The 51,763-nt window shown below is 36.6% G+C and overlaps 3 protein-coding genes across 20 annotated transcripts; 2 read left to right on the forward strand and 1 right to left on the reverse strand.

Moving 5' to 3' along the window:
- Positions 1-3,757: 3,757 nt before the first annotated feature.
- Positions 3,758-8,890, reverse strand: LOC122145053 (C-type lectin domain family 10 member A). The gene is made up of 8 exons (XM_042756518.1): positions 8,764-8,890; positions 8,195-8,284; positions 7,831-7,926; positions 6,379-6,474; positions 5,723-5,794; positions 5,366-5,520; positions 5,170-5,285; positions 3,758-4,351 (listed from the first exon to the last, which is right to left on the reverse strand). The coding sequence occupies exons 1-8, from the start codon at positions 8,867-8,869 to the stop codon at positions 4,189-4,191; spliced, it is 894 nt and encodes a 297-aa protein (XP_042612452.1). The 5' UTR covers positions 8,870-8,890; the 3' UTR covers positions 3,758-4,188.
- A 4,549-nt stretch (positions 8,891-13,439) lies between these two features.
- Positions 13,440-27,784, forward strand: LOC109056913. Of its 16 annotated transcripts, none has more exons than XM_042756528.1 (10): positions 13,440-13,495; positions 17,768-17,846; positions 18,379-18,479; positions 20,311-20,511; positions 24,325-24,518; positions 24,770-24,865; positions 26,445-26,546; positions 26,729-26,773; positions 27,239-27,313; positions 27,420-27,784. In XM_042756528.1, the coding sequence occupies exons 3-9, from the start codon at positions 18,437-18,439 to the stop codon at positions 27,287-27,289; spliced, it is 732 nt and encodes a 243-aa protein (XP_042612462.1). In that variant the 5' UTR covers positions 13,440-13,495; positions 17,768-17,846; positions 18,379-18,436; the 3' UTR covers positions 27,290-27,313; positions 27,420-27,784. The 16 variants fall into 16 exon arrangements, with proteins under 16 accessions (XP_042612462.1, XP_042612465.1, XP_042612463.1 ...); XM_042756531.1 differs by having other exon boundaries at positions 13,479-13,495; positions 18,367-18,479; XM_042756529.1 differs by lacking the exon at positions 13,440-13,495 and adding an exon at positions 16,695-17,580 and having other exon boundaries at positions 18,367-18,479.
- An 11,056-nt stretch (positions 27,785-38,840) lies between these two features.
- si:dkey-58f10.6 (uncharacterized protein LOC564033 homolog) lies at positions 38,841-43,242 on the forward strand. 3 transcript variants are annotated; one of them, XM_019074106.2, is made up of 7 exons: positions 38,841-38,899; positions 39,448-39,542; positions 39,708-39,905; positions 40,019-40,212; positions 41,135-41,206; positions 41,296-41,332; positions 41,607-43,242. In XM_019074106.2, the coding sequence occupies exons 2-7, from the start codon at positions 39,467-39,469 to the stop codon at positions 42,221-42,223; spliced, it is 1,194 nt and encodes a 397-aa protein (XP_018929651.1). In that variant the 5' UTR covers positions 38,841-38,899; positions 39,448-39,466; the 3' UTR covers positions 42,224-43,242. The 3 variants fall into 3 exon arrangements, with proteins under 3 accessions (XP_018929651.1, XP_042612474.1, XP_018929653.1); XM_019074108.2 differs by having other exon boundaries at positions 38,852-38,899; positions 39,454-39,542; XM_042756540.1 differs by lacking the exon at positions 39,708-39,905 and having other exon boundaries at positions 38,851-38,899.
- The last annotated feature ends 8,521 nt before the right edge of the window (positions 43,243-51,763 follow it).

The following is a 51,763-nucleotide window of genomic DNA, read 5'->3' on the forward strand; positions in this document are numbered from 1 at the left end:
GAATGTGTTTATGAGATTTTAAAACGTGGGATGAGTTAAAGTTTAAACACCAGTTGGAATGAGGCTATGCATCAATAAAACCTTATCAGAAGAGAAAACCTGGGTCAAGCAGATGATTAAGCTCAGGTTTTTGTACTTTCTAATTTTTATTAATAAAGATACTATATTATTACATACAATAGGCTACTATTAAATGTATTTGTTTTGTAATGTAGGTTACCCTATGAAAGAGAATTTGAGTAGTACAATAACAGAATATCTTTATGATAATCCACATATCACGTATCTTAATTTATAAATGCACTATCAACTAATTAAATGAATCATTCAAATATTCAAGTTTTCCTTTCTGTATGCTTCTGTTTATTATCTAATATAAAACACGTAGGTTTTACGTAATGTTTTGTCATAGTTAGAGGTTCGCGCATAGCGTAGATGAAAGTGAAAGGTTGAGCTTGTATCAGATGGAAAGGAAAGCGTTGCACAGTGACTCTTGATTTAACGCCCAAACCTCTCGCAGCACTTTAAGCCTCTGAAGAAAAACTTACGGTGAATGCGTTGCATGTGTGTCCTCCATTATTTCCATTATTTACAAAACAAAATGTCTGTTAACGTTACCCCATTCATTGTGCATGTGTTTTAGGTTTTTAAGTGCATTATCACAGAGCCTAGAATGAAATAGCAAATTAGGGGTGTTTGTTACCTACGTTGAATTTGTAAAATAGGTTACAAATGTGCGGAAGTAGTCTATCAACAGTGTGTTAGACTAAAAGAAATATACTTCAAATACTAAAAATAAATTGTTCATATTTTTATGGTATTGTAAGTGCATTATAACAGAGCCTAGAATTAAGACCGGTGTGATCACACCCCAGTGCTCCGCTTCCTTCAAGTATCTAAATATTTGGACAAGATGAAGTGAAACCACTAGGCGGCGTAAGCTATGACAAGGCAAATACATGTGTGTTTATTGACTAAAAAAAATATACTTCATATACCAAAGCGAGAGCGATTCGAAAGTATATGGAGCGTCTGCTCTCGGTAGCTCTCGCGGTACTTTGATGTCATACAACGATTGGTCTGCCTACAGTCTACGGGAGGAACCCTTCCCTTTCAGAACTGTATCAGATGAAGGCAAGGAAAATAGGAATAGACATGATGTGACGCAAACATGCTGTAGGCTTTGAAGATTTCCTGCCTTTAGATACAGGCCTTTACAGTACTGTGCAGTTTAAACAGATGGTGTTGTTTTTTAAAAATATAGTTTCTGTTTTGTAACGCACTATTTGATGAATTTGTCTAATAAAACAACTTTTTAAGTTTGTATCCTTAATGTAATATGTAGTGTCCATTTTAACCATTCTTCAACCATTTTGTGTTTTTTCCCCCTAATTTTGGATTCAGGACAGACAATGGATCTTGCTGTAAATGACCTCAAGAAATCTCTAAACAGATCTGGCTTGAAGGAAGTCTCTTCCCTTCAGCAATGTCATTTCTTACTGTTTTTCTGCCCCATTATTTCTCGTGCTGGAACTGACATTGACGCTGCAGTGACGTACATCAATCAAGTGAAAGGTCACTTACAATTGTGGAACGCTACATTAGGCTAATGATAAAACATATTTTATTAAACTTATTAACCATATTAGTTTTTTATGATCCAGTTAACAATCCACTTATAATTGCCTTACAGCTTCATCACTGACAGTCATCATGGTGGTGCTCCATTACACTTTTGACGAAGAGAAACTTACACAAGACAGCAACAGTGTTATAAAGAGCGAGGGCATATCTGCAGTGGACTGTCTGTTCTATGAAAATGGGTTACTGACATGTCAGAAGAATACGAATGCAATTAATAAAATTGCAATGGATTCAAAATCAGAGGTAGGCTGATCACAATGCCCTTTACACAAACCTTGGGTACAGTATGTGTTTACACAGTTATTAACAAAAAGCAAAGTTTTTAATTTTTTTGTTATTTAAAGGAAAGTTTTTAATTTTTTTTTTTTTTTAAACATGAATTTGTCACCCTTTTCTCCTCTGTCTGCAGTAATATACATACTGAATTTGTCACCCTCAACACACACACATACACATACACACATATATATATATATATATATATATATATATTTCTCCTCTGTCTGCAGTAATATACATACACACATACGTATATATATGTATTTATGTTTATTTTTTCTTTTTTGAAAGTATTGTATTTAATGTAGTTTCAGTAGACGTTTACCTATCCATGACAACTTCCGCTTCAGGGAAACCTGGAATCATGAAAAGCGTCCAAAGTGAAATGTGAAATGTATATTTTATTGCAGTAAATACAGATATACTGATGTATTAATTTCCCTTCCAGAAGCGGACTTTATATTATTGCTTGAAACGTAAGTATTCCAAGCTTTACATTCTTCATTATTCAGAGAAATTTTATTTTTTACAATGTAATACTGTAATTAATAATGATAAATATAAAATAATAAAGGCCTATGATATTATATTCCGTATAAATAGTTTTTTGTATTTTTGCAGAAGATAAGGGAAGTCGACATCCATCAGACCAGTTTGCAGAAGTCAATCTCTTAATCCCTGATCAGAGGAGGACCATTTGTGGTTTATCCAAAAGAATTGTTGTTTTTATTGCTATTGCTCTGTTTGTTCTGATTGTTCTGGCAATAATTTTAGGGATTTTCATAAAATAATGAAATTACTATTTTTGGTATTTTCAGAAGTAATCGTTCAGTAGTAATTGGTGTAATGTAATGCACTGCATGAAGATAATTAAATGTTGAATATAAATAAGTAACGGGTTAGCAGGTTATGTGATAATATATGTATGTAAAACATAAATCTATAGAAAAAAAATATACATGAAGTAGGGCTGTCAAATGATTAATCACGATTAATCACATCCAAAATAAAAGTTTTGTTTACATAATATATGTATGTGTACAGGGTATATTTATTATGTATATATAAATACACACACATAAATTATATATTTAGAAAAATATTTACATGTATATACATTTATATATTTATATTCTTATATTTTATATTATATATAAATATATTTATATATAAACATAAACATATTCTTCTTAAATATATACATGCATGTGTGTGTATTTATATATACATAATAAATATACACAGTATACACACATATATTATGTAAACAAAACTTTTATTTTGGATGTGATTAATCGTGATTAATCATTTGACAGCCCTAACATGAAGTTTATTTTGTAAATAAGCGGTTTGTGATTAAATAGCTTATTGAATCACACACAATCAAATATTTGCATGTGAGTCTCTCAAAAAATGTTTTTCGCAAAACATAAATAAACAGCTGTTTATCCCACTTCTGACCACTTTTTCATGTGTCTACCACCCCAACTCTTCATCGTTTTATTTAAATTCATGATTCTTTCCACACCAAAAAAAAAAAAAAAAAAAAAAAAGAAAAGACCAAACCAGATTAGCTTTAGTACTCACATTATTTTAAAATATACAAATAAGGTTTATATGACATTGAAGACTGTAGTAATGGCTGATGAAAATGTAGCTTTGCCACCACAGGAATAAATTAGAATTTAAAGTATACAGGTAAACATTATTTTAAATTGTAATAATAAAATAATAATAAAATAATGTGTGTGTGTGTGTGTGTGTGTGTGTGTGTGTGTGTGTGTGTGTGTGTGTGTGCGTACATATTACCATTCAAACGTTTATAGGATCAATAAAGGATTTTAATATTTTATTTTTTATGATGCTGTATTTTAAAGCTAATTCTGTAAAATTCAAATAAGCTTCACAAAACTTTAGTGGAAAGGGTTTAAACAAGTTTTCATGCTTGTTCAAAGAACCATAAAAATTATTGCACATGCACCTTTGGAACATGAACAGACAGTAGGCAATTATGGTCATAGTCATAATAACAGTAAAGACACCTTTCTACTGACTCTGAAAAACACTAAAAGAAAAATGCCCAGGGCTCCTGCTCTCCTGCGTGAACATGCCATAGTCCTGCTGCAGTATAGCAGGTTCAGACATTGTGTCTTTAATATCACTATGAACAACACCAAAAGGCTATATATATATATTTAAAAATCTTTCACCGTCCCACTTCTACATATTTCTCATAATATCAGAAGGCCTACTGTTTGAATGGCATTACAACAGAGCCCCATTAATTGGGTAGTTTTCACTGGCTGGTGCTTTACAGATGAATCTGAATTTTTTTGAGCAGTGGCCATCATTCAGTTTCCCAGATGCAGTTAGTTCTCCACAGTCCTCTTCACCCAACCAATTATTTGGTTCACCTGGTTCCCATTGACTACAAACAAATAAATAAATAAATCAAATAAAAAAGTAATCACATACAGACATACATACTGTACATATATGCATAGATCAATAACATGTTGCCATTACAAACCACTGGTGGTGCCCAAAAGCATTTAATTAACAACGACAGCAACAAAAGGGGATTCTCAACATGACAAAATCCTTTTTGCAGTGGATTTAAGAGTGCAATAATCTCTTTAGTCAATGAAGCTGCCAGCACCTGAGCGCTCTTCTGCACAGTAGTAACCGCACTTTTTTTTTTCTAATCTCCAAAAAATCTCACTATTACATGTACACAACTCTAACATGTAATTTTCTTAAATTAAAAACACTTCTTTCCCTCGTGTCAACAAAAAATATTCATGTAGTTCCAACACAACATGATTAAATTAATTTAAATTTAACAAATTTAAGTGGACTGAACATAATGGAAATAAATTGTAAAAACAAAATCAAGAATTTTGTTGTTTCTGCTCATTTTAACCAAGTCATTTGTTTATGCTTTTTAAATATTTCTTTTTCTTCTTCTTTTTTTTTTTTTGAGTGCAGATTTTCCAACAACAATAGTAGGTTAAAATGTATGTTGACTATATGTGTAAGGCTAAGTCTGTATTTTAGATACTGTATTTTATCACCTTTGTTGTTGTTTTGCAGTTCACTAGTTTAATGGTAGGACAACATTGACAGTCATCTTGATTTTTGAAATGGTAAAAGATACCAAATAACAACATAAATATTCAATAACATTAAAAGCTATGATAAAATCATGACTGAGAGGCTATTGAAGAGCTACAAATATCTACATGCCTGCTTTTCATGGTGTAAGGTGTTCCATCAACCCATCTCCAATGCCCAGTTATCGCATCTGTAAGACCAATCCAGTAGGATTCAGATGAAAGAACAGCGTGTTGCACAATAAAATCCTGAATGAAACAAATGACATAGACATTACATGAGATTATATTTAATTTCTATACAATGTTTGCGTCTGTGTATCACTAACCCACTCCCTGGAGTCATTCCCCAGGATGAGCAGCAGGGTGCCTTGTCCACTGCAGTATAAACGTGCCGTTTGCCAGCTCACTTTATTACTGGAAAATTCATAGCAGTTGGAAAGAAAAGGCTGCCACCCAGCTTTACAGCTCAGAACAGGTTTATCTAAGAGAGAGAAAAAGTTTTATGACATTAAATTTTTTTCTAACAGTTTGGCAGTATTATAATGTGAAAGTCAGTTTTGTTATTGCCTACAGCTACATGTATAACACACACACACACACACACACACACACACACACACACATATATATATATATATATGCATATACATTAATAATTTGAGATTGAGACTGAGATTGCTTACGCTGAGTCAAATTTGTTATTCTGCTATTCAGATCAGCTTTCAGTTCACCGACCATCTCCATAAATCTGTCATCTGTACACAGACAAGAACTAAGCATTCAAATTTTCATGTTCCTTCTTGTTTATACCATAAATAATCTTTAAATTCAATTTGTTACCTCCCTTTTCTGGACTTTTTGGGTTATGAAAACATCATTTTGTACTCACAGTAAGTTACATGATACACCAGCAATAAATGACTTGCTGTCTGTATGAGTGTATCATTGAGTCATTATCAATCGATTCTTTCAAAATAACAGATTCGATCAGAAAGAAAACTTCACAAAACTGTGTTTTGCTCAGTGAGGCAAAGGTTGTTTCTTGGTTTGACTTATTTTAGTAATGTTTTTGTTATTGGAGCAAAAATACACAAAATAACTGCCAATATGTCTCTGAAATGCAAGTTACTTTAATTCATGTCCATTGCACTGGTGTATCAAAACAATATCATGCTAGTAATCATATTCGGAACAATGTTGCCCTGCGATATTACATTAGTTAGAAAGTATGTTCATTTATGTTTGAACATGTGCTTTACCGGTTTAAGAAGTATTTAATTAACAATTAAAGTCATTATCAAGTTCTTTATGAAATATAAATCTTAAGGTAAAATCTCACATGTTTCTTGTTGGTTTGAAGAAAGCAAAGCTAAAGAAGAAGTTAGATTGGCCACTTCATTCTCTACCTCGGTCAGTTTACTGTATTGGTGTTGCACTGTGAAGAAGAACAGACAAATAAGTTTGCAAAACGAGGTTAAAACGATAAAATAAATAAATAAATAAATAAAAAACACTAAGAACATAACTTTCACAATAAGGCATATAGCCAAGCTCCACCTTAAAATGAAAATTTTGTCATTAATCACTTAACCCTATGTCGTTCTAAACCCGTAAAAGCTTCGTTCATCTTCAGAACACAATTTAAGATATTTTGGATGAAAACCAGGAGGCTTGAGACTGTCCCATAGACTGCCAAGTAAAATACACTGTCAAGTAGGGATGTGACGAGATCCGATGTGTCCCGTGAGATCCGGCTGGTCTCGTGAGAACGTAACGATATCCTCGCAAAACAATTTGCAGTTTACATTAGAGCTGCACAAAAAATCGTTTAAAGATCGCGATCTCAATTCAAACACACAGGCAATCTTATTCCTGAAAGACAACGATTCAGCTGTCTATGACAACTGTTTCACGTCGCGAGCGTCAGTGGAGCGTGAGAAGCAGGTTTTGTCGCTGCCCACGCATTCAGGCTGCTGCTGATCCAGAAAGAGCAATGCAAAAAGTATTTTCAATCACACGTAATTATTTCTGTGTTACAGACATTTAATTAACATAAGTACTGGGATAAAAATGTATAGTTTGGGTATAAACACTTATTCTCTACAGTCCGTTTAAGAAAAGCATTTGTCATTGAATCATTCATTCAGGAGATTCCAGTAGTGAAACAAGTCTTTATGAATTGAGACACTGACTCCATTTATTTATTTATTTATTTTAATTTAATTATATTTTTTAAAGACTTAAGCAATGAACATTTTGTCAAAACTACTAGTAAATTATGTTATTTTGTTTAGTTTTCCTTTTTTCTTCAGAATTGTGACATAATCATGATCTCCAATTTATATATAAAAAACATCACCGTAGTGCCATTTTGGAGAATCTGAGCAGTACGCAGGCAGCTTATGCTCTTCTGTGTCAGCCTGTGTACTGCTCAGATTCTCTAAAATGGCGCTACACTGATTTGGAGAGACACAGGAGATGAATAATTGAATAAAGTCATTACTTTTGTTTTCTTCGTGTACAAAAAGTATTGTTGTCGCTTCATAACGTTACAATTGAACCACTGATGGACTATTCTGACGATGCTTTTCTTACTTTCCTGGACCTTGACAGTGTATTTTACTTGGCAGTCTATGGGACAGTCTCAAGCCTCCAGGTTTTAATCCAAAATATCTTTAATTGTGTTCTGAAGACGAACAAAGCTTTTATGGTTTGGAACGACATGGGGGTAAGTGATTAATGACAAAATTTTCATTTTGGGGTGGAGTATCCCTTTAATGTAAACTCTCACATGTGTCTTGTTGGTTTGAAGAAAGCAAAGCTAAAGAAGAAGTCAGATTGGCCACTTCATTCTCTACCTCGGTCAGTTTACTGTATTGGTGCTGCACTGTGAAGAACACAAATATAAGTTTGCAAAATGAGGTTAAAACGATACAAAAACACCAAGCACATAGCTTAACTTGTGCAAGGCCCTAGACATGTTTATTCTGGCACATGTATTTCCTATTTACACTTAGTTAGACTCATTTTCACATGATCAAAATCACAACCAATGGAGTTTTTAGAAAAGACCAAACCAAAAAAACAATCATGGTCTGGCTTCTGTGTTTATTGTAGATGATAAAGCTTACAATCAAAGCATCTGTGAAACTTACATTTTACAGATACTGTGATCAACAGAGCCATGAAGAGTATGACACTGCCACACATCAGAAGAAAGCAAAACTGTTTATTCCAAATGCGACCTGCAGAAGAGGTGAATTACTGTACATTTTCTGATTAACAATCAAATACTTATTCTTGTTCTTTGCTCTCCCAATAATATTGTTGTGATTAGTGATTTTTTTTAGGAATATAATATTTGTTAAAAATCTGAGATTTTTGATTAAATAGATTTGACTGAATAACCCTGAATTCTACAAGCTGTTTCAAAATGTGTTTATACCGATATGATTACAAATACACTTACAAATACACTGATATGATTACACATCCACATTTAAAGGCTATCACTTCATCTGAGGAAAAATCAAAGCCTTCAACTAAAGTCCAAAACATGAACAATATTCACTGAATAACTATAGGTGTCATTCTCTAGCAAGATTAAAAAGACAGAGAACAACTGTGAGGTCTTCAGTAAGTACTTAAATAAGTTTTATTTTTCAGTGTATGAACTACAGGTAAAGCTTTCACTGGATGTAATGTAGGTTGGTATAAGCCATACCTTTCCATGTGTGTGATGGTTTCTTGTTAATGTCCTCATTTAGTACACAGTAAAAGTTGTTCTGTGAGCTGCTGCTGGAGTCCTGAATGTGCTTAAACTCTGCCATTGCCAGCCTCTGAATGTGAGAGGAACTGAGGAGAATTTATATAGTGAGAGAGTGATGTGGACATCTTTCCTCATCCCAAACCTAAATAGGAAGTCTGTACATTATGAAAGAAGGAATCCATCTGAATCCAATGATCGTGTCACATCCTGTGTACAGAGCAGGCAGCATATTGTATCCTTTCCTATGATATATCGATATCCAGTGCATGTGAATCTGTAGTTTGAAAGTTTTTTTTTTTTTTTTTTGCTTTTGACTTGATTTCTAGCAAGACATTAATATTTGTGGTAATTAAACATTTGCTTGGTTATCATCAAAGCTCCCACTATTTTGTTGTAGATCATTAAACCCTTATGCTGCCTCAGAAGGTTGTCTGAAATCAGTTTTGGAACGTTGCTGTGAATCATAGGCTTTTAGGGCAGCAAGGCAACAAGTCAGCTTTCAGGCTGTGTGCTCGATGCATTACCTTATTATAAAACATATACAAGTAAAGTGCTAGACAAACCACACTATGTCTGTGGTCATTATCATTTCTGGAATAATTATGGGAAAAAAGGAAGAGGGAGAAAAATGAAAGCTTGCATGCCACAAAATACAATACTTCCCTATTAAAGAGAATTAAAACAGCTTATACAGCAATTCTTCAAAGTTCTTCAAACAAAACTATTTTATTATGAAACTAGGTAAAAGCCTTTTTGCTGGAACAAGTCCTGAAGTGTGAAAGCCACTGGCGGACTTATTGTGACGTTGTCATAAAACAACATTGCACAGTCCTGTGCAGTTGCACCAGAGCTCAGTAGATAAACCTTTGAAGTTAATAATATAACATCTGCTTTCATTTTTGCATTTTACATGACCTTACAACAGCTAGGCTGTTATGCAAAGTATTGATCTGGAGGTTGGGTTGATTACAGCAGAGCATTTCCAAGAAATCAAAACCGAAAATATTATACATTATCTTTCAAATAGAAATAATATCTGAATTTCACAAAGAACCATGCTTTGAAAATTATATATTGGACCTTAATAGTGTTATAAATAAAATTTTTAATAATAGTTTATTTTCATTAATATTAGCATATTAGTATATTTATATCATTAATATAGAAAGTATTATGAATTTTATTTGTATATATTATTAATGTTTTTTTTACCCCTCTATCTGCCTGGTCTCATAATATCTTGTAACCTCTATTAGGGTTAACCTTTAAAAATAAAACACCAACAACAGCATGTAGTTTCAATTAGGTATTTTATTTCTGACGTGAAATTGTAGCAAAATGACAGTGCTCTAACAACAGTTATTAGCAGAACACATTAATAAATGACTATTGACATTGAACATAAATAAATACTAAAAATAAAATAGTATAATGAAGTCCAAGTTCAAGTGAAACATTGTCTCTTCACAATCTGATGCCTTTAAGTTCATCATTATGTGTATTTTGATGTGATTGAGTGGCATAAAATAGTATAATGAAGTGTTAGTTAGTGTGAATCATTGTCTATGGGTTGTGAGTTCGAGTCTCGGGCCGGCATGAATTGTGGGTGGGGGGAGTGCATGTACAGTTCTCTCTCCACCTTCAATACCATGACTTAGGTGCCCTGGGCAAGGCATCGAACCCCCAACTGCTCCCCCGGGCGCCGCAGCATAAAATGGCTGCCCACTGCTCCGGGTGTGTGTTCACAGTGTGTGTGTGTGTTCACTGCTCTGTGTGTGTGCACTTCGGATGGGTTAAATGCAGAGCACGAATTCTGAGTATGGGTCACCATACTTGGCTGAATGTCACGTCACTTTTTCACTTTTTTTTTTTTAGTTTCTCTCTGCAGATGATGAGGTTGTGGGATGTGATGCATCTGAAATACACAGTGATCCTCTTCCATTTGTTTATGTAAAAACAATTATGTTCACAGAAGGCCAAAAGTATAGCAAAAATGGACAGAATGTGAGCTGTTCACAATCTAAAAAGGAAAAAAGTGACATAAAGTCAAAATGTTTTGTGACTGGGTATGTTTATGCATAAACCCAAGTAATAATTACAAAAAAAAAATAATCTAACAATATGGATTATAAATTCGGTGTCTTTGTTACTTACTAATTGGAGAAGAGGAGAGAAGTATCCTCAGTTTAACAGAGATGCTTACGCTTACATGTGATCAAAAAACTATAAAGAGAAAAGAACATGTTTGTGTGGAAACCAGTTTAAATTTGTCTTTAAATTTAAGAAAGTAATCATTTACCTGTTGAGAGTGTGTTGGTTGTCTGTGTAGTTGGATTGATGAGCTCCAGAAAATCAATAATGAGGTGCTTTGACAGTTACTGGTTTAAAAAGAAAAAAAGGCGGGAATAAAGACCCCTAAACTCTAACATAAAGAACTATTACAGAATAAAGGGGCACATGTACGTTTGCAAGGTGTCTATTAGGCCACGGGGAAGTCATGGCTTAATAGTAAGAGAGTTTGACTCCTAACCCTAAGGTTGTGGGTTCGAGTCTTGGGCCGGCAATACCACGACTGAGGTGCCCTTGAGCAAGGCACCGAACCCCCAACTGCTCCCTGGGCGCCACAGCATAAATGATACCCACTGCTCCGGGTGTGTGTTCACTGCTGTGTGTGTGCACTTTGGATGGGTTAAATGCAGAGCACAAATTCTGAGTATGGGTCATCATACTTGGCTGTATGTCATTTCACTTTCACTTAAAGATCGCTTCAGTTACAAAGTTACAAACATCTGATAGGCATCTTTTAGATGGCAGTTTTACATTATACAATCTAAATCATAAACATCTTCTTATCATCTATTTGACATCTGATAGGAAACGTCCTATATATGTATTGCAGATAAGCAAACACTTAAAAAAAATATCTTACAGATGTAAATGCAGACGTCAAATAGACATCTCTGTGAAACGTGTGCTATCAGGGTCAGGATGATATGGTTCTGAAATGATATTACTTGTAAAGAACCTTTAAAGAACCATCTTTTTTAGAGTGGCCTATATATATATACATGCATAAATATACAATATTTATACATTATATCTGTACAATATATATTTATACATGTGTGTGTATATACTTGTTTTAGAACCTATACAATAAAAGCAAAAAGATCAAACTATTTTGGCTTCATTTATTTTTTTTATGTTTATTTTTTGATTATCAAAAATGGTTATCTATTTAAGGTGTAACCAACCAGTCAACATAGAGATTTTATGGTTGTTTGCTGACTGGAAAATGTCATGATAGCAATGACCTCAAAAGGGAAACAGAACTATTTATTCATCATTTCTTAAAACTAATGAATAAACTCAAGATTTTTTCATGAATTTACAGGTTTTGTTAACAGGGAAGAGGAATTTGCACTCGTGTTATACTTAAGCAAAATGCCATTTCAGCACAGCACAATGCAACAGACGCCATAAACGTCTCTTTATCAGACTAATATGATGTATAAACTTTGCTGCGACTTCATACTAAAAGCTGCAAATAAAAAAAAAACAACAAAAAAAAAAACATGTGGGCCTAGATGGTCAATACCAGAAATGCTTACCATAAAAATCATAGGCTGTTATTTTTATGCACACTTGTGACATGATGTGGAAAATACTTGTTACATTCATACTTAGGCTACTTCGTATAAAAGTGTGCTACTGAGGTGTGTAAATGAAATGTATGCATGCCTGTAGCCAGCTATCCCTTACGAAAAAGAAGTTTATTCAAGTGTGCTATTAGTATACTTCTTTTAAACTAAAAATAAGAAAGTATGCTTTTAGTTTACTTTTTATGTACTTCTCAGAGATGGACTTTATGTACTCCTCAGAAATATACTTAAAATGACATTTAAGTATACTTGACTTATACTTACAAAAAGTCTAAATATACTTTAACTTTACTTAAGTATACTTAATAAAATAAACTTTTTCTGCTTAATTCGACACTTTAGAAATTTATAGAGCGGGAAGTTGCAGTTTAGGGTTAGCAATATCTTTATCTTATCTTATCTCTTAACAGATTTGAACTCATTTCGGGGTTTTTTTCTCGGCTTTTGTTTGTTCTCAAAGCAATATCTGGCAACACTTCAATGATCGCTAAAACTTAAACTGATAGTAATCAAAAGAGCCCGTGGACATGTTATTGCTGACAGGACACCACATTCGGTAAGGCAAACGCTAAAAACAAAAACAAACAAACAACAACAAAAAACCTTTATATCTGTCAGAAACGTTATAAACGCTATCAAAACAGTAGCATATAACACTAGTGCAGAGCTCTGTAGAACAAGTAGGTTACGTCTATGCTATTTTATTGAGCATTGTAGTTTAAAATGTTCACAAAGTCATGCCAACACATTCATAAAAGCACTAGACAAAGTTGCAATATGATATAATTTAGGATATAGTTTAACAATGCACATTCCTCCAAAACAGAAGAAAACATCTTTCACAAACATCTATATATCTGTCTCTTTTAAGTGTTTAGTGTATATAATGAGGTGTAGCCTATGTGGTGTTATTATAGCACAGTTCCCACCCAGACCAAACCCTGGTGTGGTGTTCTGTGTTAGCCTCTACAGGGAGCTCTCGGTTTGAGTGAAGGTGGAGAGAACGATAAGAAAAGAAGTGAGAGGTAAGTGTGGAAAATAAAGAAAGTTACACACAGTTCGAGACGGAGTGCATTTGCTTTTAATTGAGACACTCAACATATTGGCGACGAGGATGGCTTTGAGTCTGAGCCAACCTGCCCCATTCCTGCAAACACCGGGTGAACCACCCATTCCGTTCAAAACGTGGATCAAAACTTTCGACAATTTTTTGCTGGCCCTGGGCGAGGAGCTGCCTAATGTGAGGAAGCGCGCTCTTCTAATACACTGCCTCGGAGCCGAGGGTCAAAGATTCTTCTACACCCTGACCGTGAGTGATCAGGGAGATGATACGTACGCTTCTGCTTTGAGTGCAACAAGGGAGTTTTTTGTTCCTAAAATTAATGTTGTTGCTGAACGTTACCGCTTCCGCCAACGAAGTCAACGCGCGGGCGAGACTACAGATCAGTATGTCGCTGCACTACGTGAACTGGCTGCCACCTGCGAATTCGGCGCGATGGAGGAAGAGATGATATGCGATCAGATGGTCGAAAAGACTAATTCATCTCGCATTAGAGAACGGCTGTTGCTGGAAGTGCCACTCGACCTTAAGAAAGCTGTGACTGTCACCCACCAAATTGAAAAACTGCTACGGCGGAGGCAAAAGCAATGATTGCATCATCGGACAGTTCAGTGCAAGCAGTGCAACAACATAACACGGTTCGATGGAGCAAAAGTAAAATCAACGCCTCGCGGGGACCTCCAAAATTTACCCGTGCACGTACTTGCTACCGTTGCGGATCTGAGCAGCACTCAGCTAATTTTCCCGGATGCCCGGCAAAGAATGCGGTGTGCAGGAACTGTAACAAAACAGGACATCAGTGTCCTGTCCAGTGTCCAGGATCGGCAGTGTCCATATTACCGATGTCCATTTACTCTGGATCTTTCAGTCAAGCACCCGTTTCACCACAGAAACTCAGTCTAGTTAGTTTTGGGGGCGATGCAATTGAAGTGAAAGGATGCCTGCCAGCCAGCATCTCGTATGGAGGCCATTGCACTACCACAGACTTATACATTGTTCAAAAGGGATCAGCTGTGCTAGGCAGAGATCTCTTTACTGGACTGTGCTTACAACTCTGTGATGGTCAGGTCAGTTACGGACCAGTGCACACATACTGCCTTAGCTTTAGATGCAAAGTCAGAAAACAGGCTGGGATGTGCAAGAGGATTTGTGCACCGTGTTCACGTTCGGCCTGGTATTCAGCCTGTGCAGCAGAAACTGAGGCGGTTACCTTTCTCAATTCGCGACGAGGTGTCCGAGGAATTACAGAAGCTTGTACAACAGGATGTGATCGAGCCTGTGGATGCATCTGAGTGGGTTTCCACAATAGTTGTCTCTAGAAAAAAAGATGGGGGGATTCGGCTCTGTGTCGACTTACGCGACACAGAGCGTATAACAAGGCAGTGGTAGTAGACAGCTTTCCTCTTCCACATATGGAGGAGATGTTTGCAAACCTGTGTGGAGCAACAGTGTTTTCCACATTAGACCTCCAAAGTGCATATCACCAGGTAATGTTGCATGAGGACACTCAAAACCTTACAGCGTTTATCACACATGATCGGCTATTTCGTTTCAAAAGGGTTCCATATGGACTGGCCTCAGCTCCAAGTTGCTTCCAGAGGAAGATGTCTGAAATCCTTAAAGGTCAGTCTGGAGCTCATTGTTACTTGGATGACATCATGGTTACAGGAGCAACGCTCAAGGAACATGATGAAAATCTACAAGCCGTGCTGCAGCGAATTGATAAAGCAGGCCTCAAATTGAACATGGCAAAGTGCCACTTCAGAAAAGCAGAACTGTCATTCCTGGGTCACACACTGTCTGAGAAGGGATTACAGCCTGATGCTTCCCATGTCTCTGCAGTGTCCGATGCACCACCTCCTGCTGATGGGGTTAGCCTTCGTTCATTTCTGGGTCTCACGTCCTGGTATTCTAAATTCATACCAAATTATGCTACAGTAGTGGAGCCATTGCGTGTGCTTTACGAGGTGCTACTCCATTCATTTGGTCACCTGAGGCTCAGGAAAGCTTTGAGCCCATTAAGAAACTGATCGCGCATAGTGCGTTTTCCAGAACTGCCTACTATAGTAACCACAGATGCTTCAGACTACGGTATAGGAGGTGTTCTTACCCAGATACATTCAGATAACACGGAGAGAACAGTGGATTTTGCTTCACGCACCCTTACCGTAGCAGAAAGGAAGTACTCAACAGTAGAAAAGGAGGCACTAGCATGTGTTTGGGCCACAGAGCGATGGAGGACCTACTTGTGGGGACGACACTTCACACTGCGTATGGATCACAGCCCACTGACCACCCTTCTGTCATCCAAGGGTCAAGGCAGAGCAGGTATGCGCATAGCAAGATGGTCAGCTAGGCTGATGGCATTTACCTATGATATTCATTATAAGCCGGGGCTTGAGAACGTGACTGCAGACTGTCTATCTCGCTTACCACTCCCTAGCACTAAACCTAGTTTGGAACATGATTTAGAAGTCATAGCTCTCACGTCTACGCTCACTGCAATAACCAGCTCTGAGTTCAAAGCAGCATGTGATTCTTGTCCTATACAAGCTGAGCTACGCAGAATGCTCACCTCAAAAAGTGTGCAAAAGCACTCGATCATGCTTTAAAGCCGTATTTTCAAGTGCGCCATGAACTTTCACTTCAGGATGGTTGTGTGGTGCGGGGAACTACACGCCTCCTGGTTCCAGAAGGTCTCCAGCCCAAGTTCATTGCACTTGCACATGATACACATCAGGGCATTGTGAGGACAAAAAAGGAGGCTGAGAGAGCTCTACTGGTGGCCTGGCATGGACAAACAAGTAGAAACAGCTGTCAAGGGTTGTGTCACTTGTCAGTTACATGACAAATCAGCTGTTATACATACCACTCCTCTCCAACCTGTACCTTATCCTACTGACGCCTGGGAGAAAGTGGCCATAGACATCATGGGTCCTTTTGATGCAGCACCTGCTGATTGTCGTTTTCTGGTCACTTTGGTGGACTATTACAGTAAGTGGCCTGAGATAGCATTTGTCTCACATCATACCACCCAGGCCATGATACAGTTTTTGTCGTTGAATGTTTTAATCGCAGCTTAAAGGATAGTTTACAAACTGCTTCGCTGGAAGGAAGAGGGTGGAAGGAGTTCACCAAATACTTTCTGCAGACATACCGTGCAACGCCACATGTTACAACACAGTGCACACCAACTGAACTTTTGCATGGGAGAGCCATGTTAACCAAACTTAACGTCTCAGGTCTTTGCTTGCCACCTGCAGGCAAAAGGTCCACACCTCACCAGCTTGCCTCACACGTGAGAGATAAACAGATAAAAATGAAACCGTACAGTGACAGAAAACGCAGCGCAAAGCATGTTTCATTTCAGTGTGGATCATATGTCCGTGTAAAGAAACCCGGAATTGTGGCAAAGACCCAGTCTAAATTTGGAAAACCCCTAAAGGTTGTGGGTAAGAAAGGGTTGTACACATACAAGTTATCAGATGGACGATGCTGGAATGCATCCCACCTGGCACCTGCACTTGCTCAATACAGAGCAGACGAGTCCAGTGAACTGCCGTTGTTTGACTCTGGGGAAACTAATCCTGCAGGGGGTGAACAACCTGTAGTAGTTACACGGCCTGTTCGGAGCAGGCATGCACCCACATGGACTCAGTATTATGTAATGTGAAATGTGCTTAATGCATTACTAGTACACAATAGGTGTCTACACAGTGTAAGGAAAAGAATGTTCTTGCTGTTTTGTGATTATTGTGTTTGAGCACTGTTATGTGATGCTTATACCAAGTGTTTGGAAACTGCATTACTGTACCACTATTCGTTCAGTAAGGGTTGTTTGCAAATCAATGTTGGGATTGAAAGGTTGCAAAGAAAGAAAAAAAATCAATGGTAACTTGTACATTAATTGTTAACTAATTGCACTGTGACTTTGTCCCTATAGTATATTTGTTCTCAAGAGAGAGGGATATGTGGTGTTCTGAGTTAGCCTCTAAAGGGAGCTCTCGGTTTGAGTGAAGGTGGAGAGAGCGATAAGAAAAGAAGTGAGAGGTAAGTGTGGAAAATAAAGAAGGTTATACACAGTTCGAGACGGAGTGCATTTGCTTTTAATTGAGACACTCAACACCTGGCTACCGTCATGAATGTATGTAAAATTAAATCAATGTAAAAACTATAACTTCGCGGTATAACTTATTTTTATATCATCTTTATTGCATCTGATCCTTTTCACAAATAGAGCCACGCTGAAAGCGGAAGGACTTTTATTCTGACTTTATTAATTCTATTCTTCTGAGACACAGCAAGCAGCAGGAGCGGTATGTAGACCTGGCGCAGTCTGACTCTGCAGCCTAGAGTCTTATATTCGTGTATTTGTGTGTGAGAGAGTGTTGTCCGTCTCTCTTTGTGTTTGGAGAAGTTTAAAACAGTGCTAGGTCTAATGACTAAATGCCGTGCTACCACAGATGTCAAAGCTTTCAGCTCTCAGTAATTTAACTGACAAGTCTAAACGAATGAAGTCATATATGATAACATGCGATTTTGATAATATTTCTTTATCAAACCAAATATGTTAACATTCAACAATATATCAACGTTATCAACACCGATAATGTTCGATGCTGATACTGTTTTATAAAGAAAGTGAAAGTGATAAAGATGTTTATATTCAGTCTCACAGACAGAGGGCAGTAAAGAGCAGCACGAGACAACAGTCTCTATAAGCTAAAATCATGGTTACACTGATGATAGAGGCAAATCAAAATACTGGTGACACTGAGTTCTGACTTATTTGTCACATTAATCGACTAATCAATTGATAATCAAGAATTAATTCAGATTTTGTTTCAGGACAAGATTAAACAACAATCAAGTAACCAGTACGAAAAACAGTTTAAGAAGACGAAAAATGATCTGGAACCGACTCAGAACCAACAATGAAATTACTGAAGGTAAAATTTTGGATTATTGAAATGATAAAGTAAGTATTATGGGGAAACCATTTCATTACAAGTAGGGGTGTGACGAGACACTTATCCCACGAGACGAGACACAAGACTGGGTTCACGAGAACGAGACGAGACAAATTTTTAAACTTTTTTTAAAACATCCTCAATGATAAAATATATAGGGAAAATTTGTCTTTTATTCAACTGAAAAACACAAAATGCAAAAAAAAAAAAAAAAAAAAAAGAAAAAAAAATGTAGTTGTATTTTGAAATCAAATTGTACTTTATGAAATAAAAAATCTATTTTAATAAATTTTATGCAGGTATAAACAACATTTAACACTGCAAAAGGTTTTGCCACAAACTCAACTGACAGGCAGGTAATTGCACAAAATTATATACATAAAAATAAATAATAAACAACACAAATATTATCCCTTTAAAGTAGCAGTCAGTCAAGTTTATTATTTAGTAAACTGATTTCCACTTTAATAAAAAAATACATTTTTTCCATTTAATTTTTCTCAACTCCTTTTTAATAGTATATACATTTTCACATCAATTTATTAAAAGTTTAACATAAAATATATGTTTATGGCCATATGAAATGTTATTTTTTCTCACCATATTATTTATATTTTTTATTGTTACCAAATTCTGTGTTTTAGCATGTCTAACTATTTGAATGCATAACACAACTTAATGTATTCATTTTATTTTTTTCTTAATGTAGCCTTATGAATTTTTTTCCCTCAGAAATGTTGTGTTGTGTATTTACATTTTTCTGGTTATCAAATGAAGACATAAAAGATTTATTTCATAATTTATCATTTAATTACTGAAAATTAAGCAAACTTAATTTTTTGTCAAACAAAGGGGATTTACTATTAAAATTAAAACATGGGAAATTTTGGGTGATTATTCCTTTAAAACAGGGTTCCTCAAATCTTGCCCTGGAGGGCCAATGCGCTGCAGAGTTTAGCTCCAACCCTGATCAAACTCACCCACCTGTGATTTTCCTATGATCCTGAAGACATTGATTAGCATGCTCAGGTGTGTTTGATTAGGGTTTGAGCTAAACTCTGCAGGAAAGTGGATCTTGTGGGCCAGATTTGAGGATCCCTGCTTTAAAATAATGTTTATTTCATTTTAGTAGAAGCAGCAGGCTGTGTACATTCTATTGTCTTTATTTCAAACCGGACTTTTATTTTGCCGGGTTGCCGTGAATACCTTTACCGTTCTGTGTATGTGATATGACGCTAGTTTTACTCAAATCAAACGGTAAAATGCTCATGAAGTGGAGGTGTTGTTCATGTGTTTACGTTCTCATTTAGTGAGACGGCAGATGCTGAAATCACCTCGAGTGTCACGCGCGCTTCATATATTTACAGATACTAGTCCATATCGTGATTTGATTTAAATGTAATGACATACTTTTGGTTAATTAATTCAAAATTTGAGAAATTCCGTGACATTCCGCGTTAAACTTTGAATTCTGTTTTTATGACTGGATAAAGACTTCACTGCGTAATTTTCCCGCTTATCATACGGCCACTTGCCTGATGTGAACATAATATCTTACATACCTTACATTACATACCACTGGTGAAAGGGCCAATGTAATGCAAATATACCTGAAATATCTGCAGGAGGATATCGTCACACCCCTAATTACAAGACTATATAAGATCATTATGGCTTTACTTGCATCTTAAGGTTCTTAAATATTTGCTTCTGTCTTATCTACTTCTCATGAATATCATAACCTTGTCTTGAGTCCATGTTCCAAAAATACACAACAAAAAAACAACACACTCTGTTCTTCATCTTGAAGGAAAATACTACTTCATAATTGAGATGGGCAAATCACACATCCTGCGGAAGGAGATTTTAGGTCATCTCCAAAAGCATAGGCCTGGATCGACGGAGGTGCACAAGGTGGAGGACTGTAATGTGATTCTGGTTTTCTGCCCCATTGTTTCACGTGCAGGAACTGACATTGATGCTGCATTGAATAAACTTAATACATGTCCAGGTAACTTCAAGATTAATCACCAGATAGTTACTTAGCCATTGATGTATTTGAGTCAAAATACTATTGACACATTATTGTTCTTTAATTGAAACAGCATCCAAACCTGCTATTTTGATGGTGTTCCATCACTCATTCGACCCTGATAAAATTGTACCAGACAGCAGCAGATTTATAAACAGGAGAAATACACTCACAGTGGACTGTCTGTTCAATGAAGATGTGGGATTGTTGACATGCAACAGGAATGAGGAGGCACTGGCCAAAATTGTTTGCCAATTCAAGCCTAAGGTTTACCACTTTAAGTCTGTCTTACACTTATTTGAGCTGTATGTGAAAAGTAATTATGCAGACATGACTTAATTAAAATTTAGCATGAGAATCCAACTCTTTAACAATGTAAGTCAATGCATGAAATAGCATTAGACCTTCCCTTTAATAATAATAATGAACTATATACAAAGTAGGAAAAATGTGGGCAACAGTCACTCTGCATTAAAATACAGAGTTCAGAGTTGAGAACATGCTTTTTGGTCCAGACTTGCTTAAACAATGTATATACACTGTGCAGTACCCTCCAAACGTCTGGAAGTTTAGACAATATCAGTATTAGTTAAATATATCAGATTAAATCAGTATTTCATTAGTGTAGTTGTTTATTTGATTTAAAATGCATTCTAAACATAGATATACACTAAACGTTTTATAAAGCATTTCTAGCAACCAATCAGTACAGATATAAAAGTACCAATAATCTTCAAAAAAAAAAAAAAAAAAAAACTTGCACGTCATGTCTCACTGTCATATGTGGATATTGCCATTCTTATGTAATCAAAATAGCCAGCATTGGTCTGCCATATTGTTAATTGATAGTTCATCTATTTTTCATATTCTGTTATTATTGTATGTTATAAATTATTGAAACATTTTATATGATGATATTGTATATGCTTTTCTTCCTTTTAGGAGCAAAAGAAAGTTTCTAGATTCATCCTCAAAATTGTGTTCACTGGTTTTGTTATTTTGTTACTTTACAAATCAATACAGGTGAGAATCTCTCAGTGAGTATGAGTAGATGATGACTGAATTTTCATTTGGTATGCACTGCTTTTCTTACAGTGTAATATAAACTTTTTTTTATATATTAATGTCTGATTTTATCTGATTTTAGACATTGGATTTTAGATTATTTTGGTAAACTGGTGGTCTTTTCATTGTGACAATTAATCTAATTCAAATTCTACATTTCCCCCCCCCCCCACAGCATGCATAGAAAACAAACAGTTGAAAAGTTTGATCTGCTTAAATCATTACCTGTGGATTTCTGAATGGACAGAGGAGAAATTGTTGCTCATTATCATATGAGTGTAATTAACTTTAAACTATAACAAGCTCCAAAATGTGTTGTGTTTTGATCATATGTATGCAGAGTGATAATTGTTGTGCTTCATAGCTTGCATGAATATTAATATTTAGACTTAAGATTGAGAAGTTCAGTGTTACGATTGATATATACAGTTGTATTACTTCTATTGTACTTGTAAGGGGCATTAAACTATGGCACAACTATATAACTTGCCGAAGTTTTTTTGTAGGGGCTTAATGTTACTGATCCCTAATATCACACTTTGACATGAATGTATAAATGATAAACTAAAGTGAATCTTTATTTCAAAAGCTACAAAATTCAAACATGATACTTAAGCATAAGACATTTTTAGGATTCACATCAAGAAGTATTCTATAATAAGTTTTAATATTTGACATGATCAAAGCCTGCAGACTAAAAAGGAAAGATAAAATCGACTTGCTTAATGAACTTCATCAACAGTCTAAAAGGACCTAAACTTTTTCTTTTACTTTTTAACGTTAATCTTCATTGATCCTTTGAGTCTCTAATTATTCAGTTATATCAGCCTGACCCCCCCCCCCCCCCCCCCCAACAGTTTATTATCCTCTAAGTGAATGTTTTATATTTGTAGACTTGTACTGTCAACTTGTAATATCATAATAGATAATATTGTCTAAAATATGAATGTATTATTTACATGTTAAATGTCTTCTCCCTGGGAATAATGCAGAAGGAAAACTTTACAGTAATCTTTTCGTTTTAAAGAGATTGAAGGCTGTGAGACAGAATATGTTGAACCGTTACATTCTACAATCCATAAACATATATGGAAACATGTATATTCTAAAAAAATATTTTAATTAGTTTTATATTAATATTCTTAGATAAAAACAATGCAGAAATAGCATAATAGGTATGCAGCCAACTGTACTGTGTGATCCCGTCGACCAATAGAGCAAGAGCAACAAAGTGAAAGAGCTTTCACTCTAGTTGAGACACAGCGAGCAGCAGGAGTGGTAAGTAGACCCAATGCAGTCTGCAGTGACGGTGTTTTTGTGCTTGTGTTTATTGTATATATATATATATATATATATTATATATGAGAGTAGGCTGTATATATATATATCAATATATATATATATATATTATGCCTGAGAGTAGGCTGTACATTTCTCAAGGTGTTTTGAGAAGCTCTATATGTTTAAAGTCTGAATATAGCCTAAGCTTTTAACACCGACGTCATATTAAACCAATTGGGAGTCGAAAACTTTGACAACTCCATATGAATAATTTTTGGTCTAATTAGCGGATTTTAAAAATGTTATTTCATTTTTAAATACTTATTATATTATGTTACAGGTAAAGCAAGCGTATTTGCTATTTTTAGTAAGAATGAAAGTGAAAGCGATAAAAAGAGGGCAGTAAAGTGCAGCCGAAGCAACATATAATCTGATTAACTGACTTAATGATTTTTCTAATCTTTCAGCCCGTGAGACTGTGAAAGTGTGTTTATTATTTAGTGGTGGTTTTTTTTTGTGTAAGATATATTATTTTGTATTTTTTTTTTTTTATAATATTTTTTTTAGACTGTTTTTTAAAAGGTATTGTGGTATAGAATATAATATTATTTTTGTATAGAAACAATGCTTTACATTTGATTTAAGCAGCTACAAGAAAACATCACAGATTTCTGAACAGAAACTCAAATGTGTGACATCTGAAAATTGTGACATGGAAAGTATCAGTTGTTGCCTGACAGTGCTAGTAGTCAACATTAATACCTCAATCTAATCTACCTGACCATTCCTTCAATCACTGTACAAGTGTAGCAACACCTAAATGAAAATTGTAATTGATTAGGTTAACTTATGTAAAGGGTAAAATCAAACAATCAAGTGATAATCAAAGAGTGAATTAAAAAAAACAAAAAACAAAGGCTAAGACTAAGCAACATTTAGAAGACCATACAAACCAGTATAAATGAACAGTTTGTTCAACAGGAAGAAGAAGAGAGAAAAATGAACCAATACCAGGTCCAGGAATATGAGCCATTTGAACCAGTTCAAGGTAAAACCATTCAAGTTCATATTTTGGATTATTAAATTAAATAAGTAGGCTTATTGGTATTTGGTTGTCTAAGTCACACGTTAATATTCTGTTCTTTATCCTAAAGGAAAATACTACGTAATTGAGATGGGCAAGTCAGGCAATTTGCAGAAGAAGGTTTTAGGTCATCTCCATAAGCAAAGACCTTATTTGGAGGAGGTGCGCAGTGTGGAGGACTGTAATGTGATTCTGGTTTTCTGCCCCATTGTTTCACGGGCAGGAACTGACATTGATGCTGCATTGAATAAACTTAATACATGTTCAGGTAACTTTATGATTAAGCACCAGAAGGTTACTTATTGAGATATAAGTAATACTTTTCACACATTTTTGACTATCTTATTGTTTATTTCAAACAGCATCCAAACCAGCTATTTTGATGGTGTTCCATCACTCATTCGACCCTGATAAAATTGTACCAGACAGCAGCAGATTTATAAACAGGGGAAATACACTCACAGTGGACTGTCTGTTCTTTGAAGACGTAGGATTGTTGACATGCAACAGGAATGAGGACGCACTGGCCAAAATTGTTCAGTGTTTCAAATATCAGGTATTGTCCCCCTGTTTCTGTTGTTTTGCCCTAACAGTTATTCTGCCTGTACCTCAATTACTACATAGACATGCCAAATCTAAGTTGTTGGTACTATTAAAATTTTGCATAATTTTAAAAGGGCTGTATATTTTTCCAGATTGAATGGACACTTTTGGGTGGACCATGCAGGCAAAATTAAGCAATGCTGTGCAGTGAAAAAATTTATATTTGCATTTTACTTAATAATATATTGCTTGTTTCCCCTTCAGACACATTTTCTTACATTTTCTTACATTTTCTATATGTGGGACATCTTCAAAAACTGTCTGTATGGTGTATGTTCTTGGATACTTGGCACAGTGAGGGTGAGAAAATCTGAACACAATAACTGACAAAAAAAAATGTAACCGCTAATATATTTCCATTTTATTGATCTCTGTTGTTAAGAAACTGTTGCTCAGCGGACTAAATATAAACATATAGTTTAAGTCTGAACTATAATTTTATAATTGGTAACTTGCCAGTTCATGTCCCCCTGTTTCTGTTGTTTTGCCCTAACAGTTATTTTGCCTGTACCTCAATTACTACATAGACATGCCAAATCTAAGTTGTTGGTACTATTAAAGTTTTGCATAATTTTAAGAGGGCTGTATATTTTTCCAGATTGAATGGACACTGTTGTGAATTTGACCCTTATCTTTCATTTTTCCTTTTCTTTTTCCCATATATATAATTGTACTACATATCCCACAATTCCAAGCAGACAACAATACCCATGCAAGTGCACTACCATACCCATACACCTCCTGGTCAAGGTCTATAAGTAGACCTCACTTCCTTCCTTTGTTCCTCTTCCTTTGGTGAGATGTGGGTGTTTGAATGGGTGCCCAACCATGTCCTTTGAGTCCTTTCCTTAGGATGCGTTAATGACTTAAGAGCATCTTGTACATCTTGTACACGTTGTCCATCCAGTTCATCCATCCAATTACATCTGTCCATCTCCATGCCATGGGAATTGTCTATGAATAATCATCTTGAACTTAAAAATAAAAGAGAGCAAAGGACTGGTATCTGTCACGTGTTTTAATCAGACATGCTATCAAGTTTCTACACCTCTGATGAACTTTGGATATATTAACATCTTTGAGCCGGAGCAGGGGCTCTCTATATCAGATGTTAATATATCCAAAGTTCATCAGAGGTGTAGAAACTTAATGGCGTGTCTGATTAAAACACGGGACAGATACCAGTCCTTTGCTCTCTTTTATTTTTAAGTTCAAGATGATTATTCATAGACAATTCCCATGGCACATGGCATGGAGATGGACAGATGTTATTGGATGGACAGGATGAACTGGATGGACAATGTGTACAAGATGTACAAGATGCTCTAAAGTCATTAACGCATCCTAAGTAAAGGACTGCAAGGACATGGTTGGGCGTCCATTCAAACACCCACATCTCACCAAAGGAAGAGGAACAAAGATAGGAAGTGAGGTCTACTTATAGACCTTGACCAGAGGTGTATGGGTAATGTAGTGAACTTGCATGGGTATTGTAGTCTGCTTGGAATTGTGGGATTTGTAGTACAAATATATATATGGTAAAAAGAAAAGGAAAAATGAAAGATAAGGGTCAAATTCACAACAGCCGCCCCCGAATACAGTCATGTATTCACTATCACTCATCTATTTTAGGTAATGGAATTAACTTAGCAACTGGACATACATATGTCTTTCCATTAATAACAATCTTAGCTACTCTAACATGCCCATCCTGACTAGGTAAGAGACGTACTACCCTACCAATGGGCCATGATGCTCTTGGGAGTTGAGAATCAGACACTTTTGGGTGGACCATGCAGGCAAAATTAAGCAATGCTGAGCAGTGAAAAAATATATATTTGCATTTTACTTAATAATATATTGCTTGTTTCCCCTTCAGAAACATATTCCTGAGATTGTACAAAAGTATTTCAGTTATATGTGGAACATCTTCACAAAATATCTGTATCCTGGATACTGTTGGATACTTGGCACAGTGAGGGTGAGAAAATCTAAACACAATAACTGTGACAAAAAAAAATAAATAAATAAATAAAATAACCGCTAAAATATTTCCATTTTAATGATCTCTGTTGTTAAGAAACTTTCGGCGGACGAAATATAACCATATAGTATAAGTCTGAACTTGTTTGTTACTTGAGTGTTGCTGGTATTATTCCACAGGCAATATGGACAAGAAGAGATAGAGGATCATGTGAATCCATTACAGTAAATACAGCTTTAATTCTGTAAAATGAGAAAGGTTATGGTAATTAAAAGAAAAAGCAATGTGGTGCTATGTAAGTTTTTATCTCCACCGTGAATTGGTTAAGGGGTTAGTTAGGTTAGGATTTGAACCTATTGCTGTTGTGTCACAAGCACAGAGCTTTAATCACTGCGCTAGGAAACCGTAGATTCCTCTCAGAAAGCAGTAATCATCCATGGAGGTATTATATATATTGTTTGTATAATATACACACAACTATTATGAAGAATCCCCTGTGACAGAGAGTTCTTACAATAACAGATTGAAGCTATTTTCAAATCTTTCCTCATTTTAGGAGCAATGCTGACTATATATTTTAGTGTTTAGTGAGATATAAGATTATTAATAGCCTAAATGATGGTCAGATTTGTAGATCTGGTTAAAAAAAACAGTAGAGCCATTGATTGTTCTTCACTTTATTTCATCAGAACAATGAGCGCAGCAGACTGATAGATGCAGATGGAGAAAAAACTGCCTAAGTAAGAATGAAAACCCGAAGCATGGTAAGTATCACATTTTTGACATGCTTACTTGTGGAAACTGGTCTTTTCAGTTGCGAAAGTAGCAACAATGAACTGCTAATTAAAATTCTGCATTTTTTCCACACAGATGTTCAGAAAATGAATGATCCAAAAAAATAAATCAACTGACAAAGAAGTTAAATGATGCAGGGAGATTGAATCTTTTTATTATGATGAGTGTCATTGCTGCTTTTAACTATAATAAGCTCTAGAATGTATTAAGTTGTAATTAGATACATGCAAATAAATAATTGTTGTGCTTCATAGCCTGCATGAACATTAATATTGAGACTTTAGATTGGGAAGTTCAGCAGGACGATAGAATTACAGCTGCGTTACTTCTATTGCACTGTTCCTCTGTATTGGGACATCAATCTATGATAATGATCTTTGTAACATCACTCACTGACATGGATACGTAAATAACAAAATAAAGTGACTCTTGACTGTGAATGTGTAGCTACAGGTCTCGTTTACTGTCTTTAATCTCAGAAAAGAGGAGTCGGACTTGGATACAAAATCCCAACACCACTTAGCTAAACACAAGACTGTTTTTCTATTTATCTTATCAAAGAATCCATATTGTCACAAGTAGGCCTACAAACGACTCAAAGGTAATGTCAACAACAGTCTTTATTCACAAGTATTTCAAGTAGTTCTTCTTCTTCGAGGTTTAATGGTGGCTTGCATCCAAGATCGTTGCATTACCGCCATCTTCTGGATCATTCTCCTGCAATGTTATTCCAGTTTATTTCCTCCAGCTTGTTTTCCTCGATCATATTTTCCTCATCCAACCCATTCTTATTAAGAAATTACAAATTTTCCTGCTTTGTCTAATCACCCCACTTTGCAGTATATTTTTAATACCTCTCCCTGCCAACCCATCTCTTCTTAATTCTTCCATCATATTTCTCCTCTGCTCTTCATAACTTCTTCAACTTAAGAGTACATGTTCTATGGTTTCTAACGTCTGACAATACTCACAAAAACCAGTGGGATGCTTCCCTATAATGTGTAATGTACTATTTAAATCACTGTGTGCTATTCTTAATCTTGTCATCACTATTACTTCTCTCCTAGTCCCTCCCCAATTCTTCTCTGTACCAACTTCATTTTGAATGGCATACAAATGTCTTCCTTTAGCTTCCCTGCCCCACTGACGTTGCCATTCTCTCATGGCTTCTTTCTAAACTATACTTTTCCCTTCAGATTTTGACATCTTTATATTTACTTCAATATTCTCTTTTTTTTAATTGCTTGTTTACCTAATTTACCCACTCTCTCATTTCATGCCTCTGTTGGTAAAAAAAAAATAGCCAATCAACATCGAGTGTTCACTTTCAGCGATGATGAGTGTTGAGAAAAGAAAGCCTCCCTCTGGTAGTCAACCAATCTCCTCCCTTTCTTGGTATGTAACCAATCATCATAGAGACGTAAATTACGTATTAGTTTGAACGTCTCGCGCTGCACTGATAATGATCCAAGTACTTATGAGCAGCGATATTGAATATTTGAAGGGAAAACAAGCCTAAGCTGGATATAGAATACAGCAGTCGGCTTAACAGGCGGCTCTCTTTTAACTCAGACTTTTAAGTAGGGATGGATGTTTGCTTTAAGTGATAGGCCAGGTAAGTGAAATTATATTATCTTGTTGTATGTGTGTCGTTTTCTTTACATTTTCTGACTAAAAGCAACCAAAAAGGCATTTTTAATGCGGTTAAGCAAATAATAATAATAATAGGCAGGGATCCCAGACAATACAATTAGTCTGCCTCCTCTATTTTAAAACCCATGAGCGGCCACTGACAAGCTCTATACTATTATTTACTGTTTTGATTTGATGTAATTTAAAATCCACTTCCATTGTTTCAATCTTCTATACTGGAAAGTCAGGCCATACAATAGTTGGGCAGAACACTTTTTCACTCACTCCCAAATCTCTAGCTGCCTCATCTCCTATCCATCCAAAACTAAACTTTGGCGCTGTTTCCTTTTCCCAGCTAGCTTGCAGTACTCTCTTAGTGGGATGTCCATCTCTATGTCCCTTTAGATTAATCCAATAATTTACCAGCAATTGTTTACGTCAAATGTCCAATGGCATTTCTCCCGCTTCCACTTGTGATGTTTTTACTGCTCCTAAGCATAATCTTAATGCTTTAAGTATAGTCACTGATTTGTGACATGACATACAGCCAAGTATGGTGACCCTGCATTTAACCCATCCAAAGTGCATACACACCGTGAGAACACACCCGGAGCAGTGGGCAGCCATTTATGCTGCGGCACCGGGGGAGCAGATTGGGGTTCTACCTTTCAGTCGTGGTATTGACGGCCTGAGACTCAAACCCACAACCTTAGGGTTAGGAGTCAAACGCTCTAACCACTAGGCCATGACCTCCCCCCTTTAGCCTGTATTATATCAAGTCTCACAAGTACAGATTTGGCTGCTGATCCATATACCACACTCCCATAATCTACTCTTGACCTTATTAAACTTACATATATATTTCAGCGATTGATAATCTGCTCCCCATTGTAACCCTGATAAACGTTTCATTATATTTATTACTTTTTTACACTTATCCTCCACATTCCTTATATGTTCTACCCAAGTTAACCTTGGATCAAAATGTACTCCTAGAAAGCAAAATTTATTAACTCTCTCCAAATTACTTCCATATAGTTTCAAATTAAAACCTTCATTGATTTTCGTCCTTGTAAAAAACATTACTTGAGTTTTTTCAACAGAAAATTTAAAACCCCATTTTATTCCCCACTTTTCAACCTGCTGAATACCATCTTGCACTTTCTTAACTATATGTTCTACATTTCTTCCTCTTCTCCATATTGCTCCATCAGCCGCAAATAACGATCTTCCCATGCCTGCTGGAACATTAACATATATGTCATTTATCATTTCTGAGAATAATGTGGGACTTATTACACTCCCCTGGGGTGTTCCATTCTTGGCTACATGCTTGCTCGACAAATCTGTTCCTATTTTAACCTGACTTGTTCTACCTTTCAAGAAATCCTTTACCCAATTAAAAATTCTTCCTTTAATTCCCATTCTATGCAACTTAATCATCAACCCCTCTCCCCATAGCATATCATAGGCTTTTTCAACATCAAAAAATACTGCTACTACCGTCTCTTTATTTATTTGAGCTTTTCTTATTTCATATTCCAAACATAACATTGGCCATAACATTCATCATCCCACCATGGCACTTCTTTTCTCTTTATATTACCTTGACTTTTTGGAATAGACTCTAATGCTGCTGTTATTATACCCTGTCTTACTTTATTTTCCAGAATTTCTACATCACAATTATATTCAATCTGCTTCAGATATTTGTCACTTTCCCTCTGGAATTTTCCCCAATCAGCCTTCTCAAATACCCATCTTCCCCCTCTTTCTTCATTCATTTCAGATACATTTATGTTGAATTTACACAATACTGGATAGTGATCACTTCCTATCGTTCCTTCATTATACACACTCCAACTACATATTGCTGCCATACTATTGGACACCAGTGTAAGATGACACGCCCCTTTCCGCCGATTGGTCGATAATAGCCCTCTTCTGCTATATCAATATATCGTCTTTCTTCTGTGCAACCTAATGCATTTCACAGAAATATTTATTTCAGAAATATTAATCAACACCTATGATGTTTTAATATAGCTGTGCGTTGTTAATGGTGAAGCTGTGCTACCCATAGAGGAGCAGATGAAAAGCAAAGATAATTTTTTATTTTTTTTTTAAAGGATAGCCTGTGGTAAATTTCATTAATTATTTAGTCACTGAAGTCTGTTTTTAAGCTGTCATTGTGTTTTTTAAAAATGTTGCCAATACATATGTAGACAGCCAAGCGCATTACATAATTTTGTAGGCTACTGCTCAGGTGAGGCTAACTTGCGCGAAAACGAAAACGAGACTAATAATACACTCGGCGAGATAAAACATCTTATGCTACTGATTCTTTGACGGGTATAATTTTCTCTTTCTCTGTCTTTAATACTATGTAGGCTATCCACTCCATGTCAGACTACTATTACTGTTGGGCCCTGTAAATATGAAAAACTCCAAATCTTTTATAGAACCAGGGCTGTAGCCAGGGTATCCGGGGCCCAGTGCAGGTTGTTGCTGTGGGCCCCCTTGAAAACGCTTTCTATAAGGAGGGACCCTTCAAGCCCGGGGCCCCTACAAATGTCACCAACTTTTGCCCTGCTAGCAACGACCATGTGTAGAACCATTGTCTGTCCCATCCTGTTTCAAATTATATGTATTATATTTATTTGATTATCTCTTCGAGCTTCTTTCTTTGTGTAAAGGGTATAGGAAAAAGTAGGGTGGATTGGGGATAAAGGGGGGTAAGGGTCACCGTTGATATTATTCTCATCTAAACCACTAGATGTGGGGCTAAAGGAGCCCCCGGGGTAAAAGTCACCGTTGATATTATCTGGCAACTGTCCAGTTCTTCTTCTCATTTCCTTCTCCTTACCCAGGTAAGACCGCCTCTGATGTTGTCTGTGGTTCAGGATGGCTTAACAAGAGAATACAACACTGAGCCATTCCTTGATAGGTCTGTGTGTGTGGTGTTTTTGATGCCTTGACCCCAGCCTCAGTCCATTCCTTGTGAAGTTCACTGAAATTCTTGAATCAATTTTGCTTGACAATCCTCATAACGCTGTGGTTCTCTCGGTTGGTTGTGCATCTTTCACTTTTCACTTTCATCTTTTTCTTCCACACTTTTTCCTTCCAGTCAACCTTCTGTTAACATGTTTGGATACAGCACTCTGTGAACAGCCAGCTTCTTTGGCAATTAATGTTTGTGGCTTACCCTTCTTGTGAAGGGGTGTCAGTGATTGTCTTCTGGACAACTGTCAGATCATCAGTCTTCCCCATGATTGTGTAGCCTAGTGAACCAAACTGAGAGACCATTTTGAAGGCTCAGGAAACCTTTGCAGGTGTTTGAGTTGATTAGCTGACTGGCATGTCACCATATTCTAATTTGTTGAGAATGAATGCTGTTTGACAGCCTAGGGAATGCATCTTCAGAATATATCGACAGCAGGGGTGGATCTGGCCATCGGGAGCACTGGGACATTTTCCCGGTGGCCTGCCTTGCGGCTGCCGCTGTGCAGTCGACCAGGCTGACGTGCAATAGGCTGGGATGCAACTGCGAATTAATTGACGGATTGATGAATCTACGAATCAGGCGATCGCGGAGTGAAAATGACACCACCACATGACCCAACATCAGCGAAGCACTGCCTAATTGGCTATATCCAGAGGCAGGCTTCATCTTAGAAAACCGTGCAAAAAACGGAGCGTAAAAGCAAAGTAGGAGCAGAGCGGGAACGTATAAAAAAGAGAAAAGCCCTGGCCACATACGCATTAAGTTGATGCAAAATCCCAGCCATGTTCACCAGTAAGAGAGCAGGTCGGTCAGCATTACATTTACATTATATTTACTAGGGGTGGGACGGTTCACTGAAAAAAATCGAACTGTTCGGTTCTCCACACACGGTTCGGCACGCGCTGGAAACGCTGTACAACTTAAATCTGACAAAGCATCTGTAATATGGTTTGCTATAAATAACATGTAAAACAAACAGGGTTCAGTTAATATTATGTTTCTGTTAATGGATCAACATTCTGGCTTCCCAGACATTACAACAACAGCGATGAAAAAAAAAAAAAAAAACCCGTGGACAAACCATTCACTCTTGTTCAAAACGAATACGAACACTGGATCAGTGCATTCTTTTAAAGTGACAGTCTTTATATTAATCGAACAGCAACAACAAAGAAATCACTCACTGCTCTTGATTGAAAAGCTTTTGTAACTTTAATAAAGATTTATCTTTAATTTGTAGTCCAAAATGCAATGCTGTTTTTTCATTTGATTACTTTATTCAATTTATGTACCTAAAAACCTACCTAAAAAACCCTGAAAGTCAGTTCATTTTATTTGTAGCTTTACTCTATTGTATTTATTTGTGCTGTTGCTTGTAGTTAGAATATTCTTAATAATATGATAAAATATATATTTTTTGAAAGTATTGTTTTTCCATAAACATAGCACGTACTGTGAAACAAACCTAACCGTGAAAAAGCTGAACTGTTCCACCCCTTATATTTACGTAATCATTTGGCAGACGGATGCTTTCATCCAAAGAAACTTACAATAGATACAAACTATTCTAAAAAAAAAATTACAAAATATATATATAATGATAGAAGTTTTAAAGAGCATCTTAATGACAAACTAGCACACTGTTTTACATATGGGGACACAGTATTTTTTTTAGTGCCAAATTTTGACCAGAATTTTTTGATTTTCCATTTCTAGCCTACAATATGTAGTCTAGTCTACAATGTTTATTTATTTTATTTTGAAGGTGACGAAGGAAGCAACAGTAGCACTAGTGCTCCAAGTGCTCCTGCTGTTAAACAAAAGGGGGTGGCAGTTCAGCTTTTGAGTCAGAGCAGGAACCTTCCGGTAAAGTTTAAGCTATAAAGAAAACTAAACATGCTGGCTATACTCTTAGAACAATATGTGCTTTTATGATTTATAAGATCATCAGTATAGGACTGTGATCATGGGGACATACATTGATGGTTGCATAATTAATATAGATTATTGAAAGTGCTTATTTCATATAGCAGAGAAACTAGATGTGCAGAGTGAGAGAGAGAGGGATTCAGGGAAAGATGATATAGATGGTGGATTCCTTGTGAGTTTTTTGAGGGTTTATTTATTTATCCATTTCATATTATGTATGGTGTCTGTGATTGGACTCTGATGGTGTGGCAGGTATTACTGGTGACTCTGAGACAGGACACATGAATGGGTGGTGCGGGTGACTGCACCAACAGAGGTGGGCCTGGGGTGGAGTCAATTTCCCCCCCCGGCCTGATTTACTGTCCCCAGTCTGCCACTGATCGACACAGTCCACCGGTACCGCCAGTCACAAATATTAAATGTTTAATAAAACCTTTGTGAGGACAACTGGCTACAGTTGGTTTTTAAATTCTAAGACTAGACTCTTTAGACCAACTGTAAACAACACAAATGATAAATCTGAATTAACAATCAACCTTTCCAAACGTGTTCTGCCAGTTACGAATTGGGAGGGAGAGTGCTCATTTTCTAAAATGTCTCGAGTTAAAAACAAACTGAGAACGGGAATGTGCCAAGAACGTCTCGGCCTTCCGTCGCTCATGGCCATGGAGTCCGAACTCTTAAAAGAGCTCAGTTTCGATGAAGTGGTGGATGACTTCGAGAGGAGGAAGACAAGAAAGAAACTTCTGTAAAAAAAATCGTTTCAGTAGCCATGCTGGTTTGTATAATTTTCAGGGCCTGCAAAAAAAAAAAAAAAAAAAAAAAATGTTTGTAGCCTAATTGTGTTTTCTTAAATTACATTTTCTTATACGCGATGATCTGATGTTTAAACTTTACATGTGATGTTTGTCACAGAGGTGTTTAGTGGCAAATATTTTTTTTGATTCATGATGCATTAAATTTGACAGTTAATACATCAAAGATGTGTTTCAGATACCTCAATTTGCCGCACTGTTGATTATCCTTTGTTGCTATAGACTTGTAGAGAGAAAAATATCAGAAAAAATGTATTAGTCCTATATCGATTCTGTAAACCCTGTACAATGTGCTTTTCTTAGCGCAGGGGTAGCAGGCATTTGATGTGGCATGATAACGGTTTGAATGTTCATGATCGTAACTCCCACTTTTTAAGGGGGAGGCAAGGCAAAGTTTGCAACATTAATAAGGTGTATACCGAATTTAGCTGTACTTTTACACCGTCTTCTAAGCCTGTGGGAGGGTAACAGTTTAGCGTGTAGCGTTCATATTCATCTGCTTTCCTGTACCTATACTTTATAAATACATTGTATTAAAAATCACACACTCAGCATATCACCAACCTCTCAAACTCACCTCCACAGATGTCCACACTGCATTGAGCCGGATCAATGCACGCAATGCTGCTGGCCCGGATGGCATTCCTGGACGTGTGCTTAGAGCATGTGCAGAGCAGCTTGCAGGGGTCTTCACAGACATTTTCAAACTGTCCCTCACCCAAGCAACTGTGCCAACATGTTTTAAGTCCACATCTATTGTGCCAGTACCGAAACACTCCTCCCCAATGTGCCTGAATGCCTATCGCCCCGTAGCACTCACACCCATTATTATGAAGTGCTTTGAGCGACTGGTCCTAGCAAACCTCAAAGACTGCCTCCCACCCACACTGGACCCACACCAATTTGCCTACCGCAGAAATAGGAGCACAGAGGATGCAGTATGCACAGTGCTGCACTCTGCACTCACACACCTGGACAATAACACGTATGTTAGGATGTTGTTTGTTGACTTCAGTTCAGCATTTAACACCATCATTCCCTCCAAGCTGACCACAAAACTTGGAGAACTGGACATTAACACCTCCCTCTGCAACTGGATCATGGACTTTCTGACCAACAGGCCACAACATGCTAGGTCAGGCCACACCCACTCCACCACCATCACACTTAACACCGGCGTACCACAGGGCTGAGTGCTGAGTCCATTCCTCTACTCCCTCTACACCCACGACTGCAAGGATCATGGATCCAACTCCATCAAGTTTGCAGATGACACCATGGTGATTGGCCTCATCAGTGACAACGATGAGACTGCCTACAGGGAAGAGGTACAGCACCTGGCCACATGGTGCGCTGAAAATAACCTGCTCCTTAACACCAGTAAGACAAAGGAGCTCATTGTGGACTTCAGGAAGAAGAAAGGAAGCACGCATGACCCCATCCACATTAACGGGATGGTTGTTGAAAGTGTCTGCAGCTTCAAGTTCCTGGGAACCACCATCTCGGAGAACCTGTCCTGGACCACAAACACCTCCAGCCTGGTCAAGAAGGCTCACCAGCGCATCTTCTTTCTCAGGACACTGAAGAAGAACCAACTGTCTTCAGCCATAGTGGTGAACTTTTACCAGTGTGCGATCGAGAGCATCCTGATCAGTTGTATTACAGTCTGGTATGTGAACTGCTCAGTGGCTGACTGCAAAGCACTGCAGAGGGTGGTGAAAACTGCCCAAAGCATCACAGGGACACCACTTCCTGCTATTGAGGTCACCCAGAGGAAACGCTGTCTACGTCGAGCTCGCAGCATTCTTAAGGACTCCTCTCACCCTGACCATGGACTGTTTAACCTCCTGCCCTCCGGGAGGGGGCCTCCGGACAAGGACCAGCAGATCCAGGAACAGCTTTTTCCCTACAGTGGGCTCCTTGCTGAACTCTGCCCTCTGACACCCCCCAACACCATACACACAGACTCCTCCCCCACTTCATCACTACATCACTACATCTGACTGATTTATTTATTTACAACAAGCAAAAAACAGTGAACTTGCTATTACTTGCACTACTGTCTGTTCATCCAGAAACACTGAATAATCCATTTGCAAACAGATGAAATATTTTCAATGTACTTTACTGACCATTGCAATAGTGTAAATTATGTTCATATGTTCATAGTCTGCCTATAGTGTACATACACTTTCACATAATCCATCTGTATAGTATGTTCATAGTACACCTATCTGTATATCATGCTGATAGTATTTAAAATCTGTAAATTATGTCCATAATACTTATCTGTATAGTTATTGTATATATTGTAGACCTTGTATATTCTGTACTTACTGCTTATTGCACTTCTGGTTAGATGCTAACTGCATTTCATTGCCTTGTACCTTACATGTGCAGTGAAAATAAAGTTGAATCTAATCTAATCTAATCTAATTAATAAATATACAGAGTTTGGGCTTTTTAATTTATACCACTTGTCTTTGTTCATTTTTAGTGGGGCACAAAACACTTACAATTTAGCGCAATTTGCTTCCATATTCTGGGATATTCTACTTGTCTGTAAATAGTAGCCTATATGTTTATTATTAATAAGGAGTGTCTTCCAGTGTCACTGTTTTAGTAGGATACATTAAGCCACTTAAGCGTTTGTGAAACAGTCTGCGGCACACCCCCGCGCTAATGGTACAAATGGAAATTTAGAAAATTTGTTTAGATTTTTATTCCAATTATCATTTCTTAAGTCACAATTTAGTGAACTGAAAAAAGGAGAGAAAATTGCAATTATTAATTTATGAAGTAATTGAAAAAATGCATGTTTGGTTTAATTTTTTCATTTTTGCATTTGTACCATGTGGTCTGAAAATTGAATTGTGAAGCGTAACACGGACCCTTATGCAAGGCTTGATGAGATCATCTATGGCAGGTGTGGTGATGGCTGACTGAGTGCAGGTGTTGACCAGAAGGGATGGTGGGAAATGTATTCCCAGTAGACTGGACTGGTAAATAGTGAATGGACTGGTGACTGGGGATTGTGATACTTATAAACCAAATGTGCAGTTTATTCTGATGCAGACAATGCTAGATATTTAATAGCATAATGTGTTTCAGGGGCCCCAATGGGTATATGTTGTTTTACATTTGTCATGGAATATAATATTACATATTATATTTTATGGTTTAACAAATATATAAACATGTTTAGATTTTCACATTCTAAATCATGATTTAAACAATGATAATTAAGAATTACATTACGTACCATCAGGGTCAAACAGACATTAAAGAGAAGATGATAGAAGTAGGCTACCCGATTACTGGTAAGTGACTAACTATAAAGTCTCAGGACTCTTTTTTTTTAATTAGATTGAAATGATAGATAAAACCGGATGACTTTTCTGCTTGAGATGAGTTGACTTAAATCAATTAAAACAGGAGTTTTTAATTCTCGTCTTGCATGGGAATCACCGCTCTGCACATTTTGTATGTTTCTCCTTTATGCCAATGAGCTGGTTATCTGAATCAGGTGTGTTTACAAAGGGAGACATACAAAATATGCAGATCCCCAGGATTAGGATTGAAAACCACTAAATTAAGTTACTTTATATTACATAAGAACATGTTTCATCTTTATGTCTTAAATGTCTACAAACAAAATTCAGGTAATTTCAAAATCACTCAAGGTCCCCAGATAATACTAATGCTTTACTCAACTGGTACTGCGAGAGATCGCAAAACATTTCCCTCCACCCAATATTTTTCCCACCACTATGTCCCTTTAGGGGTTCTCTGTATGTTTTAAAATTATCCAGGAGAAACAGAATTAAAATCTCTTAATTACAGAATTAGCATATTAACAATACATGGTTACAAACGTACCATTATTTATAGGACACAGAGAAGAGGTAATTTAATCACATTCATAACAACAGAAGTTGCGCCCTATATGTTGTGACCATGTTGCGTGGCCCATTTTTACGCATCTGCACTACATTCCTGCTATGCAGAGTTGTGAAGTTGCACTGTTTGTCACTGTATATTACATTGTTTTTTTTCCTTTTTTTGATGTTTTGTACTGTCACTGAAAAAGAACCTAATAGCTCGTCTGAAAGTCGAGACGAAAGTGAAAGATTGTTATGTTATTGTGTAAGAAAATAGAGAGGAGAGCAGATCGGGTGAGTAGCAGCAGACACTCTAATTCTATTCTAAACAACATAAACCCTAAAGTTATTATAAACCATGTTACATTAGACTTATTTGAATAAATGCACGTCAGATAAGCTGTTGTGTAAGTTATTCATTAATATAGGCTATCATGCATAAAGATTATTATTTACATAAGGCTAAATATAGGCCTAAATATGTGGACATCAGAGAACACATTTTTCGTATACACATCTGAAGGACTTATAGCTTAATACAAACACAGCAGGGTATTTCTGTACTACAAAAGCGCTTGTATTTTGTGTCTTTGCCGATATTTGGACTGTTAAATAGGCAATACCATATTTTATTATAGTGAAATTTTGACGTCACATAATTGAATCGCATGAATAATTTGCGTATATTTTAATGTTTTAATTTTGTCCAAGACCCAGACTATGAAAATATAAAATGCTGAAATATCTAACAAACATTAACTAGTACATGTTTAGAACAATCCTGATCTTAACAAAGATATACAATGAAAATGATAATCAAGAATATTACTGTATACTGTCAGTTTCAGAACTAAACTTAAAATGGATCATACAACTAAGACAGATACTGATGTGAACTGCATTGAAGGACCGAAAGACCAACATCCTACGATTACTGGTAATAGAAACTGTAACCTATGGTTTTAGTGATTGTTTCGTAAGAGTTTATTTGTTTTTTGGTTTGGATATTTTTGTATTTATTTTTGGATTTTAATGTATAAATTGATGACTTTTAAGGTGAGATGACTTATTATTTTATGAATTAGTTTACTTCCTCTTGAAGGAAATAAATATTTCATCCTTTCACCTGGAAAGAGATCTGCAACCAAAGAGGCGATCATAACAAATGTCCTTCAGCACATATTAGGTCTGAAGGAGTTAACCGTTGAGAAGTGTGATGCCATCTTGGTTTTCTGCTTCATTATTTCAAGGACAGGAACTGACATTGATGCTGCACTGAATGAACTTAACGCTCTCTCAGGTGTTGTGCTGTTAGTGCATGTATTGTGTAATATCTTTATTCAATTATCTCAAGTTATTGTACTCATGTTTACCATGACTTATAACAACTATTTGATCACTCCATTTTAACAGAGTCTAAACCAGCTGTTTTCATAGTGCTTCATCACACAATCGACCCAGATAAGATTGTGCCAGATAGCAGCAGATATGTGACCAGGGTGGATACACTCACAGTGGACTGTTTTTTCTATGAGGATGAGGGACTCTTTAAGTGTAAGAAGAATTATGAAGCTCTGACCAGAATCCTTCAATGTCTACAGCCACAGGTATCCAGCTCTTCAGGATAAAAGATAAATATTAATCAGAAAATGTAATGTAATAAATGGTCACGTCTCATATTTAGAAATAGCCTCCCGTGCATTAAACTCATGAGCATAGCTTTATTTATTACATTTAGCTTTACATAGTTAAATGTAATAAATACATTAGGTTAATACTCCAATTATACTTTCTGAACCTCAGTGTCTGTTTTCAGACCTTCCCGCTCTCTAAAACTGGAAAAAATTGTCCAGTATGAACATGGGTCCACTCTTGCCTGATCATAACCCTTCTTTTTCCAGTGATATATTTTTGTGACATTTTACTCTTTGGTAGAGTCTCAGCCATCACTCTTTCTACATTCTTTTTACAAATCTCCTTCTTGCTCACTCTCTCTCCTCCCCATCATGAGCATAAACGCCCCCTATTGCTGATTGGCTACAAGAGTGTTGTTGTGCTCGCTCTGATTGGTCTGATCCACTTAGATTTTTCCCCTATTAATAAAGCCAGGACTACTGCATGTACTAACATAATGTTTTTTGTTGTTGTTGTTTGTTTGTTTTGTTTATGAGAAATCGCTTACTGCACCTTTAAGGTCAATTTATGATCCCAAAAAAATAAAAAATCCTGTGCTTAGTGACCATGAAAATATTAAATGAATATCTAAATGGATAAAAAAGTAAGAAAATATGATTCTTAAACTTCTTTTAATACAGTACATATATGGCAGAAAAGATAAAATAACCTTTAAATACATGTTACTTAAAGTGATGATTAAATGGTAGCAAAACACAAAATTCCACAAAGTTAGCTGAAAACATGTAAATACAGCTAAGCTACTGAAAGTACTTGAAATAGTACTGAAACTTATGTGGATAAACAGACTAACCAGTTTCATATTGTCGCTTTTTCTGAACTATGCTGGAGCAGACATCGCTGCATATAGCTCTACAAAACATAATGGCATGGTTTTCAAGCATTTATGAATGGATCGTTTCTAAGGTAATGTAAACTGCAACTCTGTTAAATTTATTCAGCATTTATGTTCCATTAACAAATATGTTATGCATCACTCTTTTCTGACTCAATAGGGTGGAATAGACACAGAGAGGCCCAAAATATCTTTCTGTGAGTATGATTTTTACATTCACATAAAATTTTTAATATTAGATTTTTGTAGTTAATTAGTTGAATATAGCGTAGCTACTTGATTTTCAGTAGTTTTTATTATATATGAAACAGAAAAAGAAGAAACCAAAATTCTCCATAAACCTTTTTATTTACTAAAGGTTTTCAGTATAGTTTAACTAATTTTTGTTGTTGTGAGGGTCAAACAGAATTCATTTTGGTTTCATAATGACTTTGGCTCTCTTGAACCCCTAATGATTCATTCTTTTTACAGATGAAACAGATCCTAAAGTTGCATCAGAACTGACACTTGTCCTGCTGGGCATATCTGGGCCTGAGAAGACTGCGGTTGAACAGATGATATTTGGCAGAGAGGAGAGTCAAGCTGATACCTCTCCAGCCATCCAGAGGAAGATCACAGCAGATATGGGAGTGGTGGACGGGAGGCAGGTGGCTGTGATCAACACTCCTGCCTGGTTCAGCTCTGGGCTCTCCACAGAGGATATACAACAAAAAATACAATTCTGTATCCGTCTGTCTTCTCGTGGACCTTATGCTTTCCTCCTAGTCATACCAGCAAAGCAGTCTATTGAAGAGAAGAGAGAGATAGTGAAAGAAATGAAGATGATTTTTGGAGAAAGGTGCTGGGAGAAGGTCATGATCCTTTTCACTGTTACTGATGAACAACAAAAGCAGAATATCCAAGGCCATGACCTCCAGACACTTGAAATGAATGAAAATCAGTTTAATGTTCTCAATATTAGTGGAACTGGGAATAGATCTCAGGTTTCGGAGCTGCTGGAGAAGGTCGAGAAGATTCAGAGCCAGAATTATGAAGATTTAAATAACGCGAGAAGAGAGAGCACAGAAGAGAGTTATGTATTTGTATAATACATGCTAGATTAAAAGATTCCTGATATAAAAACTTAAGTAAAGGATTAGTAAAACTCAATTAAGCCAGCCAATTCAAGTTTATTTGCAAATTATACACATTTAGCAGATTAGAGCTGGGTGATAATATAACAATACAAGCACTTGTGAAATATATTCATTGATCTTGATCAAAATAATACATAGAATTATGCCCAGTCATAAGAGAAAATTACCTACTATTATCTATCTGATTTTGTGCGTGACTGTGTGCTGAGGATTGTAGTGTATTTAGAACAGTGAGCTATTTAAAACTTGAAAAACACATAAGAAAAGGACATTATCCAGGAGCTAGAAATAAGAATGTGACAAGTTATTGATCACCCTTCAGGAGCTCATATATGGTGAAAATTCTTTGTCTAAAAATATAGAAAGACATGTGCTATGTAATCTGTTGAACAGCTTCAGGCGCCATATATGTTGTATATATAATTCTGGAGTGGTGTTTGCAAACACAACTCTGCTTTACCTTGTTAATAAAGTCTTAAAATGCATTAAAAATGTTCTATGTTATAGTGAAGTGCATTAGTTTCAGTGTAGGTATCTAGCTGATGATTGCTGTGTGAAATTGGCTGTTATCTTAGAACAACTTATAACTGACTTGTTCAGGGGCACTATACATTCTCCCCTTTGTGATCGTAATGTAAAGTGTGTGTGTGTGTGTAGAAATGCATTGTACTCTCAACCCATACATTTACAACATATATTTCCTGTTCAGCAGCTGAATGCAGTACACAAACACTGCCATGGAGAATTTCAGAATATTAAAGGCTTAGTTGCCACAAAGTGAAAATTCTGTTATCAGATAATCCACACTCATATGACTTTCTTTTTTCTGTGCTGATCCAATGTATTTGAGCCTTATTGTTTTTGTCCTGACCCTGATGTATTTAAGGACCTACTGTATCAATCTTCTTGGCAGACACTTCCTGAACTGAGCACTGTAGTCTCTTTAAAGCATCATTGTAAAAAAAAAACAATCATAGCATGAGCATTATGTGAATAAAATTGAAATGTACCAGAATTAATCAATGGATTATGTGAATTATTAGGGATCATTCCTGAGTGAAAATTAATGTCTCGACAAGGTTACTGAAAAGGTTTATTCTGAAACTAGAAACTGAAAACTGTTTTCTCTAGTGCATTTAAAAATAATTGCCTTGTAACAGAGCTTCTCTTTACATTTAAAGGCTTCAGTTTCTCAGTACAGATGAAGGAAGCTTTAATGAAACAAAAAGTGACAATCACCTCAGTGGCCAGACCTTGGCAGTATAAAAACAGGGTTGCTGAAATCCCATTATTCATAATATCATCCGTCCAGACATTTGAGAGATTATACAAGATCAAAAACAAAATGAAAATGGCTACTTTCATTGTTCTCATCTGTCTCCTTAAAATGGTTGCTGTTATTTGTTTTTTTCTGTCTCCTTGTGGTGAAGGTGAAAGGTGAGCTCTCTCTCATATAAATAATGTTTTATGTTTGTTTTTCACATTAAAATGAACTCAGTGTGATACTTTGAAACATTCTAAAACTGATCTGAAATGAACACTGGGTTGTTTCAGGCCATTCACTAGATGTGAAGGGCAGATGCATTTGTGCTGATAAAGGAGTGAATAAAGTCTCTTTAAAGGCAATCGAGAAGGTTGAAATCATCCCTCCAAGTCCTTCTTGTAAAAGAATGGAGATTGTGTAAGCACGGTATTTTTTTAATACATAAATGCTTTGTCTTAGATATCAAATAACTATCAATTTTCTTTGTCTTGTTTGTGAAGTCACTATGAGAGGAGCAGAGCAGAAATGCTTGAATCCAGGGTCAAGATTTACCAAGTAGTATATACTGAAAGCCATTCAAAAAAAGGTCAGCATGCAAATATATTTATTTCCTTGATATTCAGGAAATCATGGAATAATTTCCAATATTTTCTAATGGTTAGAAAGTCTGACCTGTAACCCAAAAGCCGCGGGTTCAAGTCTCGGTACCAGCGGGGATTGTAAGTGGGAGGATTGAATGAAAAGTGCTCTCTTCCACCCTTAATACAACGACTGAGGTGAGACCCTTGAGCAAGGCACCGAACCCCCAAGTGCTCCCCGGGTGCCGCAGCAAAATATAGCTGCCCACTGCTCCGGGTGTGTGTTCACTACTCACTGCTAGTTAAATGTAATAACTAAATGTAAAACTGTCATTAAATATTTTCTCTCTCTCTCTTTCCATCTCTCTCTCTCTGAAAAGTATACTGCCTCTTTAATATAAAACATAGCATTTCTCAGAAGTACTTTGTTCTAGAGGAAGTCACTTGTGGCTGCTAAGTGGTCAAAATGCTGCATTTTTTATTTTTATACATAGCATTTCTCAGAAGTACTTTGTTCTAGAGGAGCTGCAATTCCTGTACTGACTATACAATATATACAATATATTATGCTGCTTATATAGTTAGTATATATTACTGCTCTGACTATATAAGTGTGGGTGCAATTACATCTCTGATGCAGAGCCTGTTAATTGATCTTGTATGTTTAAAGGGATACTCCACCCCAAAATGAAAATGTTGTCATTAATCACTTACCCCCATGTCGTACCAAACCTGTAAAAGCTTCATTCGTCTTTGAAACATAACTGAAAATATTTTTGGATGAAAACCGGGAGGCCTGTGACTGTCCCATAGACTGCCAAGTAAATAGCAGTGTCAAGGTCTATAAAAGTATGAAAGACATCGTCAGAATAGTCCATCTGCCATCAGTGGTTCAACCGTAACATTATGAAGCGACAACAATACCTTTTGTACGTGAATAAAACAAAAATTATGACTTATAAACACTATATGTCTCCTCTGTGTCTCTCCATATCACCGTAGCACCATTTTGGAGAACATCCACTGAATGCAATCTGCGTATGCTCTTCTGTTTATATAGATTTAAACGTATGCAGTTTGAGTTCAGCTCATGTTCTCCAAAATGCCGCTACGGTGATACGGAGAGACACAGAGGAGACGAATTGTTGAATAAAGTTGTTATTTTTGTTTTATTCGCATACAAAAATTATTCTCATCGCTTCATAACATTACGATTGAACCACTGATGGCAGATGGACTATTCTGATGATGTCTTTCATACTTTTCTGGACCCTGACACTGTTATTTACTTGGCAGTCTATGGGACAGACACAATCCTCCTGATTTTCATCCAAAATATCTTCAGTTGTGTTCTGAAGATGAATGAAGCTTTCATGGGTTTGGAACGACATGGGGGTAAGTGATTAATGACAAAATTTTCATTTTGGGGTGGAGTAAAGTTTAAAAAAATGTATCAGAATATGTTTTGTACATGCTTCATTGTGCTGAAACATCCATAGGCCTATGTAAAATATTATTTAAACACACACACACACACACACACACACACACACACACACAGTCTGGTTTACTATTCTTGTGGGGACTCTCCATAGGCATAATGGGTTTTTTACTGTACAATATGTGTATTTTATTGCCCTACACAAACACCTAAACCTAGAAAACTTTATAAGCTTGTTTCCTCATGGGGACATCAAGTTGGGTACCCATGGTGACATGATTCCCCATGAGTCAGTGTGTATTCAGGTTTAAGTCCCCACTGGGATAGTAAAACATGCGCGCACACACACACGCACGCACATGCACACATTTTTAGTTATTTCTTCAATAGAGGGTTGGTATGACTTTGGAACATAATGCTAGCTAAGGATGATGTCATTTTTGACAATTGAATCAAAGGGAATTTCCAAAATAGTATATAAATGTGATTCAGATTCCCTCAGTCTGTTATCAACATTGGTTGAACATGAGCCAGTCCATCTTTCTCCTGTCCTTGGTCTTTCTGATCTGCCTGACTTTCACTGGGGTTAAGACCTTTTTTACACCTTATCTTGCATTTCAGCTTGCTTTAAATGACATTAGGCCTATGCTTCTAATATTCAAATCTGTTAAAGGATTTTTAGGCTGCATTAATTAGGTCAACCGGAACTGGGAACTCTTCCCATAACACCCGATGTACTTGCTACATCGTTAAAAGAATGGCATCTACGCTAATATTAGTCTGTTTCTCTCTTATTCCGAGGTCACCGTAGCCACCAGATCCAGTCTGTGTCCAGATCAGAGGGTCACTGCAGTCGCCCGGATCCAGTACGTATCCAGACCAGATGGTGGATCAGCACCTAGAAAGGAACTCTACAGCCTCGAAAGACAGCGGAGACCAGGACAACTAGATGAGCCCCAGATACAGATCCCCTGTAGAGACCTTGTCTTAGACGACCACCAGGACAAGACCACAGGAACCAGTTGAGTCCTCTGCACAATCTGACTTTGCTGCAGCCTGGAATTGAACTGCTGGTTTTGTCTGGCCAGAGGAGAACTGGCCCCCCGACTGAGCCTGTTTCTCCCAAGGTTTTTTCTCCATTCTGTCACTGATTGAGTTTTGGTTCCTTGCCATGTTCGGCTCTTGGTTTCTTGGTTGGTTAGTTTTGGTTTCTTGATTTATTGTTGTATTGTTTACTTGGTTAATATTTAATATTTAATGTGATGGATGATGACATCACTGAATTCAATGATGAACTGCCTTTAAACTGAAAAATGAGTGTTTACTATTGTCATTTTGCATTATTGACACTATTTTCCTAATTAATGTTGTTCAGTTGCTTTGACATGATCTGTATTGTTAAAAGCGCTATATAAATAAAGGTTACTTGACTTGGCTTGTACATTTACAGTGATTTATTTAGCAGACACATTTATCCAAAGCGACTTACAAATTAGGAACACAATGAGCATTTTATCTTTAGGAAGCAATAGCTAACGTGCTAGCCGTAAAAACTTTCTATTATTGTCCATTGTCCAGATGCAATTAAGTAATCAGTGCAATAAGATAACTAGGAACATATCACACGCATAAAGGGGGCCGCGCAATGGGCGAGAAGCGCAGCGCCTCTTCAGACAATCAAGAGGCTGTAGTCCCAAACAAAAAAGCTCACGTTACTCCTCTCCTTGTCAGGGTACACTGTCTACCAGAAGTATCAAATTCAAGGTACTGATGCATGCCTACAAGACAACCACTGGCGCTGCACCAATATACCTAAACTCACTAGTCCAAACTTATGCGACCTCCAGAAGCTTGCGTTCTGCAGGTGAATGACGCCTTGTGGTGCCATCCCAAAGAGGTTCGAAATCACTCTCACGGACCTTTTAGTGGAATGTGCCCAGCTGGTGGAATGACCTCCCAATCTCAGTTTGGGTCTTTAGTCATTTTCAAAAAACATGTAAAGACATATTTTTCGCCAGCACCTGACCAACTAATTCTATTCTATTCTATTCTATTCTATTCTATTATTCTTTTATTTTATTAAAAAAATAATGTTGTTTTTCTGTTGTTTGTTTGGTTTGTTTTATTGTTTTGTTTTGTTTTTTGGTTTGGTTTGGATATTATGTTATGTTAGTATAAATGTTAATGTAAATGTACTTCTAGACGTTTTTCTTTCACCAAACTAATATTCAGTAGGAATGGAATTATGAATCCAAATTTGTATGATTTTTTTTAATGAAATATCAAACTATTAAGCTTCAGTATACTGCCTTGCATTGTTTTCAGTAAAGAAGCCTAGAAAGAATAGGAAAAACGTAATGTTTGTCAAAAATATGTTGGTGGAATATTTAGTCTGTTTAATATGGAGTGTTATTTATATTAAACAACAAAAATAACATTCTTAACATATTTAATAACACACACACTCACACACACACAAACAAACACACGATTTGAGATGCTCCAAAGAGCAACTTGAGCTTCAACAGAAGAATATCTGACCATCTGTACAGTCATATAAATAAATTAATTTAATTTAATAATAAATAAAGTTGCTAAGCAAATTTAAAAATTGTGAAGAAATTGAAATATTTATTATTCATTTTATATATTTTTTGTTGTTGTTGTATAAATCCAGGTTAACAAGTCTAGGAGGTCAGCTCTATGAGCTGGATGATCGAAAACCACTCGTATAAACTATTCAGGTTATCTTTTTCTTGTTGGATTATGCCCCCTATTGGACATAACTGATTTGTAAAGGCAAAGTTTTGCAATAACTGCATCAGCAATGTTCCCTCTAATTTTTTTCTTGCTGAGCAAAAAAATTCACTATTGGGCGGACATTTCGTCCACCTGAGCAAAAATATACAGTACTTAATACCAGACCTGTGTAGCACACACAAAAAAGTGTGTAATTCTTAACTGTATGTGCTATTGTATGTAATGTGCTATTTATATTTGATTTGACCCTTGATGTAACTAAATTATAGTGAATGATAGCTGAGAAAACATTTTTACAGTGCTGTTACTTACCACACTCTAGCAACTTGGTTTCCAAATGAAATACAACACTTGTTCTCATCAGAAAAGAGGACTTTGGACCACTGGGCAACAGTCCAGTTATTCTTCTCCTTAGCCCAGGTAAGACGCCTCTGACGTTGATTGAGGGTGTGTAACATTCAATGGATAAATGCTATTTGTTTCATGTATCACTAGATGGCAGTGTTTCGTAAGGTGTCAAGGAAAGCACTGAAGAACCAGACGAGATGAACGGTTATCTTAGTCACCATGAAATCAAAATGGACATTTTTTTTTTTTTTTTTTTTTTTATTTTTTTTTTTTTTTTTTTATGTAGTTTATTATTGATATTTTTTATTTTTTTATTCTACATTGCCCTAGTAATCTTTAATCAAAAACGTAAACCTCCCCTCTCCCTCAAAACAGCTCATCTTCTCTTGTGGTCACGAGCTATGGCGCAAGGGCGGAGCTAGTGACGTAAGGGTAAATGCTGGGATAAACAACAGTGGGAAAAATTGAAGCTGATGCTTCACTTTATAGAAATCAATGCATTAACCAGTGCTGATGCAAGCCATGGGGGAGTACACTACCCTTAAAAATTTAAAGGATATTAGGATATCGCCACAACATTACTCTTAGGACATTGCAGACTATTTTTTTTATGAATATGACTTAACCTGATGGAGGAAACGCTCAGTCATTCAGGCAGTTTGTGCGAGCGCTGTTGTAGGTTTTGTGCTGTTGATCGTCCTCATTGTCGTCTTCCTCAATAAATAAAAAATTCTTCATGCTAGGGTGTCGCCGGTGATTCCAGTGGAGAGAAATCCCCTCGGAACTAACTGCAAACTGGCATTCAGATCTGCCTCCTTTTTGTTAGTAACGCCCCAACTCCAACGATCCAATCAATTCCAGAAGGACAAAATCAAGTCCCCCCCTCTCATTTCAGATGCCGTTTAACTCGGATAGATGTCACAGTAGAGAAAAAAAGGACAATTGCAACCTCCTTTTCATGCCGACTTTAAAGGGGTCATATGATGTGATTTCAAGTTTTCCTTTCTCTTTGAAGTGTTACAAGCTCTTGGTGCATGAAGAAGATCTAAAAAGACTAAAGTCTCAAACCCAAAGAGATATTCTTTATAAAAGTGAAGACTCGTCCACTCCCTCCTAAAACGCCTCGTTTAAACCATACAGTCTATGGTTTAAACACGCCCCTACATGTCTACGTCACTGTTTGGGAAGATTTGCCGCCAAAATGTTCACGCAAAGAAAGAAGGTGTAGCCTTTGATTCTCACTGTAGTATTGTTGTTGCCACCGGCACCATGTCGTGGAGATGCTGTTTCATTGTGGAAGCAAAACTACTTTGTTTGGCCTTCCAAAAGAGGACACAACTAGAAATCATTGGTTAAGTTGTATTTACAACACTGTTCCAGAACAGTTCAACCCAAATATTCGAGTGTGCAGCACATTTTATGGAGGACTGTTTCCTGATCCTGGAAGAGAAGACTACAATGCCGGCTGTTCTGACTCACAGTCTGTAAGTATGTTTACATATTTAAAGGATTTGCCACTGATGATTCAAACGCGAGTTTTGAGCAGTGTAGAGCAGCGATTCTCAATTTCAATCTTCGCTCCCCCTGCTCTGCATATTTTGTATGTTTCTTTTATGGCTTCAGACATTTGTTCTATTAGAACGTAAGTGCCCTGCGAAGTGGACATCACAGGATATTCCAACATGATTCCAGTTCGAAGCGAATGTATATGTTCCACTCAAAGTGCATTGAAGTGTGCAATATGTGAATTTAAATTGTGTTTATTTACAGAGGTATATGATGTCACACTTGACCGTGTGTGAAGATGTTGTGCAGCGGATATCCATGTATGTTCCGAAGTGAAGTAAACTTCAACAGTTTTCCCCTGCTCAGGGAGTAGGGAGCAATGAACACTGTGTAGGGACCATGTCAATGGGAAAACAGTTCATGCACGGAGCTCACTTCTAATGAGCTGATTTTCTGAATTAGGTGCATTAACAAAGAGAGACATGCAAAATATGCAGAACGGGGGCGCTCGAGGACTGGAATTGAGAACCGCTGGTGTAGAGCTTGTTGTTTGTCGTTTTGTTTGTTTTTGTATTTTGTCCGATCACAAATGCATAGTCATTATAATCTGTAATTATGTCACCACTGGATGCAACAAATGGCTCGTTTGTAATGGGTTTTATTCTTTTTGTCTTGTAGCACTGGTGTTCTGACCGGGACACGCATCACAGTATGACAACGTGCGTAACATCAAACGAAACATTAAATTACTTTTGTTTTCTTAAAAAATGTGAGTTTGTGTTAATGGCTTCTTTAATTGTAAGGTGCTTTGGTCATAATCATAGAGCGTGTCCATTGCAAATGTGTGCGATTCAAACATTTATGACGTGTTTTCATGAATATATTATTCGAATAAGTGACAGGGATTCTGCCTGCTCTTTAAAGGGTCTTTAAAAGTCTTATTTCGCCTAAAATGAGCCTTTAAAGATGTCTTAAAATAGAGCAGAAAGACTTTATTAATGAAAGGAATGCCACTGATGGTTGCATGCATTTAAAAAAACAATTTTTTTAGCATATTTGTTAAAATATTTTTCATTAACTAACATTATCAAAGATTAATAGATACTGTAACAAATGTATTGTTCATTGTTAGTTCATGTTAATTAATACATTAACTAGTGTTTACCAATGACACCTTATTGTAAAGCTTTACCTCTTAAATTTACACTTCAGTGACTTTATATGACTTTTTTAAGGGCCACTGTCAGTGAGAAAAAATTCAGAGAAGAGACCCACTTCATGTGGCCTAGATAGTTCTTTAACCCCTTTCACATGTAGTAAGTACTGTAAAAGTTTTTTTTGGGTAGTCTGTCTCTTGTTCATCTCTCTGTCTGTCTCCTCTCAACTATCTGTTTTTGTTTTCTCTGATAGACTGTATCAGAGGCTCACCGGCTCACCAGCGGTCTCTTCTTCCTCAGGACACTGAAGAAAGAGACCAGCTGTCTTCAGCCATCCTGGTGAACTTCTACGCGTGTGCGATCGAGAGCATCCTGACCAGTTGTCTTACAGTCTTGTTATGGGAAACTGCTCAGGTTGGCTGACCACAAAGCCACTGC

Source organism: Cyprinus carpio, chromosome A5 (assembly GCF_018340385.1).
Source record: "Cyprinus carpio isolate SPL01 chromosome A5, ASM1834038v1, whole genome shotgun sequence".
NCBI classification, from domain to species: Eukaryota; Metazoa; Chordata; class Actinopteri; order Cypriniformes; family Cyprinidae; genus Cyprinus; species Cyprinus carpio.

Coding starts and splice junctions, on each gene's coding strand:
- LOC122145053 (XM_042756518.1), bottom strand. CDS start 8,869: ATGGCAGAGTTTAAGCACATTCAGGACTCCAGCAGCAGCTCACAGAAC. Junction 5,521..5,722: donor AATAACAAATTTGACTCAGC/GTAAGCAATCTC, acceptor TCTCTCTCTTAG/ATAAACCTGTTCTGAGCTGT. Junction 4,352..5,169: donor CCTTACACCATGAAAAGCAG/GCATGTAGATAT, acceptor ATTTGTTTGTAG/TCAATGGGAACCAGGTGAAC.
- si:dkey-58f10.6 (XM_019074106.2), top strand. CDS start 39,467: ATGGATCATACAACTAAGACAGATACTGATGTGAACTGCATTGAAGGA. Junction 40,213..41,134: donor TTCAATGTCTACAGCCACAG/GTATCCAGCTCT, acceptor ATGCTGGAGCAG/ACATCGCTGCATATAGCTCT. Junction 41,207..41,295: donor ATGAATGGATCGTTTCTAAG/GTAATGTAAACT, acceptor CTGACTCAATAG/GGTGGAATAGACACAGAGAG.
- LOC109056913 (XM_042756524.1), top strand. CDS start 23,878: ATGAACCAATACCAGGTCCAGGAATATGAGCCATTTGAACCAGTTCAA. Junction 24,231..24,324: donor TAAACTTAATACATGTTCAG/GTAACTTTATGA, acceptor TATTTCAAACAG/CATCCAAACCAGCTATTTTG. Junction 26,547..26,728: donor GGATACTTGGCACAGTGAGG/GTGAGAAAATCT, acceptor ATTATTCCACAG/GCAATATGGACAAGAAGAGA.